The sequence below is a fragment of the Neomonachus schauinslandi genome, chromosome 11 (genome assembly GCF_002201575.2).
Source record: "Neomonachus schauinslandi chromosome 11, ASM220157v2, whole genome shotgun sequence".
NCBI lineage: Eukaryota > Metazoa > Chordata > Mammalia > Carnivora > Phocidae > Neomonachus > Neomonachus schauinslandi.
In genome coordinates, this window is record NC_058413.1 from 74258403 (window position 1) to 74319986 (window position 61584).

Genomic DNA, 61584 nt, shown 5'->3' on the forward strand with positions numbered 1-61584 from the left:
ATGCCAAGCTGCATTGGATATATAGTCTGGGAAATTAGGAGAGAAATCCAGGTTGTTCATATAAATTTGGGAGTCATTGGCTTATAGGTAATATTTAATGAGCTTATCTAGGAAGTGAAGGGTGGAAACAGGAATCAAAATTATATTGTAACATGATCATAGCCATTATAAATGGATAATGTCAGAAGAAAATGTATAAAAGAGAATTCGGTAGAATTTATGAGCAGGTGGTCTTTTTTCCCCTTTATTTCTACTCTTTTTTTGTATTGTCCCTGTTTTTTTTTTTCTTCTTTTTAGTGAACCTGTATTTTTTTTTTTAAGATTTTATTCATTTATTTGAGAGAGAGAGAGAGAGAACAAGCAGGGAGAGTGGCAGGCAGAGGGAGAGAGAGAAGCAAGCTTCCCACTGAGCAGGGAACCTGATGCGGGGCTCGACCCCAGGGCCCTAGGCTCAATCCCAGGACCCTTGGATCATAACCTGAGCAGAAGGCAGATGCTTAACCGACTGAGCCACCCAGGCACCCATAGTGAGCCTGTATTTTTAAGGTGAGCTATAATTTGGCAGGGGTGATGGTGGTGGTGATGTTCTTACTTTTCATTATGAAAAGAACTTACATAAAGTTGAACTGAATAGTGGAATGAACTGCCATATACCGATTCCTCAGTTCCAATAACAACACACAGCCAGTCCTTTTTGATTTATAGTCCCATCCACCTTCCTCCCTATATTATTTTGAAGAATACCGAACATCACGATATTTCACTGTATTTTAGTTAAGTGTCTCTAGGACTGTTTAAAAAATTAAACATATTTGTAAATTATACAAATATCAAATTATCATGTTGCATACTGGAAACTGGTGTTATATGCTAATTATATCTCAATAAAAAATTATACATGGCTACACCATTATCACACTTCAAAAGTTAGTAATTCCTTAATGCCACTAAAGAAAGCATTTAAATTTCCAGTTGTATCATAAATGAGTAAAAACATTTTTCTTCCATTTTTAAATTTCTTTGATTCAAGGTCCACACATTGTGATTGGCTGGTATCTCCTAAGTCCCCCTCACTCCATCACTTTTCCCCCTTGCAACTTACTGAAGGAACAATATGCCAAATCGCATGCCTTCGGTGTCATGCATCATGATCTCTGTTCCATTTCCTGTAAATTGGTACATGTTCGATCAGATCTAGGTTTGGTTCTTTTCTGGAAAAAAATATGGGTAGCAGTATGTTCCTCAGTCAGAAAGCATGTGATGTTAAGAATGTGTCTGTGTATTTTTAGCAGCTGACCTAGGCATGAATAATGCCTATTACTCCATCAATTCATTAGAAGTTGCAAAACGGAGATATTGTAATTTTACCATTCCTTTTTCACTTATTAGCTGGAATGCTTTTTCAGAGAGAATGTATCCCTCATTTACTACTTACCTACCCAGCGATACAGTTTGTATGAGAACCATAGGAAATATTGATTCTTTTCTATTTACCAATTTTTAAAACAATGAGTTAGCTCACTAGCATCCTCTAATGGTGAGTAATTAGTGCTTTGTTTCTCATGTGGTGTATATGACTCTTTAGTATCATTTTGAACTCATGTATTTAAAACATATTCAATGTTTCAACCCATTGCAGTTATGATTTTCTATACTGATGTCCCAGTTGTGCAATCTTCCAATTGCCTTATGAGTCTTTTTGAGAGCCTACTAAATAGTCCTTGATAGCTTTCTTACTATATGGCATGATAACATGGTGCATACTTTTCCCGCTAAATAGGTCTATTTATTTCTTAGATAAAATATCTCGAGTTTATACTGATAATTCTAATTAAAAACAGGACACAGATTTTGCTAAAGCTGTCTCTTTTCTCTTTAGCCAAGAATCCCAGGCCTGAGAGACAAATGGAATAATAGAATATCACATAATTATTTACTTGCTTTATCCCATAAAATTTTATCCCACACCATAATTTCAGAATAACAATACTGACACTGCCACCAACACTATGACTATTGTCAACAGTATAAAATTATTTTTGCAGTGTTTTTTTTTTTACCTTAGAACATATCCCACTAAGGAGGTACAAGTTACTGCTTTTTATGGCAATTCGAAGAACCCTCCGTGTGGTTATGGCACCAGTTGGCTATATACTTAAGTATATGCGTTTCATTTCTTTTTTTTTTTTTTTTAAGACTTTCGCTTCATGAGTGAAGGAGAGTGGGAGATAGAGTTTCCAGTTACGGAATGAGTAAGCTATGTGAATAAGTCACAGCATAAGGAATATAGTCAATGATACTGTAACAGTGTTGTATGGTGACAGATGGTAGCTACACTTGTGGTGAGGATAGACAGCATGATGCATAAACTTGTCAAGTCACTATGCCATATACCTGAAACTAAAGTAACATTGTGTCTACTCAAGTAAAAAAAATTAAATTTGAAGACTTCTATAATTTTGTAAAAATATCTCAGTGACTCCAAAGTCAAATCAATAAAACGTGTTCAAAAAACTCTGATTTCTAACAGTGTCCCCTCCAACATATTTTCTCCCCCACCCCTTATTGGTTACCATTTTTAAACAATTAGGGTTAAGCCTTCAGTTTTTAAAAAATATAAGCAGATACTTTTTGTGTATGTATGTGGGTGTTAGCCCTACCCTTAACATGCTACAGCATACTTTCTTCTCCTTCGCTTTTCTCGCTTCAGCAACGTAGTGTGAGTGCTGGCTGAGTAAATTCTACGGCTATGTAGATTCCACTATAGCTGTCCCAAAGTTTTTTGACCAACCCCTTAATTTCGACTCTTTTCTGTTTCTGCTACTGCAGATAATTTTGAGTTGTGCGTATGTCTTTTCATTTTTCTAAGAGTGTGTTTGAGACAGATTCCTAGAAATTGGATTGCTAGATCAAAGCATAAATGTATATGTAACGCTGCCAGTTATTAAAACTCAGGATTAAAATAGGACTATTTTGCAATGGCCACCAGGAATGTCAGAGAGTGTCTGTTTCCTCACAACGGTGTCTTTATGTTGTCAGATTTGGAATACTGAAAACCTATAGGTGAGAAATGGTTAACTCCATATACTTAATTTTTTCTTAATTTTCTTTTTTATTACGAGTAAGGTCATTTTTTCATGTAAAAACCATCTGCATTTTCCCTGTGAACGGTCTACTCATTCCTCAGCCCAGTTTCTATACAGTTGTTGGTCTTTTTCCTTCTTTATTTTAGAAACAAGTCAATCATTTTAGTCAAAATACAGTTTTCAACCCTCTAATCATATAACTTCTCAGACCACATTTTTCTTGAAAAGTGGTGACTAGCACAACAATTCCAAATTCAGTCATAGCAGTAACAAACATGAGCATCAAACCAGTGGGCTTGTCATCCACTATCCCCCTGTCAATTAAAAAACAAATTCTGCACCTTCTATGCCAAGACATTGTTCAGAATTGAAGTTTTTCTCTGCCCATACGCTTGTCCTATCCAACTGACATCCAACTGATGATTCTCATCGTCCTCAACTTCTTGGCTATGTCTGAGAGGACAACTATACACACACCTCCTTAATACTGATTTTGTGTGGCAAATTGTCTAGGTACAAGTCACTTCAACCAAGCTACCTCAATTTCCTTTTGGAAAATGGCAGGGCATTAATAAAAGTCAATACTCAAGTCATTTACCACTTCCCACTCCATTTCCTTGGCTACAAAATAAAGCAGTTGGAGAAAATGATACGTAACGATCTTCTTGACATGTTCAATTATCTGGTCTTACATCATTTCCTTTTCAAAACTCTAGACTACCCAAACTGCCTTTAAAACGTAGCTCCAAATAATTTTTCTAAGTTCACTCCCCAATTCTCCTCAAAATATCCTCTACTCATTAGCCCTTCAATATTTCATGCCTTTTTTTATATTCCACTTGTTCTCAGTGTGTGCCCTCTGGGCCAGACGCATTAGCATTACCTGGGAACTTAGAAATGCAAATTCTTGGGACCATCCCAGATTCATGGACTCAAGAAATTAGGGCAGAGGCCCAGCCACATGTGCCTCACGAGGTCCCCCATCCTGCCCTGTGACTGATGCATGCTCAAGTTTGAGAAAGCAATGACTTAGACTAACCTTTCCCACAATTCTTAGAATTCCCTTGCTAAAAGCTATTAGCTTCTTATTGCACTTCCTAATACCAAAGCTCCAGATATCTTTTCATGTATATGGTCTCCCCAACTAGACTATAAAGGTCTATGAATCAGGTCTTTAACTTATTTTATCAAACAACATGGTTTTAGTCATGTTCCAAAGTTCGCAAAAACGTAACTACATCTAGCTTGATTTGCTTTACTGTTGCTTTGAAATACCTCAATAGCTCAATAACCTGTTTCATGAAAGCAGTCTTAATGAACATGTCACAAAACTGAATGTGTTTGCCCCAGCCAGTTCTCTTAAATCTGTTAATTTTAAAGCCTCATACTGGGAAAATGTAGATGAAGCTTATGGTAGGCTCAGTAATGGTCCCCCAACAAGTCCACGTTCTAATCTCTGTGAATAGGTTACCTTATGTGACAATAGGGAGTTTGCAGATGTGACTAAGAATTTGAGATATGAAGACTCCTGATGATCCAGGTTGGCCCAGTGATGGGAGCAGAAGGAAATACCATGACCAAAGAGAGAAGACCACATGATAACAGAGCTAGAGATTTGAAGATGCTACATTTTTTAGCTCTGAAGATGGAGGAAGGGGCAGAGCTAACGAATGCAAGGAATGCAGCTCCAAAAGCTGAAAAAGGCATGAAAACATATTCTCCCCTAGTGCATCCAGAAGGAACCAGCTCTGCTGACACTTGACATTAGTCTAGTAATACTGATTTTGGACTTCTGGCCTCCAGAACTGTCAGGGAATTAATCTTTGCTGTTTTAAGCCACTAAGCTTGTGGTAATTTGCTGCAGAAGCAACAGGAAACTAATATAAAACTTTGACAAGTTTTTATTGTGAAATATTGGATTTAGAAAAAAGTACAAAATGTCAACAGTCAGATGTGTACAAGTACAGTATTTCAATAGTCTATACATGTGAACAGCTTATCAGGTTCACCAGAGAATGCATATTTAGACCAATACAATCTAAAGAGAACTGCAATATTCACAGGCTATTAATACATAAATAACTTGGGCCAAAATGACCCTCACTGGTAAATGCTAATTAATAGCTGAAAACGGGCTAAAAAGCACAATACGGCACACCATAGTATCTCCTTACAGTTCCACATTTAAAGAATATCAGCTCATTTTGTCAATACACTACAGATCCAGGACTGGGACTCAATTACTAGTTTATACAATTGCAAAAAAATTAAGTTATAAAATAAGGTCATGGAATAAAGAGAGGGCATTTAATTAGGACTAAATACTGTGAAGCCCCTAAAAAGTTTTAGCCTTGGAATTTACAAAGCTTAATTACTGAGACTGATTTTCAATTTTTAATCTGTTTCCTAAAAAAGGGGGAAGGGGCACCTTGGTTTTTAGTAGCAGCTCCAACATGTTATAAGAACTATTACACAGTTTATTTTAAAACCATAATGAGCACTGTGGATTGATAAATGGCTATGAAACCAGAATATAAAACATTATAAATTTTAAAGAAAGGTAATGACTATCTTACGAATTTAGCAAATCCCACAAACATTAAAATCTGTGTTAAGAAGGCATTATCTCTCATTGTTGAGAGTACTAAATTTAGGAAGATTATTGCATGAAGAGCTCATAAAAATAAACTGGTTTAATTTTTCCAAGTCAAGTCTGACTGATTCAATCTTTTGCTATATTACTTCAAAATTGCCCTAGATAATGTTCTCAAATTGGACAAAGAATTATTTGATATCAACATATAATGAAAAGCTGCAGGAATCATCTCCTGAAACATCGGTTATGTTAAAAACAATTATTGTAATCATCCTGTGTTCTGAGGAAAGATGATCTTTGACCTGACATTCATAAACACTGTTTGTTTAAAAACTTAAAAACTAATACATTTAATAACAGTTTACTTAAAACAAATTTATCCTTGCCCATAAATTCCTAAGAGAAGGAACTCTCTTCTACTCTCTCCAGTATATCTAGCAATGCCTGATGCTTTACAATTGAACTAATAGTCTGAACTGGCATTTATTAAGGAGATTAATTCCATTAAAGGCTGAAAAACCACTGGATCAGAAAATAATTAGTCAATAACTTTACATAACCTATCCCAACCTACCTTAACCTTTATAGACAATTTTAAAGACTCTGATATAATTTTCTTATAAATAGTGCCTGTATCTTATAGTAGATTCCAATTTATTCAAAGATACTCATGGATTGATTTAAGTTATTTAAATTTTTCCAGATTTGCTTTAAACTTACAAATCAAATATGGTGTACATAAATATTAACTTAGATAAAAGGCAGATATATGGACCACTGCAGGAAATTATAAATTTTCAAAAGCTTTTATAAAAGAAAAATAAAGCAGAACATGTAACTCAAGAAATATGAACATGAAGCCACATGACATAAAAAATAAAATTACTCTATCAGAAATGATTTAAAATTAAATCTTTGGGGGGGTGTATTTTTACATAATTCAATGAATTCAGTGACCAACAGCTTCTCATATCACACAGAAACAAACCACAAAATCATCTAGAGTCTATATGCATCATCAGTTCTTAATGCGATCTCAAACATTTTACTAACAACTTTGATTTCCTTTTGAAATAGGCTTCTGTACATATGCATTTATATACAAACATTTATTAAACATGATTTTAAAACAAACTGTATGTACAAAAGATCAGCATTCCTATAAATAAAAACATTAGGTGGCAAAAAGGCACTTGTAAGTAAAAATCTACAGTAGTTTGTACAAAACAGAACACATTTTACCTTGGATACTGTACAATAAACATTAATTCTTATACCAATAATGAAAATACTAGTTTACTAACTAATGTTAATGATGTAACTTTTAAAAACATATTTACATATACTCTGAAGTTCATTTAATAAAAGCACCATGATTTTCTCCTAAATTCATGTTGATGCAAAGTAAAAACACAATTACCGAAAAAACCAGTGTTTACCATTTTCTTTGTTTAAAAGTTTTTGTATTTCTAAAGTGAAAACTGTTTATCTGAAATCAACATAGTGTAAAACAAAAAACAAAACAAACCGAAAGCCCTGCTGCTCTGACTTCTGAACACCATCACCTACTCTATTATTGCATGTTGCATTTTATAAAGAGCACGACTCATGCACTCCTTTACAAGTGTTAAATACTATTGCTGGCAAAAAAGTTCCTGGATAGCAAATCATTAAAAAGTAACTTCAAGCCAGTTGAAGTTTTATTTGAACGTTTTACAACTTAAAAAATGCTGTATATCAGTTACAAAAGTGAATAGGAAACACGCCAATTCATCTGGTGTGCAAAAATATTTCTCCACTACACAGAATTTAAGGGCTTCACAGAATTTTTCTCAAATTTACATTTTCAGCAGAAACACTACATGAATAACTACTTTCTCAAGGGGATGTTAGTATGCTTCCACTTTTGTCAAACTTTTTACCCTTTGACAATGCTGCGACCTGTTTGAGTAGTTCTCTGTTTTTGGCCTGTGGGAGACAAAAACATTTAAGATGAAAAATGCTTGAAATATTAAGTCATGTTGAAGAATACTACTTATTTAATGCTGTTCTTTTCACTTGTACAACAAGATTTCATTGAAACACTAAGACCAGATCAAAGAGTTGGTATATTAAGGTTCATCTCTTTAATGCTGGATATTGGAGAAGGAATATTCTAGATTGGTTTATCAGCCCCTTTTGTAAATGTTGATATAATTTAACTATTGTTCAAAGATACAATCAGTTAGAAAAAAGGCAACTTAGGCAATCCATCTGAGAGGGTCAAATTTTAAATAAGGAAAAAATGTCTGGCTCTTTAACTTAAAAACATAAAATGCAAACTATGAAAATAAATTTTATAATTAATGACTCAAGTAATGATTTGGGAGGAATACGGCCCAACACACTGTACAAAGTGTTCCATGTGATGTTTACCTATTTATAGAATAAGCAAAAGAGGTCCGTTTCGCAAAAATATTCACACTTTATCACTTTGCCAAAGGGACCCTCTCTCAACTTAATGCTATTCAACTAATTTTTTTTTGAAGTATCCATCAGAAATGCCCTCTCTGATCTCATTTTTGTTTCTTTAATTGCCATAACAGTAATTAGGTACTGGCTTTGATGTAATTTGAACATCTACACGTCATCGTTTTCAGATCTGTGAAAGGATGAAATTATTTTTCAAAGACTCCAAAGTTCACTTTGCCATTGCTCTGAACTGAATGTGCCCTTCATTCAAATGTTCTACCCGCCAAAGACACTGTCCTTGAGCCAAAGCACTATGACAATCACCAGTGTTTAGTGAAGAGGAATGTGTAAAGAGGGACCTTCAAGTGAATACTCTCATATTTTGACTGCCTTTGTCTCCCTATGTGATCTCTTAACTGTGGAAACACAGGTAATAAGAACCCTCCATATATACAAATACATTAATGATCAAACACTTTTGGAGTTTTTGAGCCAAAACGGGGAGAGTGTTGACAACAGACTAGAATCTGAGTGCTGCCCTAAAAGCAACAAAATTTTTCCTCTGGTTTACGTAGGAAAACCATTTATTTTCCTTCACAAGTCTCAAGATTTTTTATTATCTAGATAATACTTTTTTTTTAACCTCAGGGCTTCATCTTCTACTCTAATTTTGGCCTTTGTATGGCAAGATAACACCCTGCCTTCTCTGTACACCATCTTAAACCAGTTTCGTGAAACATAACCTTTTCCAAAGCTTTGTATTTCCACTCCCCCACCTTTCTTAAACCAAACTCTCCCCAATTAATACCCATTACCTCCTAAATGCAAATATTCTTAGAACGATTTCATATTTGCAAACCTAACCATTTTTATGTTCGAATGCCTGACAGAATTTCTCTCTATTCAATAGTTGTTAAATAAGGTGGTAATTAAAAGTTTCAATTTCAGGGGCGCTTGGATGGCTCAGTTGGTTAAGTGTCTGACTCTTAATTTCAGCTCAGGTCATGATCTCAGGGTCGTGAGATCGAGCCCCATGATGGACTCTGCACTGGGCATGGAGCCTGCTTAAGGTTCTTTCCCTCTCCCTCCGTTCCTCTGCCCTCAGCCCTCTAAAAAAAAAAAAAGTTTTAATTTCAAATCCAATTTCAATTTTAAATCTAGAAAAATCACAAAGAATTTAATAGGATTTTGTTTTCCCTTTAAAATTAAACAGCTTGAGAAACTCAGAAGACAAATAAGGAGAATTCCGGGTAGTTAGCAGTAAGTCAAGTGAGTACACTTAATGATCAACTGGTTTACTTCTCAGCTGACCAGTCCTAGTCAGTGTAATAGTTTTAAATTGTTTTCTTTTTATTGTTAGCCACGTTATTTAATTTTTAACTACAATAGATTCTCTTTGCCAAAAACAGAAATCTTAACAGAATTTTTAAAATACAGATTAATGAAGGGCATAAAAAAATGGTGTGTTTGCAAATGTGCCTCAAAGAGCTTGCCATCAGATCTCTAAGTTATATTTATCCAAAACCTTTTATATACTGACAATATTCAAATTATCTTTTCTTAGTCATCAATAAGAAGCAAACACAAAAATCAAAGAGTTTGTAATTTTCATATTCTAAATATGAAACACAAGAATTCAAACATTAGGTGTTGAAAGCAGTTTTCCCTTTTAATTTTTTAGCAGCTAATTTTCAATCTGCATTTATATATTCGGTCTCCTAATTGCAGCACTAATAAATCTATTTACTGATAAATTATGTAAGAAAAAACCCTTATGAAAAATAAACAATTTATCAGTTGTTAAATGCAGATAAGTCCAAATGTGTCTTATTCTAATTTGGGTACATTAAAAATGTATTTTATAATGCAATACTTAAATATGTATGCATTTAAAATTTTTATCCTAATGTTACTTCTTTATTATGTACCCTGCAAAAAAAATCAAAAAATTTAAAATTCTTAACAAGTTAAGCTAAAAATGTTTAGAAATAGTGGCCTAAAGGAAAGACTATCTGGAGTAACACAGATCCTGCTGTGTAACCTGAAGTCTATTTTCTCATACGTAAGACAGAAACCTCACCACCACCTCAAGAGGAGTTGAAAGAACTAATCAAATATATAAAACACTTAGCCTAACACAGAGGCTGATACACAGAGGCACTCAAACCTTAATCCCCTTTCCCCTTCATTAACTTCACTCCTAAACAAAAAGTAGATTTTTTATTTGGTATTCTGCTAGGACAACTTAGGTTGTTTGTTTACTTTGGTATTTTGCACAATTTTTTCTTGTGATGCTCCCTGCTTATTTCCCAGGTTTAATAGTTTAAAATGTTTTGAGAACTATTAGAACATAGTAAATTTTCTGCTACAGGGTTGTTACAACCAAAAGGTAAGAAAAATAGTTAATTCTGTTTACTCAACTAAATGGAAAACCCTACTAGTACATGGCTGCTGTAGGGACTACAGTTAAAAGAGAGTACACAACTGTAACAGAATGTTTCTAGCAATTAACACAAAAGATATAGGAAGTGGTCTGATAACAAGGAACAGAAACCTGAGTGACCTGAGGTGGTGGGAACACAAGAGAAAGTACAGTTTAATCTGAGTCACAAGATGTAGGTTTCTATGTCAGTTCTGATTAATTATGTGACCACCATTTCATCTGTAAAGTGGGAACTCAGTTATTATAAAAAGCAAATAAGACAGCCTATGTAAAATCATGTTAGAAATGTCATACTTCTATCTAAACATTAGTTGCTATTCTATTACATAGAAGTTCAGCTACTGACCAAGAAGAGTTACTAGGCTTAAGATACCAATCAGGCTAAGATGTCAAAGAGAAGGTCCCCTCTGTTTACAACAACAAAATAAAACAACAAACTGCTCTTTTGGACAGTGAGTTGTACTAAGTTTTATCATAAATTTAAGTATTGCTCACAGTTTTTCTGTTACCTCAATTCTGGATTTACTCCAGAGTTTTGGTTACACCACTTTAAATCAGAGATCATCATGCAGAAGATTCTGTTGCCAGGTAATCATTCAGCAGTAATAACTGAATGAGAAAAATAAGAAAATCATAAACCAAATATATACTGGTGGACAATGTCCAAAAACCCAATTATATGGGCAATTTCTCAACAGAAGGCAGATGGACACTTCCATAAATCATTCATTCAACAAATTATTTGAGTGCCTACCATGTGCCAGGTTCTACACAAAGTTTCTCTTTAAAACTCTTTGTAAGACTAATGTTAAGACTAGGGCTGTAACTGAAATTCAGGTTCCTAAATTCATTTTACAATTTCATGCAATTTAAGCTACCTTCAAACAAGTATGAGGAATACAAACCCAAAGGCAGGACTAGCACATATACCCTGGTTTTACAATGAAAAAAACAAAAACAAAAAAAACCTCAGGGCAGTATTACTCCCTTCCTTTCCAAGCTGCACTCTCCCATGAAGTCTAAACTCTATGTGCTGACATGCATCCTCTTTGCTTTTAAGACTTAAAACTACTAAAGTTTAAAAGCCCTGTTACCCAAAGATTAATTCCTCAGATGTCAGAATGTATAAATCGACAGAACATGTAATTAATTTAATGTGGTCTGATTTCTAAATTTATGAAACTGAGGTGAGAAAAGGCTTAAATAAGGGAGTAATGTCTATCCCTGCTGGATGCTCTCCATCTCCGCATGCCGGACATCAGATACTACCCTCTCTGTCACTATGGTGACTCTTGGCTTCACCATTCAGTTGTTCTGTATATTGAAATCCTCCTGAATATACCTTGCAGTAATCTTGGGAGGCTGGCCTTGGCCTTGATCACTAGAGGCTCCCTGCTGCAGCACACAGAATCCTATTTGGCACCTTAAAAATCACAGTACAAAGGTTAAAGTGCACTCCTTTGCCTTTCATCACTGCACGTAGCATAAATTTCCTCCACTTGAGGCCCCTAAGAATTGGTTTTGTACACCCACCTCCCTTCCCATTATCTGGGCAGAAACACGAAGAATGATTGCACAATGTACTAAAGACCTTATTTTCACCTTAGTTTCATGAATCCGATCTTTAATTTTTTGTTTTTCACGCAATGATCAATTGAACATACTCCACTGGTATCCTCCTCTAAAAACCCCATAACGAGTCTAAGCAAAAGTTTTCAGAATTAATATACTGAATCCCCTTATCAAGTGAATTCAAGCAGTAACTTTTAATGGGAGCAGGATTAAGAACTGGTAAAAAGTCAAAATCAGGGGCGCCTGGGTGGCTCGGTCAGTTAAGTGTCTGCCTCCAGCTCAGGTCATGATCTCAGGGTCCTGGGATCCTGTGACAGGCTCCCCACTAAGCAGAGAGTCTGCTTCTCACCCTCCCCTCTGCTCCTGCTCTTGCTCACTCTCTCTCTCAAATGAATAAATAAAAATCTTTAAAAAGTCAAAATTGAAGCTGAAAATGCACCAAATACACATAAAATAGGGATACCAATACCAGTCTAAGACAATATTATTAACAATTAAGCAAGGTCAGCCCTCCTTGCCTAACAGTTCATATAAATAATGTCATTTACCTGAAGTTGTTCCACAGTTTCTTTGTGAGCTTTTTCCATACTGTTCATCTTTGTTCTCAAATTTGACTCTTGGTACTGAAAGTCTGCCTTTAGTTCAGTTAACTGAGAAACAGATAAACAAGCATATAAATTTATATATGCGCATGTGTAAAAATATATATATGCATACATCTTTTTAAACATTCATTATAAATTCACAACTCATTATAGAAGTGGAAGATGTCAGCAGTTTCCTGAGTTTTATAACTTATTTAGAATTTGTTTTGTGAAATGAAATTCTATTTTATTATAGTATATTTTAAAGTTAAGATAACACTGAACTGTCAGTAAAACTTTTGAGAAGATGCCTTTTTCTGTTTCAATTTAAAGATGGCTTCACTGGACACAGAGTTTGGCAAATGGAATGCCAACAGGAAAGTTTAATGGCTCATACTGGGGAAAAATGCTTCAATTACAACATACTTCACATTATATATAAACAAAGTACATGTTAAAAATGGTGTCAGGTTAAAATAATCTTTCAATGACAAAAGAAGAAAATTTCACACTGGACAGGTACAAAGAGGAGTGGTTTTATCAACCATGAGCTATACTGCCTTTTACTTTAAAATTTACATCCGGAATTATGTATCTAATACCACCTAAGGCTTGAGATAAAATGGAGAACAAAGCACAGAAATACAACATGGAATAAGAAAGTTAATTTAAAATTTTTGCTAACTTAGACAAATGTAAGAAAAAAAAATCAGTGGTTTGAGGAAGCTACATTTTCTTCTTAAATATCAATGACATACATAAAAATACATAATCCTTATGACCTTGAACTAAAAAATAAGTTGATATTATATAATTTCATTATCAGAACCATGAAGAAGAAAGCTTCTCGTTATTTTTAAATGGTTTCCATTATATATAAACTTTAAAGGTTTGCACGTTCTTTTTTTTTTTGTATAGATATATAACAGCAAAGAGAAAAAGGAAGTCATGGTGTATTATATTCTTACTGTCTGAATAAAAGCCCTTGCTTTTGCCAAATTCAAAGAATAACTGAATTCTCTGTTTACTACATTACAAAGGAATTCCTGTTCTAAAATGTCAATTCACATCAGATCAGCTAAGATAATTATTCTTGTCACTCCACTGTGTGTTGCCTTCAGATTACGAATTTCTGGAAGATAAGGATCATGTCCAATTTATTTATTCATTTTTGTATCCTCATGATCACTAAAGGATACATGGCTGGCTCTAGAAGTCATTGAATAAAGTGAAATAAAATTAAGAAAATATCTTGGTTGCCTTAGATTTACATTATAAGAAAAAAGAGCAAATACGTAGCAAAATATTTTAGGCTCAGAATTATTATTTTCCTTACAACACTGCCTATTTCCATTCCCATTATTTTTTTTTTTTAAAGGAACACTAACAAAAGCAGAAAACTTTCACAAACTGCACTAACACAGAAGAGTCATGCTATGAAAAAAAAAATCTAACAGAAAAGTCAAAATTCCACAATGCATTACTACTTGGTTTTGGAATTGTTACTTTATAGCAAATTTACTATTTTATTCAACTTTTACCTAGATTACCTAGGTTAATATAGATAAATCTTTGTGCACAGAAATGTCTTTAAAATTTTGTGCATAAAACAAATTTCCATAAAAGTTCATTAACTCAAAAAATTCTGTTAATCAAAAAGAACCATAAAAAGACACTCCTAACTAACCTATTCTTATGTCAATCCTAAATTTCATATACTGAATTTGCTTAAACTAAGATACAAATATATTAAAATAAATTTAAATCCACTAACCATCAAGGCACAGGAAAATTTAACACAAAAGTTGTTAAATGCCAAGCTCAGATTCAAGCACCACTACAGATACTCAGAAATACAGATAATTCATACACATATTTATAATTAAGTCTTATTCATAATTTTAAAAGAAATGTTTTTAATGTTCTCCTATTGCATAAGACATTTGAAGTAAGTCAAACTTACAGAATAGTCTACAACTATAAACAAGTACAAAAGTTGGTTCTACGCTCAAAGATGACCCAACACCAGTAATAGCAGCTATGAGCATTTATACATGGCAGGAGCTGTAGTAAGTACTTTATATTTCCATTTAATCCTAACAACCATCTCCTGAGATGGTATTAATACTCTCATTTTTAAAAAACTGAGGACCAAAGATGTGAAACCATTCTGCTCAAGTTCACACAGAAAGTGTTTGAACTTTTCACTACATTGACAATATATTTGATACTCCTAATCTAACTGACAAAGTCCTCAGAAGTACACTTAGTTCCTACAAAATGATCTTAGACACCTACTGCTAATCACCACACAGGACATTTCCATAGCACTACTTTTCACCATTTATTTGATCTGGATTGAAATACACGATTGGTATGTCAAGGACTACACTCAACTACTTTCTCAAATCACAAGAATTTACATAATATTCCATTTACATGTCATTTCCAAATTAAGACATTAGGCTTACTTTTAAGCTACAGGTTACTGGAAGCTAATGTTCAAAACTTATTATAATTCTAATTAGCTCTCAGTTAATTCTTAGAACTAAAATTCTGAAAGACCTATTTCAGCCATAATTCATAAAATTATGAGTAAGACTTGATTATACATATGTGTATGAATTATCTCTACCTCTGAATATCCATAGCGGTGCTTGAATTCACCATTTTCACCTATCTTCTTTAGACGGCTTACGTTCCAATTTGGTTTTTGTAATGTGTCTTGTAAGAATCATGCACAACATTATCAAATTATTAAAGTCTAATAAAACTTGCATTTTCAAGCAGAACTCAAGATGTAAATCTTACCAGGCTTCAGTGAACCATGTTCTTACCTTTTTATCTTTTTCTAAAATGGTCTGGTCTCTCTGCTGTAAGAGACGTTTAAGTGACATCACTTCTTCTTTCAGTTGACTTATAAGGACAAAATTGTCTGTTCCCCCACTATCTGCTGACTGATTTATAGAGCTACTAAAAAGAAAAAAGTAAAACACAGTTAAATGAAGTAGAAGGAAAATTAGCAGGTGTTCAAATTGCATAAATTAGACAATTCCACAAACATCCTTAAGGCTAATGCAAAAAAATATGTACCTGACAGAAATGGATGCAACTGGCAAATTACCTTACTAATGGCACACATTACATACACCTGCAGAAATATAATTCAGTATTAGCTTTTAGGGGGTCAATACTTCTAGTGTAAAGCAATAGGCAGCCAATTTGTACAGTAACATCAGCAAACTTTTGGCTAATGAACTAAAAACAAACTCACGCTCATAATACTTTAAATTTAAATACATTTTCCAAGCAGGTCAATTTAAAACATCACAATTAGATTTTTAGATCTGTGTTTCACTGAAGAATAATTAAGATCAAGAGAATGTTCTATTCAGATTTGTTCTCCTTTTTTCAAAACCCAATGTATTCCCCAAATAGAACAACAGTTCAGTGCCACTTGCTTATTGCCAAAATTAAGTTAAAAATTTTAACTAATTATGGTTACTTTTCTAGGTGACTCAAAAAAGTCAATGAAGAAGATACATGTTTCTATTCTTTTACCTAGTAATAACTGGCAATCAACTGTAACTGTTCAACTAACTTGAATTTTCGTAGCGCTAAAGGAATTCATTTTTACCTATCTCCGTTAGATGGCTTAGATTCCAATTTGGGCTTTTTCTTTGGAGTTTCATTCTGAATTGCTGCAGAGGATTTATGGCTGAAACCAAACATTAATAAGAATAATTAGAGTAAAAAGGGCAGAGGCACCAAGTGATGTTATTCTTCTCCCCCTAAAATATTACCAAATATCATTGATCTTTTAAAAGCATAAGTAACAAAGTTAAAGGGATGTCACGTTAAAAAAAAAATATGCTTCAAAATGCTTCAGAAAATATGTTAACATATTTACCTCTGTTTCCACAGTCCCTGCTCTTGTTCTGGACTCAGATTGCTGATTCTGAAAAATATATAAATGACATCTAACAACAACATTTATTTAATACATCTATGCTTAACAACATTCTTCCTAATGGACTCAAATTACGTATGTTTAGAATCTTTTGTTCAGAGAATGCATATTCAATTAAGTTTTTGAACTAAAGCTAATCACATTCTATTAAGTTCGACAGGGGTTAAATTCTTTTTTTAATCATTTTCCAAAAGTCAATTTAATATCATACTAAAAGTTGGGGTATATAAGCATGAAACCCACCATAAGGCTTTATAATTTATAAAGTATGACAATCATCATACTTAGGGTGCCCTTACTATTTCAGACAAAAAATGTTCTATCTTTAAAGTTAAGGCCTTCCTAATAATCCTATCTGGAGATTCCTCCTTTAGAGCAACTCAAGTTGCTCAGAATAGTGTGTCAAGTTCAACCAGGAAATATCTTAATTTGTTTCATTCCTAGTTTTCCTAAGAACCTTTTCCAAAGTCCCTAGATGTTTCTTCAGTCAGTACTGTGGAACAGACATACCGAAAATACTGGGAAATTTCATATTAAGAACTGATTTTACTTTTATTTATAATTAAATGCTGTATTACTAATTCTTTTCCATTATGCCATAACACTAATAATGACTTTATAATTCACTATGAATCAAGTTTTCTTGCAGTTGCATATCAGCCAATCCTGCATTAACCCCTAGTTTATTGACTCAACATGTATAGAGCATACCAGACGCCACATATTTATACAATGTAAGATGTTAAAAAAACCTAGGCTGTGTGACCTTTTGCCAGTTACTTAAAATTCCTGAGCCTTAGTTCCCTCATCTGTGAAATGGGTATAATTTATACCTTATAGGGATATCAGACTTAAATGAGTTTATATAAAAACACTTCATACATTACTAGTGTATATACAATAAATAAAAACATGTACATATATTTGAGTATAAAATTTACTATTGTAGCTGTATAAGTTTTTCGAGCAAGAAAAAAAAAATCAGACCATGTTCTTAAAAATCAGCTGTAAATAAATACTAAGTTGGGGAAAAATGCTGTAATTCCATAAACCTGAGTTATTATTTATTTGTGGCCATAAATGGCAACACTACTGAGGAATTCAGTTGCCCTTTCTTTTTACAAATTTCATCATAAGAATTAGCAAACCATATAATCACACATGAATTAACAGCACTATCCAGATCTCAAAGTAAGAACAATCACATTAGTAATGGCTTAACAAAAACACCTGGAATTCACATCCTTGTTTTCTGAGGTGGCCATTCCTGGATCCCGATTGACCTGCTTTTGCTCTCCTCTATCCCCACCCATCACTACATATCACAATATGTACATCCTCATAACTGTTCTAACCTACTAAACTTACAATAGAACCTCACAAACTGGTTGCCTACTCATTAAACGGTCTATATCCATCAAATACAAAACAGTATTTCTATTTCTTAAGCAATAAAAAGGAAAAAAAATTAAAGGTCAATACCATCCTTATTCCTTTTACTTTTGACACCTGTTTTTCTTTCTAAAGATTAAGTTACTGTCATAGAATTTGATCTTTATAAACATACCCTGTGTCCTATCACACACTAAGAAAAATTTATCTATAAAGGACAGGGGAAAGGGACACTTCAGTTGAGTTTCAGGAGTAGGTCTGTTATAGTTACTTTGTCACAGTTTTTCTTAAAAAGGCAAAATCAAGAAAGATTTATGTTCCTTTGTTCCTTGGGATATTCTGACAGAGGCACCACAAGATTTCTTCAAAAGAGACAGATTAGAAGTCACTATGCACTCCACCACTGGGACATGCAGAAAGTACAACACCAGGGTAAGGCAAGTGAAAAAATTGCTAAGTAAACATCAGTACCTCGATAAAACTTCATAATATGTGCTTGCCTACAATTCAAAATCAAATTTTGTTAATTAGTACTACATTATATTCTAAAAATGTGTTCTTAAATGTTGTAGGCATCAATTTTCTATAAATGAAATTATGTTTTATCTACCTAGAACTTTAAAGACTCATAGAGAAATTCAGGAGAAAAACAAGTTCTTCTGAAAACTGGTTATTATGTCCCTGTTTTGTCCATTTTGTGCTTAATTTGTGCTTTAATATTCTTGATTTTTCCATGAAGACTAAAACCACAGTTCAAAAAACTTTATGCTACACACATATTACTACTATATAACTTTCTCCTCCCAAGGCACTTTAAAAATCAAGTAGTTGTTTATATTTGAATAGAATTCCTGCCTATGTGTTTTTAAAAAAGCAGCAAAGTACTGCTAATTTAAAAGATTATTTTCACACTTTTGGAAACTTCAAGATTTAGAATGCTTCTATCATGATCACAAATGATAATCTCGCAATCTGTTCTACAGAAACACTGAATGTACATATCCTAGTCACTGATAAATATAACTGCATAGGACTATAATTTGTATTTATAACTGTAAATACAATTTTTACACGTAAAATCCTAACAATTATTTAAACAAAAAAAGAATATTGAGGACTCTGATAACATAAACCTATGAAGTATTAACGCTGGTGTACCTGTATTTTTACTTCATATGATCAAAATTTTATGTAATTCCCTAAATGTACTATTCTTTATTTTTATGGTAAACAGCTTAACACACTCCAGGTATATAATTTTATACAGGCTTACCTCAAAGATACTGTGGGTTGGGTTCTAGACCATGCAATAAATACTGCAATAAAGCAAGTCAAATACATTTTTTGTTTCCCAGTGCACCTAACTTATGTGTATACCATACTATGGTCTATTAAGTGTGCAAGAGCATTACATACCTTAAAAAAGTAATTAAAAAATTGCTTAAAAATGCTAATGTCATCTGACCTTTCAGCAAGTCATGAATCACTGATCACAGATCACCATAACAGATTTAATAAGGAAAAAGTCTGAAATACTGTGAGAATCCAAAATGTGACACAGAAACATGAGAAAATGCTGTTGGAAATGGTGCCTACAGACTTGCTCAACACGGGGTTACCCCAACTCCTCAATTTGTAAAAAAAATGCAGTATCTGTGAAGCATAATAAAGCAAAAATGTGATAAAACAAGGTGTTCTATATACTGAATAAAGTAGGGAAAAGGCCCTAAACACTCAAGAAGCTTACCATGTACAACAGAAACTAGACTTGCACAAAAGTAGTATTTGCAAAAAGTTAAACAGCAATACTTGGCATTAAATTGCCAAGAGGATTTTAGAAAACCTGCTTTCAAAGTACTTACTTGTGGTGACTACTGCTGTGACGATGGTGATGGTGATGATGGTGGTGGTGATGTTTTGAATGATGCTGGTCTTTCTCGGTAAGAGATGAAGAAGATGAGTTTGAATGTGAAGATCCCAGGCTCTTCCTTTGTTCTTTTGTCTTCTGTAAAACTCTCTTGTATGATAAAGTACAGAGCCAGCATAACAACTTTCCATCAACCTTTTTAAAGAAAATATTTGTATTAAATTAAATGTACCTATAAACTGAGTTTAAGTGAAAAATAAACTATTCAACTTCTAGCGTAGGCGCACACACACATGTGCGCTCTCTCACACACACATGCACACATACACAGATCGTTGCAAAATGGTAGTAAAATTAGACTTTTATGAAACCTGGGAAAATGCTCATTTGGTATGTCATAAAATTGGTGAGGATGATCTATGGACTGCCATTAGTTTTGAGGCATTTTTTAATTTGGAGAGAAAAGTTTGTTTTCTTATTACTGGGAAATAAGCATAAATTGACATACTTCAAAGAATCTTACTAAGCACCAGCCTGAATTCTTAAGTCACTGTGCAATTACTAAAATCACAAAGTAATTCCCACTACAGTGAAAACTGTTAGTTTATAGAAACAAGGAGACCTTGAATGACATACACATTTGATTCTCATTATTGGCAGGTTTCCCATTTGCAAATTCACCACCTACTTGCTAAAATTTATCTATAACCCCCAAATCAACTTGCAGTGCTTTCATGATCATTCACGAACACGCACACAGTAGCAAAGAATTTCTGTAGCCAGAGAGCAAACAATCCCTGCAGAAGTTTAACAAGGTGACACTCTGCGGTCATCTTCTTTCCACTCTTACACCACAAACAAGTGTCCTTTTCATGGTCTATTTAGTGCCATGTTTTCTGCATCTGTGCTTTCTATTGATGATTCCACTGCTTATAATGGTCCCCAAGTGTAGTGCTGAAGTGATGCATAGTGTTCTTTAGCGCAAGAAGGCTGTGATATGCCTTATGTAAAAAATACGTATCTCGGATAAGTTCCGTCAGGCATATAGTGCTGTCTGCCATGACTTCAATGTGATCAAACAGCAATTTATATTAAGATGTCTCTGATCAAAAGGAATGAGATCTTGCCATTTGCTACGACATGGATGGAACCGGAGGATATTATGCTGAGCGAAATAAGTCAAGCAGAGAAAGACATGTATCATATGACCTCACTGATATGAGGAATTCTTAATCTCAGGAAACAAACTGAGGGTTGCTGGAGTGGGCGGTGGGGTAGGAGGGATGGGGTGACTGGGTGATAGACACTAGGGAGGGTATGTGCTCTGGTAAGTGCTGTGAATTGTGCAAGACTGTTGAATCTCAGATCTGTACCTCTGAAACAAATAATGGAATATATGTTAAGAAAAAAAAAAAAAAGATAGCAGTAGGGGAAGAATGAAGGCGGGGAAATCGGAGGGGGAGACCAACCATGAGAGACTATGGACTCTGAGAAACAAACTGAGGGTTCTAGAGGGGAGGGGGGTGGGAGGATGGGTTAGCCTGGTGATGGGTATTAAAGATGGCATGTTCTGCAAAGAGCACTGGGTGTTATGCACAAACAATGAATCATGGAACACTACATCTAAAACTAATGGTGGTATGGTATGGTGATTAACGTAACAATAAAAAATTTGAAAAAAAAAAAAGATGTCTCTGAAGAGAAACATCCACAAAACAAGATTAAGTATTGATCGAAAGATTACCATGTTGTGAACAGAGGCAAGAATCTAATCCTATACTGCCCTCTTAGAAGCAATAGTTCAATATTCACTAATTCAGTGTTCGCAGCAACTTTATAGAACCTATCTACCATGAATAATGAGGATCAACTGTACATGTGTCAAGGGTGAGGAAAGGAGACCTCTTTCCAAAATTAAGACAAAACCCTATAAAAATGAAATTAAATTTCTTTCTTCTACTTGTTCACACAAGAAGTGCTGGAGGGACAGGTCTTACAACTAGGGTACATATACTGCTGTGGAAGAACCTGGGGGAGCTTCTCAAAGAGAGAGTCATCCTCCAACTCAACTGAAACTGACAGACAACAGGAGGCCTATGTGAAGTGAATGCTGATCAGCAGAGGAATGCCACAGGCACACACACACTTTTTAAGTCACTGTAGGTAGAGAAAAACAAACAATGGTTGAAAACATGAGCCCCAAGTCAAAAGGCACAAGATTAACTTTGAATTATACATGTTAATGTGCCATCAGGTATTTTTTCACACCAGCAACTTCAAGTAACCAGCAAAAGGGTAAGTAGCTGAAAAGATTTAAAAGCAGTTAGTAATTCTCCCGAACAAAATGTTAGATAACCAAAAAGTACAGAACAGCTATCACAGAATATTTTTTTAAAATACAGTAATCTCAGCTGATCAACATAAATGTGTGATGCAAACAGAGAAAATGCACTGTTCCTGCACTTCCATCTAACCATTTTCAGGGATCCAAAGGATACATCATGTAGCAGTAGTGTATTCATTAAAATAACTCCCAACCTGTGTGTTTCATTCAATTTCCAGAAGATATCATAATATAAATACCTTTCTTCTTCCTTCCTCCTTTCGATCAAAAGCACATTGTTGTTTGCACTGTTCACAGGTCTGAGGTGGTCCATATTTTTTTTCTGAATTTGTACAACGCTGACACTTTGTACCAATAAATGCTGCAATTATGTTACAGTACTGACAAGGCTTAGGCTGAAAAGCAGATATACATTTTAACTGAGACATTTAAAAATATTAAAAATTTGCCGCATAAAATATACACCTGTATACACACATATTTCTGGGACTAATTAAGGAAACAGAAAAAAAATTTTCTGTCAAGTATGTTACCCTGTCATATTTAATGACATTCATCATGTTCTTATTCATTTACTAACATTTATTTCTAGAGTCACGCAACTTTTTGTTAACTCTATTAAATAAATAAGATCATGAGAAATGTATTTATGATTGGATAGTATGTTATATAAAAGCTACATGTGAAAAAGGTCTCAAAGAATGAAAATAAAGGTACACACTGATAGAAAAGTTTCATGTATCCAGTATTTAGGAGCACGAAATAATTTAATACCCTAATTACTTTTATTACTGTTTCATTAAAAAAAAATTTAACTTTTTATCATATACAGGTATAGGTGATGAAAAGAATATACATTACACATGAGCTTTCAACTTAAGAATTGGCACAAGCATATTCAACATAAACTATAACAAACATAGCTTGATTTTCTTTGATACTCAAAAGACAATTCAGGATTTTACAGAACCTTAAGGCCAGCACTTTAATCATGACTGTACTATACCAATAATGACTGTCATATACATGTGAGAAAAAATTTATACTAGCATAATGTCATGACTTTTGTGAATAAATGCCTGAACTGTACTACTATATAAAAACTGTTAGAGGTCCTGGGGGGTGGGAGGGAGTGTGATTATGCAAACTTTATGGGGGGTGGAGGGGAGTGTGATTATGCAAACTTTATAGATAAGTGGGTTCTCCATAACCAGGAGTTAGTTTGTTATATTTGAGCCTTTAAAGAATAAAATCATACATTTCACACTGAAATTCAATATACACAAAACATGCACATAATATGACTGTTTTTAAATGCTGTCATCCTCTGTCTACAGAAAATTTCTTTCCCGGAATATCTTAAAATGTTGAATATTTAAGGACATAACAATACAGATTTTTTTTAAAAGTCCATTTTGTGAAAAACACTGACTAGTAACAATAACATGAAATAAAAATGTAAGACATACTTACTGTGCCAAATTGCTTCACATTTTGAGCACACTTCTTACAAATTGTATTAGTTTTGCTGAAAAGGAAATTGAATATAGATGATCAAATTTACATAGCTTTCTGAGGTAATTAGCACACTGTCGAACTAAAGCAAATACAGTTTATATTTGACTATTTAGTGGTTCTTAAAATTTCCTCTAATATAGACCAAGGATCTTTTTAGGGATGTGTCTTATACACATTTTCTCTTCTTTCATTAACTTTAGATAAATGATAAATGTTTTTATACATTTTTATTGTCTATCTTTTGGTAAACAAAACAAAACAAAAATCCTAATGTTTCCTATTTAGTTCCAAAATCTTCACATTTGCCACTGTTTATGCACAGCCTTACATCTCAGTGCTTACCTAACCTTCCTCTGGACCTTCTCCACTATTATGATGCCAGTTATCTACTTATGAAGAAATTATTTGTTCTTCTCCTTAGGCTACTACTCACTTAAACATGCTCTGATCTTTTAACAAGAATCAGCCTGTTAAAAAGTATGTGCTGTTCTTCCACTGGTAACAAGTTACTAGATTTCACTTGGAAGATAGTTGGTAACATTATGTCAGCACTAATGTTTTGTCATTTTTTACAGCTTAATAGTAACTTTATATTTGCATTTTTAGTCAGCGAGGCTGTGTATTTTCCATGCAATAATTTATTCTCCATTTCCTCATGTGTAAACTGAAGTCTAGCTGTAAAACAGCCATTAATTATTTGTCAACATGGTCTCTCCCACCACATATAAAAGGTTTACAACTTAAAATTTAAGACACTAAACCATATTTAAGAATACTTTACCACAAATACAGGATTACAACGCCCCCCCCACCGTATTCCTTACAGACAACTGTGTCTTTAACAATCAAAAACTATTTAGTATACAAACCTCTCTTGTTGAAATTCTGATCTGCAGTAAGTACATTTTACAATAGGATGCGCAATCCGACATTCCTGTAATAAGACAATATATTAGTATCTATCTCAAAGTCCCAAATTTCACTTTTCTGGTAGAAAATTATTACACAACCTAGTCAAATTCCTAAAACATCAATAATACCTGTCCCCAACGTAAACAATTGAGTAATTTATCATATAAGTGGCCAATTACAGCATATTTTCTTAGGGAAGGTATAGGTGTCTTTGTCTTTATTTGATGTGGGGGGTATGCTACAAATAAGAAAGCTGTCAGGGCCGATTTCAAGGGTTGGTTAAATGTGAAACTACTTAATATTTTGCACCGTTGCTCACAGACAGCATCCCGGCTTTAATGGGATGGGAGGAGCTCCAAATCATAGAGCATTCTGTCCCCAAACCAGTCGCTTCGCTTTCCTGGACAGGGAAGAAGGATGCCATCAGCTTTGCGGCTTCAGGTTCCTAGCAAGAAAGTGCAAAAACCGTCCCCTGCCTCCCGGTGGAAGGAGAGGACAGTCCAGGCAGAAAACCGAGATGAAAACATCTCCACCCCAGGGTCTCTGCGGCATAGACAGGTGGCTGCCGCCTCACTCAGCCCCACCCCTGAGACCCCCGAATGTTGGTGGGGCCCGGCCCCCTCCTGGGCCGCCTGGAAGAGAACAGAATTTTGTCTTCCTCAGGGGCCCCTCCCATCTGATGCCCACGTCCTCGGATAAAGGGGTCCCGAGTGAGGAGGCAAGAAAGAGCTCAAAGCCCCCAAGGCGCCGGCGAAGAGAGCCGGGCTGCAGTGCAGAGGACACCCAGCTCCCTCGGGCTCTGGCCGAGGAAACCCCGCCCGCCCGCCGTCCAGCACCCACGGACCTTGCAGAGCTGCTGGCCCTGGGAGAGCTCCTCGAAGGGATAGCGCTGGGTACACTTGGTGCAGGCGTACAGGGCCGAGGCCGCCATCCTGCTCCTCCTCCACCGCCGCCCGCTCCGAGGCGGGGCCCTACGGGGAACTCGGGCGCCGCCGCCGCCGCCGCCGCCCGGGCCGCGGGCTCCTCCTCCTCCCCCCTCCCCTGCCTCGCGCCCACCAGAGCCTCGCCGCGAAGGTCCGAGGCCCTGCGGTCTGTACCGTCTCCCTCCGCCTCCACTTCCGCCCCCAGCCCTCTCAGTGACGCCGTCCAGGCCGCTCCCGCTTAGGCCCCTATAGCGGCGGAGGAAGACGATGAGGATAGTTCGATGCGGTTTAGCTGCGCGGCAGTGGATCCGCTTCCTTCTCGGCCTCCCTTCCCCATCTCTGATTGGCTGGGAAGGCTACTGCGTCACTCGGTCGCTCCTCCCAACCCCTAACCCCGGCTACGCTGGGAGCTCCCACAAAGGGAGGAAGTTGCTGGCCAATGACGGCCCGACGCTTTCAGCGCGCGAAATCCGCTTCAAACTCGCCCCGCCCAAAGGCCCCCGGAGAGCCTGTATGTAGCAGCCAGTCCCAGGTTTGAGTGAGAACGCCCCAATCCAATTGGGCAAGTGTTCGTGAAGGTTTACTCTCTGCCTCCACTCTTTTTTCCCTTGACTTCTATTGGACCAAGTCACCAAAGCCCCTCCACATTCTATTTGTTACTGGTCAAAAGCTAAGTACTTCACCTAGAGAGGCGTCTCCGACTCGAGCTCACGCTCTCTCCGGCGTTTAGTCCAAGGGAACCGATGGAGTGTTTGAACTTCGCACTTGCTTTTATTCTGTTTCAGTCATTCTATTCCATTGCCACTGGAGACATCACAACCCATGGCCAACATTTCCTCCTCGATGTGGCCCGCCCCTTTGTAGAGTCCCCCTCAGAGCCGTGCGGCAGTCGGCAGCGTTTGCAGCCCCCGCAGTTTCAGCGATGCGCTACCTTGTGACATCAGCGAGGGAAGAGGCGGATTCTCTCCTACTACCGGAAGACGTCCGCTTTTTTGATTGGCTACTCAAGACGTCCGTTAGGACGTGTTGCCTTTTCCGAGTGCACTCTGAGCGTGGGCGCCCCTGTGGGGGTGTGTGCAGGGGTTTCTAGACCCGGCACCAATACCCCAACCCCTTTCCATCAGGGGTTCGGCTTAGGGTCGCCCCTGGTGGGCGGCTCTCGAATCTTGAGGAGGAGCTCGAGAGCCCGGACCCCCCCAGGGCTGCGCAGGTCCTCTGGGGAGGCAGGAAGATGGCGGCATCGGTCTCCGCGACTTCTGGTTCTCAGATCTCGGTAAGAAGCGGCTGACTTTCGAATAGGCTCTGTCCTGGCGCCTCTTTGCTTTTCCTCACCCTTCAAAGCAGGGGCCCAGAGCCTCACCCCATCCTGGGGAACGGCCGGGAATGCCCCTTGCTCCCCGGACGCTCACTGCTCCTCTGTGGAGGCTGCACCCTTACCTCGAAACAGGCCTGGCCCGTCCATCCCCTCTGCTCCCTTCACCTTCCGGCCTAGCAGCGCAGGTTGCCGAACTTTGCCAGGATTCGCTAGGGTGTCTACCCACGCCCTGCCCTTGAGAAAACAGTGCAGCTTTGGTCACGTGGGTGTAACGGCCCCTCTTGGAAACTCGCCGAGACCAGGTAGGCTCACAAGTTGGCTTAATTGGCAGCTGTTGAATAGTCCTCAGTATCGAGTGCTTACGAGTTGCTGCTTGTGCTGATTCCATTGCCTGCAGTGGCTCCCGTCGCATATTCCCAGTGACTTCGTTCTTGCTTGTACCCAGAGCGCGCGCTTTCCGCCTCCGGTGTTACGGTGCAGCGTGTACATGCCGTTCTAGAGAGGCGACAAGGAGAGCTGAACCTAAACATTGTTTTCGCCTCTCAGGGGCTACCAGCCAGTTCAGTCACTATTATTTGTCGAATTGGAATGTCAGCGCATAGTGTTTGGGGATCCGCCACATTGGGAATAGGCAGAAAATGGGGGGAGGCTCAAGTGAGAGCCGTTATGTCTTCATTTAGCTAAAGCGGAGTGCCTGGCATACTTGGAGGCGCCAAGATTATGCAGGTGAATGAGACAGGATCCTTGCGCTGAAGGAGCAGACACTGAGGAGAAACTGCGTGTAGTTAGGCTGTTACGCAGTTCAGTTTGATAAATGCTGCTGTGGTAGAATAACCTAGGCATGAATGGTTAGCAGTTCTTGGGTGTAAGCTAGAAACAGTCCCTGATCAGTGGAGAAGATGCACCTTTCACTTTTTCATAACTTTACTCATAGTTTTTTTCTTCTGTGGAATACTTGTGTCTTTTGCCTGTCTTTAATCGGTTTGTCTTTTCCTACTGATTTATAGTCATTATGTATTCTGGATGTTAATGCTGTATTCTAATTACTCTTTGGCTTGTCTTTCACATGTCTAAGATCTCTTTTGTTGGGAGCTCCTAATGTTCATGGGGTAAAATTTATTAGTCTTTCCTTTTTCTGTTTAGTGCTTTTTGGTTAAGAAATTCTTGTAGCAAAGGCCATTAATGAAATTCTTATGTGTTTTTCCTACAAGTTTTAAAGTTGGGGCCTCTTAAGTCCTTAATATGCGTGAAGTTAATTTGTGTGCTGTGAGGTAGGGATCTAGTTTAATGTTTCTACTTAAGATACGCAATTTCTCCAACATTACTTGTTAAATTTATCTTTCCCCAATGGTTTGCATTTCTAGCTATCAATATATTTCTGTATGTGTGTTTTACTGGGCTCTTTGTTCCATGGTTGTATTTGTCTTTCCTTGTATCTATACTCACTGTATTAAGGATTCTCCCTTACATTTCTAAGAGAGTACCTGCCTGTTCCTTGTTCTCTCAAGAAAAGTATTAGCTATTCTTGATCCTTTGCTGTTCTTTAATAGAAATTATAAAATCTGCTGTTGGAATTTCAACTCAAACTGCATTGAATTTCCAGTTCAGTTTGGTAATAACCAATGCCTTTAAGATATTGAGTCTTGTGTCTTGTTATTCCAGTTTTTTTTAACTTTAACATTTTTCAGTAAAATTTTATAATTTCGGGTCTTGTATATCATTTATTAAATTTATTTTTAGTTTATTTTTTATGTATTTTCATAAGTTGTGTTTTCTAACTGTTACACAGAACTGTTATACATTCTTTCATACTAATTTTACTCAGCAATTTGTCCTAAACTCTAATTCTAATAATTGAGGATTCTTTGGTATTTTCTATTTAGATGATCATAACCTGTGAAATTTTGATTGTTTTACAATCTTAACATTTATTACTTCCTTTCATTATCTTAATATGCAGGCTATGAAATGCAGCACAACTTTGACTAGAAGTTGCCTTGCAGATTTCTTTGCCTTGTTCCTGAATTTAAAAGGAATGTTTTAAATTTGTACCATTAAATATGTTGTCATGTTTTTTGGTAAATTTTCTTATTACTGTAAGAAAATAGTTCTTTAATAATGGCTGGATATTGAATTTTATTGATTACTTTTTTGCATTTGTTGATCATATGGATTTTCACATTAAAATGAAATGGGTGTTCTAATGTTCATTCAGTTTTAAACATTCCTGGAATAACCCCATTTTGAACATACTGTATTATTTTTTCTATATAGTTGAGTATGGTTTGCTAAATTGTATTTAAGTTTTTATATACCGGATTTCTTCGAGCCATGTTGCTCATCCCATTTGAAAAGAAGGCAAATAATACACATTTCTTATCATCCTTCATACTTAATGCAGTGCCATACACAGATATGTTCAATAAATACTTGAATCATAAGTGTTCCTAAGTAGGAACTAAAGTTACCAGGGAAGAAAGTGGTCAGGTAAAACATTTTGCCTTCAATCCTGAAAGTCTCTCTTAGAATCATATCATTTTAGTTGGAAAAATATTTATTGAATGCTTGGGGTCTTGGAAAGCATACTAATTAGGAGTTATACTCAGGCCCCTTAATAGCTGTGAGACCTTAAGCAAATGGTTTAAGTTTTCTTAGCCTGTTTTTTTCACCTACAAAATGGAGACAATAATATTTGCTATGCTTCCTTCAGTGGTTCTTGTAATAACTAAAGGAGAATATGAGTGTGCTTGGAAAAAATATGTTGACAAATCTGAGTTCAGTGTTCTGAAAAATCCCAAATACATTTTTCTGAACTCTAAAGTGAAGATACTTTCTTACTTGTCAGGATTGTTGTGAGGATCAACTAAGATAAAGGAAATGTAAATTGTAAAGTACCATGCAAATTTGAGGTTTGTGGTGGTTTTTATTTTGCATATGTATATATTGCATGTATATGGGGGGGGGCCTAATTCTGCTTGAAAGATCCTTTGCCCTTCAGTAGTTCTCAGGTACCCATGATTGAATGGCATGTGGCACTGAAAGCAAGAAGAATTCACTTGAAATCTTTTGTCATCTCAGATGGCTGCTATCTTGAGAAAGGTCTATTGGCAGGGTTAGCTCTTGATAGGCAGCTGTGGACTTAAATGGTAAACAATTTCATACACTAATATAAAACTTTAAATGATGAGTACCTCACTCTGCCTAAACTGTGTGTACAGTGTGGTTTATGCTGAACACGAGCTTTCTTTCTGGGAGTCAGGAATGTAACCAGCCCCCAGTGAAAACCTTGGCCATTGAGTCTAAGGAGCCTTGGTAGAAAACACTTCACAACAGTTGTCGCTATTAGTTGCTGGAGGAATTAAGCATATCCTGTAAGCAGCTAGAGAGGAATTTTGAAAGCTTGTGCCTGATATCTTACAGACTTCACCTCCATGGGTCTTTTGCTTTTGCTATTTTGCTTTGTATCCCTTTGCTGTAATAAATCCTAGAGATGAGTATAACTATATGCTGAGTCCTGTCAGTCCTTCTAGCAAATCATCGAACCTTGGGCTGGTCCTGAGGACTGCTGACAGTCACGATGACAGTAGTTGGAACATTCCCAAAATTCAAGTTACTAGATACCAGCCAAGAACCAGCCTTGAAAGCAGACATCTCTAAGTATAGCAGTCGCATGTCTGCTATATTAATCCTTTCTGCACAGTCTCTCTATGACATTTGTGCTCTTTGTTGTTGTTTGGTATAAAGGAAATTATATTTTGTAATTTATATTTTATAAATATATGTAATTTTATAATTTATATACTTGAATGGAATAATTCAATTTTGTAGACAATGTGCAGTTTTTCCTGTTTTGCAGAGGAATTATATAATTAATTCAACAGATTTATTTATTTATTTTTATTAACATATAATGTATTATTTGTTTCAGGGGTACAGGTCTGTGATTCATCAGTCTTACACAATTCACAGCACTCACCATAGCACATACCCTCCCCAATGTCCATCACCCAGCCACCCCATCCCTCCCTCCCACCCCCCTCCTCCCTCCCACCCCCCTCCACTCCAGCAACCTTCAGTTTGTTTCCTGAGATTAAGAGTCTCTTATGGTTTGTCTCCCTCTCTGGTTTCGTCTTGTTTCATTTTTTCCTCTCTTTCCCTATGGTCGTTGCAAATGGCAAGATTTCAATTTTTTGATGGCTGCGTATTAGTCATTGTGTGTGTGTGTGTGTGTGTCTGTGTGTGTGTCTGTGTATATACACACACACACACCACATTTTCTTTATCCACTCATCTGTCGGTGGACATCTAGGCTCTTTCCATAGTTTGGTTATTGTGGACATTGCTGCTATAAATACCCAGTAGTGCAATTGCTGGGTCGTCGGGTAGCTCTATTTGCAACTTTTTGAGGAACCTCCATACTGTTTTCCAGAGTGGCTGCACCAGCTTGCATTCCCACCAACAGTGTAGGAGGGTTCCTTTTTCTCCGCATCCCCGCCAACATCTGTCGTTTCCTGACTTGTTAATTTTAGCCATTCTGACTGGTGTGAGGTGGTATCTCATTGTGGTTTTGATTTGTCTTTCCCTGATGCCGAGCGATGTTGAGCACTTTTTCATGTGTCTGTTGGCCATTTGGACGTCTTCTTTGCAGAAATGTCTGTTCATGTCTTCTGCCCATTTCTTGATTGGATTATTTGTTCTTTGGGTGTTGAGTTTGATAAGTTCTTTATAGATTTTGGATACTAGCCCTTTATCTGATATGTCATTTGCAAATATCTTCTCCCATTCTGTCGGTTGTCTTTTGGTTTTGTTGACTGTTTCTGTTGCTGTGCTAGAGCTTTTTATCTTGATGAAGTCCCGATAGTTCATTTTTGCCCTTGCAAGGGCCTTGCCTTTGGCGATGTGTCTAGGAAGAAATTGCTGCAGCTGAGAGGTTGAAGAGGTTGCTGCCTGTGTTCTCCTCAAGGATTTTGATGGATTCCTGTCTCACATTTAGGTCTTTCATCCATTTTGAGTCTATTTTTGTGTGTGGTGTAAGGAAATGATCCAGTTTCATTCTTCTGCATGTGGTTATCCAATTATCCCAGCACCATTTGCTGAAGAGACTGCATTATTTCCATTGGACATTCCTGCTTTGTCGAAGATTAGTTGACCAGAGTTGAGGGTCTATTTCTGGGTTTTCTGTTCCATTGATCTATGTGTCTGTTTTTGTGCCAGTACTATACTGTCTTGATGATTATAGCTTTGTATTAGACATTCAACAGACTTATTAAATATCTTTATCAAGTGTTTTTATTGGAACTTAAACTCAATTTTCCTGTGTCAACTGGGTGTCCTACAATCAATTCAGTTCTGCTGCTGACTAGCTGGAGATAGTGCAGGCCCCACACTTTAAGGGGCTGGCTCCCACATGACTGCCCCCACCTTAATCCCAGGTGTCCTGAAGGTAGGTTTTTGCACTTCTGCCCAGTCAACTACAAATGAAGGAGTTCCCATAACCCTTTCTCCTCACATTTATTAATTTGCTAGAATGACTCACAAAACTCAGGGAAGTGAGTTATGCTTACAGTTAGTTGTTTTTGTTTCTGTTTTTTAATAGAGAATACAACTCAGAAACAGCCTAATGGAAGAGACACATAGGGCAAGATATAAAGGGGCTTCCATGACCACTCTGGATGCTCCTGGAACCTCATTGTTCAAGAGTTTTTATGAAGGTTTCATCATGTACTTATGATTTATTCAATCATTGGCCATTAGTAAATGAACTCAGTCTCCAGCCCCTCCCTTCTCCTGAGGTCAGGGTGTGGGGCTGAAATTTCTAATGCTGATAACTTGGTTGGTTTTTCTGGCTACCAGCCTTCATCCTGAAGCTATCTAGGGGGTCCCACTCTTGGTATAACAAAGACACCTGTCACTTAAGAAATTCCCAGAGTTTTTGAATCTCTGTGTCAGGAACCAAGGACAAAAACATTTTTTTTTTTTTTATTCCACAGGGCATAGAGATACTAAATATATCAAGTAGGAATAAGCATTTTTAAAAAAGAATAAAGGCGACAGAGTGACAGAAAGGTGCTACTTTAGGTAGAATAGTCAGAGAAAGTCTTACTGACAAGACTTCTGAGCAGATGACTGAGTGGTGTGAGAAAGGGAGCTTTCCAGGCAGATAAACGTAGGAAAAGAAAACAGTGTACTGTGCATTTTAGAAATCCAAAAGTAGGTCAGTATAGCTGGGAAATAATGAGGGGGCAGAAGGGTGTGGAGAAAGAGTGGGAGGGAATGAAGTCAGATTAGTCTGAGGTCAGATATGTGGGGCCATGAAAGCCATGGTAAGGAGACACCTGGGTGGCTCAGTCAGCTGAGCTTCCAACTCTTGATTTCAGCTCAGGTCATGATCTCTGGTGAGATCAAGCCTCACGTCAGGCTGTGCGCTTAGCGCAGAATCTGCTGGAGATTCTCCCTCTCTCTCTGCCCCTCCCCCTGCTCATGTGCATGCACATGCACTCGTATGCTCACTCTCTCTCAAATAAGCAAGCCATGGTGAGAATTTTGGATTTTATTTTGTGATGGAAATCTATCGGAGGGTTTTAATTAGGGGTATTACTCTAATATGCTTTTTTTTTAAAAACAATCATAACGATTAATACTTGGAGACAGGCTAAGGGGATGTGGACAAGAGTGATTAGGAGGCTATTAATGCAGTCTAGACAACAGATCACAGTGGTGTTAAACCAGGGCATTAGCAGTGGAATTAATGAGAAATTGGAGAGTTTCCACATATAAGTGAGTTCATACAGTGTTTGTCTTTCTCTGTCTGACTTCATTTAGCATAATGCCTTCAAGGTCCAGTTACACTTTTGCAAATGGTAAGGTTTTCTTGTGGTTTTTTTTTTTTTTTAATGGCTGAATAATATTCCATTGTATATGCCACAACTACTTTACCCATTCATCCATCAATGGACACACATTGCTTCCATGTCTTGGCTCTTGTAAGTAATGCTGCTATGATCTGAACGTGGAGGTACAGATATCTCTTCAGGTTAGTGTTCTCATTTCTTTTGGATATATACCCAGAAGTAGAATTTCTGGATTATATCGTAGTTCTATTTTTAATTTTTTGAGGATCCTCCATACTGTTTTCTATAGTGGCTGTATCGATTTACAATTCCACGAACAGTGCACAAAGGATTCCCTTTTCTCTGCATCCATGCCAGCTTTTGTAATCTCTTGTCTTTTGGATGATGGTTAGTCTTAACAGGTGTGAGATGATCTCTCGTTGTGGCTTTAAAGCAATTTTTAAAAATTTACCTGTTTAACAGAGAGAGAGAGCGAGAGCGCGCACCCACAGCAGGGGGAACAGCAGTCAGAGGGAGAGGGAGAAGCAGGCTCCCCGTTGAGCAGGAGAGCCCAATGTGGGGCACAATCCTGGGATCAGGACCTGAGCCAGAAGGTAGACGCTTAACCAGCTGAGCCACCCAGGCGCCCCTCATTGTGGTTTTAATTTGCATTTCCCTAATGACTAAAGAATGTTGAGCATCTTTTCATGTATCTGTTGGCTTTGGAGAAATGTTTCGAAAAGGACAAATTTTGAACTGATAGTTACACAAGAGCTAGCAGGCAGTGAATTTAATGAAGATGGTTTATTTTCATTTTGTTTTGGTTTGTGTTTTTTTGAAAGTAAATTATTTATGCATAGTCCTGTTAATATCTGTGCAGTATTCAGTAATTCTAATAAAAATTGTTTTGAAAATCTTACGTAAATTTGCAGGTGTTTTTTGTTCATACATATATGTTGATAAGGAATACTTCCTAGCCAGTTACTTTGAATGGTAGTTGTTAAATGATAGGATTCTAGTAGGTTGTATGAAGACCTAAGGTTCTCTGTGAAGAATCATATTTGAAATTAAGCTAAGTGATAATTCATGGTGCTTTGTAAGAGCTTTGGCAGTATAATATATTTTAAGAATTGAAAACTCACCCTGTTTTCCAGCCACCTCCAAAAACCTGATGTCAGCTTGTCAAAAAGTTTGAAAAATGCCAACTCTTAGTCCGGTTGCATGTGAACATACTTTTTACTTTTGACTTAACATTGATTTACTTGAGTACCACTTTGAGACTTACCCCTATCTTTTCCAAGTCTTTTCTCTCTTCTTTAGTTTTCATAGCCATAGTTTGTGTTTTGTATTTGCTTTCTTAAATCAATTGGAAAATTGCGTGGTTTTACATGGAAACAGTCTTTGATTTTTAATAAGATTTAGATACAGTGTGTTTTTCTTGATTGCCTTTGTTTATTCCAGGAGCTTGTTTACCATTATTGTAAATATTCTTTGTCCCTTTGTACTTTTCTGGGCACAGATTATTCTGTGCTGTATAGTATAGTTCTCCAAAGGTAAGAGTCGAGAACTTATTTTGCTGTGGTTATTTGAATAAGAAAAATAAATGAGAATTTTGAACAGCGAGCCAGTTGTATCTTTCACCTTAGCTTTCAGTTTCTCCATTACTTCCCCCACTCCAGGTGTCTATCTACCGATAGGAAGTCATCTACAACTAAAAAAACGCCACAGTTAGCATACCCTGCAACTGAAATCATGTGGAACATAATCCCTAATTGAACAGAATCTCATTCATAATAGAATGGTGTTTGTGTGGAAATAAAATTTTGTATTTGGGTATTTGATATTTCTAATTGCCCCTCTCCTACCTCTTTTTCCTAAGTATAAATTTTTTGAAGCAAGAACTATACCTTTCTGTATACCACAGAGTCTTGGACATTTGATAAATATTCAGGAATTACTTAGTTGATTGGAGAGAGATTAATTCAGTCATTTTGTAGCAGTTTCAGATACTGTAAAAAGATAATATTTACTTTTCTGAATGTATATTTTACACTACATATTTTTAGGTAAAACATTAAATTTATTAGGAGTATCATATTTAAGTATTTCTGTGCAGCATTTCTATTCAAGTTGTTTGAACATTATTTCCTTTTTTACAGTGTCTGGCATATGGCTATATTTAGACACATAAGAAACACTTGAAAATTTTAAAATAATGATTGAATTCTGTTGTGTATGGTCAGTGGGCTTTGTTTTTTCTGTTGTCTCTATCAGTGGAACATAAGCAGTACAATTTTCAGTCAGGAACAAATTGTGTGTGTGTGTGTGTGTATTTACATCCTATTTGCAGTTTAAAATTTTGAAAGGTAATTTCTGTATTTTTATTTTTCAGAACATCTTAGTCGAACCCTCAAGGTCTAATGGAAGTATGGTTCGCCATTCCTCATCTCCATATGTAGTATATCCACCTGATAAGCCTTTCCTTAATAGTGATCTACGACGCTCCCCAAATAAGCCTACATTTGCCTATCCGGAAAGTAACAGCAGAGGTAATAGAGCCTAACAAAATAGATGTTTTTTGTTTGTTTGTTTATCCACTACTTTAAAACTCTTGTGTCTTCCATGTATTTTAAAATTAGAGGAGTGGCACCTGGGTGGCTCAGTCAGTTAAGCATTCAACTCTTGATTTCGGCTCAGGTCATGATCTCAGGGTCGTGATTCTCTCTCTCTCCCTGTCTCCTACCCCTACCATACCCACCCCCCCTGCTCACACACATGCTCACTCTCTCTCAAAAAAAAAAAAGAAGAGTATCTATTTCCCCTTATCTATTTTTAACCGCATCAAAATACAGCACTTTTCTTTTGTTCACTGATTGTTAAACAGTATTGTTCACCAAAGCATCAAGACTAAATACTTTGAGAAATCTAGAACTGCTCTGTCATATGCAGTATCAGTCAGGAACCAAAAATCAGTATTTTTGCCTCTGAATTATCCCAAAGATGTATTAGTTCTTTCTCTTCATTCTCATTGCTTTGGTTCAGACTTTTCATCATCTATTGCATAGATAATTGTGATATACTCCTAAGTAATTGCTTAGCCTGTGGTCTCCCTCTCATCCCCATTTAAACAACAGTCCTGCTATCATCTCCCCTACTTTAAACAAATTTTAGCACCTCTCCATGGCTTACATAACAAAGTCCTAGATTTTTTTTTTTTTTAATCTGGACTCCACCTGCCTTACCAACTTCATCCCTGTCTTCTCTTCTGTTCTTCCTTACCCACACATCCTTTGCCCTGGCTACTTTGAAATATATTTGTTCCCAAAACTTGCCATCTGTATTAGCTTTCTTGCTGCCTTAGCAAAGTACCACAGCTCAGCAACTTTAACACAGATGTGTCATCACACAGTTTCTGTAGGTCAGAAATCTGGATGGGCTTAGCAGGGTCTTCTGTTTAGGGTCCTATGAGGCTGAAATCAAGGTGTTGACTGGGCTGTGTTCCTTACTAGAGAGTCTAGGGAGGAGTCTGCTCTCAGCACATTCAGATTTTTGGCTTGTGGTTATAGAGCTGAGGTTCCATTGTCCTGCTGACTTTTAGTCAGGGCCAGTCTTTCCTCCTAGAGGCTGTCTACATTCCTTCCTTTGCTTTCTTTATGGCCCCCTTTAGGAATGGTGGGTCACGTGTCTTTCATGCTTCATATCTCTCTGTTTAGGGTCCTTTCCCAAAGTCCTTTCGCCATATAGCAGGTATTCAGGGTTTGAAGGATTAGGACATAGGTATCCTTGGGTGTCCATTCTGGCTGCCACACCAGCCATGTCAAGCTTATAAGTCTTTCTCATGCAGTGCGCTCCTATTGAAATCTTGCTGTTGTAGAATTGTACTCTTTAAAATCCACATTATGTATTATTTATTTTGAGAAGTCTTCCTCTCTACCAGCTTCCCCAACACATACCTCTTCCTGCTCTCCTCAGATGTCTCTTCTAAACTCACTTGGGCCTTCATTTTTTGTCAGGGTAAAGCGGGTAGTGGTTTCCTTGTCTGCCCATCCCATACTGAAGGTAGATATCATTGGACTGATACAAAAAGTACTATAAAAGCATAATGGATCATAATGAATATCCGGAGGCATTGCTTAAACGGTTCACAACACCATGCTCTGAAGGGATAAGAGATGCTGATTTACTGTTTTTTCTTTTGTTTACTTTCCTCTTCATCTCCTTTTTCCCTCTTTTCTCACATGTTCTTTAAAACCAGTAGTGACACACAAGCAGAATGTAGCATTATCACTAACACGCTGGGGTAAATATTTGCTGACTTTCTGCTTTATGAATAAATCTGCCCCATTTAACTTATTCTTTTCATTCTTTAGTAATTACTTTTCTCTGAACTTTTTTTTTTTTAAGTTTCTTTAGGTAGAAGGAAAGATCAGACCTAGATATAATATTGTAGTGGAAGGATTGATACCTTAATTCCTAGATCTTGTATTCCTGCTAGAACTTTGTTGCATGATTATTTTTGTGTGTGTGCTTATTTTTTAAATAAATTATTACTAAATCTTAACAGATTTTTATTCAGTGAGCTTCAGTTATTTATTCTTTGCTTTTTTACCATATGTTGTTTGTATGTTATACAACTTTTATTTTTCTGAATTGCCAAAGTCTTTAGCTGCTGTGTTCAGATGAGTAGCATTTTATTACTTGATTTATTAACCATTGAATTAATTAGTATTTTCTTTATTATCATTATCTTTGAGACACTATATCCTGTAAATAAGCGGTTTCTAGTTAGTAAGTTGAGCACTGAATATAGATATTTGTGCAAAACACCAGACTTCCATTTGAATGAGTGAAGTCTTAATTGGAATAGATACTCTGTATGATAAACTTTTTTTCTTTACATGTAATAAATGCTTTTATTGCACTAATACAGTAAAAAAAAAAACTTGTTATTCTTTAGTTCTAGTTTAATATATTTTCATTTGATAAATTACCGTTTCAGTTTGCTATCTAATACTCACTTTGAAAATATAGTTTGATTAATGCCATGGAAAGAGATAATTAAACTATGTTTCTTGTAATTCTCATTTTCATATTCATTTTGAGTTTTAGAAAAGAGATGAGCAAGAAATTGGAAGTTATTTCTGCCTTCAAAAAATGTATTGTCCTTGGGACCCCATTTTTCCCCTCCCCCTTGGAACCCTTTAAAAAAATGGTAACTAATGTCAATCCAAAAAAGTTTAACCCGTTGTTCATGTTATTTAATATATTTCAAGTGACAGTATTGTGCAGAATGTGAACATTTGAAGCAAGATAACTATGAGGCAATTCTGCTAGGCCAGTGCTTTCTAAACCTTTCACTTATCCTAGTCCACGTGGAAAATGAAATGGTAACACATGTACAGCACATGGAGATAAACTGATGGGGTTGATGGGAACTAGTCTGGGGTCTTCCACTGTGCCAGGCCACTCGTGGCCCCTGTAAGAGCTGAGAGAGAAAACATCTTGACCTATCTATTACAAATTTGTGTCATACCTGTTGGAAAAAGCTCAGCATTATTGTGACCAGTGAGGGAAGTCAAGTTATAGCTAGTGTGCTAGGTATTGATAACAATTTACTGCCCATCTGTTCTTCTAAAGCACTGGTTCTCCAATTTTTTAATTCAGGAAACCCTAATTAACCCACTGCATGTTTACATAAATAGAATACCTGTTTTCCAAATTTAAAAAATATACTGCTAAGAGTGACATTGTTTTATACTTTGTAAATCTCTTATTTCTGGCTTAATAGAAAACTGCTTGATTCTCATTTATTTTTGCATTCCATTTGTGTTAATAAATTGTTTTAATTGAAGTATGTGAAAAAAATCTGGCCTTACACGGATATGTAGGTAGAAAAGAAGTAATACTTTAATAGCCTTCCCAACAATTTGTGGATATTTTTATTTGATATGACACCAAAACTTGGCAAGTGGTTTCTTAAAATTTAGTTGCATTGTGGAATCTGAAAACAACATTGATTTTTTTCATATTCTGGGACCTCAGGACCACCTATATGGTGGGAGATTAACTCAGAAGACTCACAGGTTTCAGAAGTGGTTGTAATTATGGCTGAGGCTTACCGAGATGCAGGCTTCCAAATTTCTCCCTCATGGGGTCACAGAGAAAAACACTTCTTCTTCTAGCAATAAACTGCATGACATGTGTAGTGTTTCTGCCCAGAAAAGCCCACTTAAGGCTCAGACATTATGGCTTTTATTTGGAGCTAGTTACACAAACACTTGGCGCCTGCACAAACAGTCATGATATTCACCATAAAACACTTTTGTTTACGCAATCGAGGCAGACTTGTGCAGCAGGATTTAGTGCCTTAGACATACAAAACCTTATTAATTAGTAACTTTGGGAACATTCCAAGAGCCTAGTTTCCAGAGGGTAACCAAGGTTCAGGCCTGCTGTATAATTTTTTTTTGTAAGAATTTATTTTTTAATTGAAGAATAATTGACATACGTGTTACGTTAGTTACACATATACAACATAGTGATTTGACAGTCCTATATATTATATTCTTCTCACCACAATAAGTGTAGTTTACTGTCACCATACAGTGTTATTGCAGTATTATTGGGTGTGTTGCCTATGCTGTACTTTTCATCCCTGTGACTTACTATAACTGGAGTTTGTATCTTTTAATCCCCTTCACCTATTCTGCCTTACCTCCCACTCCCCTCCCTTCTGGCAACCACCAGTTCTCTGTATTTATGAGTCTGTTTCTGGTTGGTTGGTTGGTTGGTTGGTTAGGGTTTTGTTTTTGTTTTTGTTTTGACTCTACATGCAAGTGAAATCATACAGTATTTGTCTTTCTGGCTTATTTCATTTAGCATAAAACCCTCTAAGTTGACCCATGTTGTCACCTATGGCAAGATTTCGTTCTTTTTTATGGCTGAGTAATATTCCATTATGTATATATGTGTGGAATATGTAATACTCCATTGTGTATACCACATCTTTATTCATCTATGGATGGACGCTTAGACTAGCTATTATAAATAATGCTGCAATAAACATAGGAGTGCATGTGTCTTTTCAAATTAGTGTGTTTTTTTTGGGTAATCAGTAGTGGAATTACTGGATCATATGGTATTTCTTTTTTTTTTTTTTTAAGGAACCTCCTTAATGTTTCTACAGTGGCTTCCCCAGTTTATTCTTATCAGCAGTGCATAAGGGATCCCTCTTCACATCCTTGTCAACACTTGTCATTTCTTGTCTTTTTGATACTAGCTGTTCTGACAAGTGTGAAGTGATATAGTGGTTTTGACTTGCATTTCCATGCTGATTAGTGATGTTGAACATCTATCTGTTCATGTGTCTATTGGCCATCTGTATGTCTTCTTTGGAAAAATGTCTATTCATGTCTTCTGCTCATTTTTGATTGGATTATTTGTGGATTTTTTTGTGTTATGTTTTAGGAGTTCTTTGTCTATTTTGGACATTAACCCCTTATCAGCATACATGATTTGCAAATATTTTCTGCCATTCAGTAGGTTGCCTTTTCGTTTTGTTGATGGATTCCTTTGCTGTGTAAAAACTTTTTAGTTTGATATAGTCTCAGTAGTTTGTTTCTGCTTTTGTTTCCCTATCATAAGGAGACATATCCATAAAAGTGTTGCTAAGGCCAGTGTCGAGAGATTACTGCTTATATTTTCTTTTAAGAGTTTTATAGTTTCAGGTCTCACATTTAGGTCTTTAATCCACTTTGAGTTTATTTTTATGTATGGTGTAAGAAAGTGGTCCGGTTTCATTCTTTTGCATATAGCTGGCCAGTTTTCCCAGTACCACTTACTAAAGAGTCTGTCTTTTCCCCAGTGTATGTTCTTGCCTCCTTTATCACAGATTAACTGATCATATAAGTTTAAGTTTATTTCTGGGCTCTCCATCCTATTCCATTGATGTGTGTGTTTATTTTTGTGCCAGTACCATACTGTTTTGATTACTGTAGCTTTGTTGTGTATCTTGAAATCTGGGATTGTGATACCTCCAGCTTTGTTTATCTTTCTCAAGATGGCTTTGGCTATTTAGGGTCTTTTATGGTTCCATATAAATTTTAGGATCATTTGTTCTAGTTCTGTGAGTAATACCAATTGGTATTTTGATAAAGATTACATTTAATCTGTAGATTGCTTTTGGCAGTAGGGACATTTTAACAATTCTTTGAATCCATGAGCATGGTATATCTTTCCATTTTTTTGTGTTGTTGAGAAACATTGAAATAATTTGATGATATATAAGCCATTCCAGAATGTAGAAAAGGAGAGCATATACCTCATATTGGGTCTTTTTGTTAATCCAGCACATCTTTGATACTACATTTGCTGATATACAGAAATAAAATGGTATGTTCCAGCTAATTGCTCTAATAACTGTAAATGCAGAAATAAAATACTAGCAAAAGCATTCACTATGAGGTATAATCTAAGGAATGCAAGAAATGTTTGGTATTACAAAGTTTTAGTAGTTCAGAAGAGGTTTAAAAAAAACCTGAATTGATGGGGCGCTTAGGTGGCACAGTTGGTCGGGTGTCCGACCCTTGGTTTCAGCTCAGGTCATGATCTTGTGGTGGGATCGAGCTCCACATCAGGCTCTGTGCTCAGAGCAGAGTCTGCTTGAGTTTCTTTCTCCTTCTCCCTCTGCCCCTCCCCACCATGTTCTCTCTCTCTGGAATAAATAAATAGATCTTGAAAAAAAAAGACCTGAACTGACATTTAAAGGCGTATATTAATTTTCTCATCTCCTATTACATTTGTTATCTAATTACTCCAGGTTTTTTAGAGAATAGTTCCTTTAAATACTAATCTTTTATTTTTAAAGTAATCTCTATACCCCACACAGGGCTTGAATTTACAACCCCAAGATCAAGAGTCACATGCTCTACCGACTGAGCTAGCCTAAATACTAATCTTAAATCTGGACTGTTTTCCTCTTCTCATAGTCTTTTCCGTTGATTTTTCAGGTTTCTACGTTGTATGTGTTTCATGTCTGTGTTCTTTCTAATTACACTGTAGTCTCATTGCATAATAGAATAAGCTGGCTATATTATAAAATGTATCAGTCTCCTGTTTGGGGCCTATAACATTCTAGGCCCTAAAAATTTGGTGAATGAATGAATTACATTAATAAACGGAAAAGTATACCTTGTTTTGAGTAAGCAGCCTCGATTTTTACAAGGTGACAGTTCTTCCTGCATATTATATGGTTTATATGACATTTCATGTAAGTCATAGTTTAGGTGAAATGTTTCTGAATATTTAATTGGTAAGAATAAATTTTAAATGTTTTAAAGATTTCTGTAATGTGGGAGACTGGCTGTATCGATGTTTATAAGGTTTTAATAGTTAAAACACTAGAACAATAATAATAAATCAGAATAAAAGTCCTGAAACTGTGGTTTCAGGTATGTGTGTGTGAGTAATAATTACATCTGTATATATTGGTACCTGTGTGAATTTGGTATATGATACAGATGCCATTTAAAGTTCTTCCTTCAATACCAAAGTAACTTTTATTTCACTTAAAGAATTAAATGTAAACATATGTGAAACTTTAAGTACAATAAAGGAAAATATAAAGTTTATATTTCTTGAAGTTATAGAAGAATGTTCTACCTATATAAAGAAATAAAGAACTTGATGTGAAATATTGTTATGATGATATGAAAAATGAGAACATCTTTATATCAAAACTGACAACATCTAAATTGGCAGCTATGTTTTCTGGAATTAAAGACCAATAATAAAGTGATGGGGGGACTTTTTCTTAAGGAATTCAAAAGAAAATTGACCAATTATATATATATAAACTTTTAATAGAAATGCAAAATGAAATAACCAGAAGTAGCTTTTGTTTCTTAATCATAACAGAAATATTGTAATTAATAGTGGTATGTGTTGCCAAAGACACATACATCTGGTGAAAGTATGAATTGATACAGCCTTTTATGAAGGTACTTTGTTTCAAGCACCTTTCAAATATGGGTATTTTTTGACCCAGCAACTTAATTTTTCAGTTTTTAATTATTGATTATGAGGAAGTAATCTTTTAAGATTATCTGATTTTATGAGGGAATGCTCACAGTTTGATAGTGCTAATGTGAAAAAGAAAACTTAGATAAATTTTGATCTCTATTTTATGCATATCAAAAAAGATTGAAAGCAGTAGCCAAAAGTGATAGTCATTATCTCTTGGTAGTAGGAGTATAAGTTGTTCTTTTTGTTGTATTTTCCTGTGCTTTCTATAGTGAATGTGTATTACTTTTATAATCAGAAACTTTGGGGGGGGGGGCAGTTTAAAGAATAATTAGAATTTTTCCTATATAGTGAAAAATTGAGATTTAAAAAAATAGTCCTTTTTGTGCTTGAGATCTTTAACTCTACAGTTGGATTCTGCATGTGATCCTATTAATGAAACAGAAGAAGGATTGGTAGTTAATGTACTTTTGGACAGTTAGGAATTTTGTATGATTAGCTAAATATTTTTACCATTTTATAAAATCTTTAAAATGTTTTACCGTAATTTGGTTTTTGAGTCTCTAACGTGTTTCAGAGACTCAGAATATGTCTTTAAATGGATTTTTTTAAAAAAACAATTATGTGGCAGTAATTAGCATTTCATTTTTCCCAAAGAGTGATTCTCCCCTGGGCCCACCCATGTTTTATTTTTTATTTAGATCAGTTCTTTTTTTTTTTCATTGAACCTTCCCCATATATTTATATTATTCATATTTGGATTTGGCAGCTATATTTTCTGCTCTGAAGAATCTTCAAGATAAGATTCGACGCTTAGAACTTGAAAGGATTCAGGCAGAAGAAAGTGTGAAAACCTTGTCTAGAGAAACAATTGAATATAAGAAAGTATTGGATGAACAGATACAAGAAAGAGAGAATTCAAAGAATGAGGAGTCAAAGCACAATCAAGGTTTGTTTAATTATGAAGGAAATGAAACCTACAAATAACACAAAATACAAAATGAAATACACAAAATAAGTATTGTAAAATTATTCTAAAAGCAATTTCATGTTCGTATTTTCTAGTAGTGTCTTTGGGCACTCCAGAATTGCATTATACTCAAGTGCATTTTGAAGAGCACATCCTGATGGTCCTGCATTATATTTACTGACCGAATTCAAGACAGATTGGACCTAGCATATAGGAAGAGAATGACTTAGGTCACCTGAATAGGCTTCTAGAGCTACTGGAAAGTGTTTGTTGTATACACAGTAGAGTTAATTCCCATTAAATAGCTTGTTACAGCTGTTCCATGAGTGAGCTAATTTCTGCTTTTCTTACGTATTCTTTTTAGAACTGACCTCTCAGTTGTTAGCTGCAGAAAGTAAGTGTAATCTTTTAGAAAAACAGTTGGAATACATGCGCAATATGATAAAGCATGCAGAAATGGAAAGGACATCTGTCTTAGAAAAACAGGTACGGTACATCACAGATTCGTTTTCAGGAACAGTTAGTTGTGGGGAAAATTAGACTGACCTAAAGATCTTTTTTCTCAGTAAAGACTTGGTTCTGTTATAATCATTTCTCCTTTTATCATGATCACTGATAGCAGTACCAGTAGTTCATCTTGAGAAACAACTAGTGTAAGCTTTGAGGGAAAATGTGATTTCTTTCTTCAGCATAGCTATAAAGAGGTTTCCTTTTTGGCTGACCTTCACACACCCTGCCATATCCTCTGCATATAGCTTTGATAGCTTCTGGCTTTTGAACAGTATAACAGCCCAAGACTGAAATTACTTGAATCATTTATAGGGTGGGGAAGGGGGTAGTCCATTCAATCTGCCACATGATTGGAAATAGCCCATTTCCTAAGAATGGTTCCAATACTGGAAATAAAATATGATTTATGCCAATTTTTAACAGTGTATTTTTTAGGGCAGTAACTATCCACTAAGGTGGATTGGAGGGAATTGATAGTTCACACAAATTCCTGGGAAAATTACAGTTTTACTTTATCTTACTCAAATTTCTATTAGTAAGACACTTATTGCCATAGTCTTACAGATGAAGATATACTGTTTAAAAATTTAGGTACTTAGTGTTTTGGCTTTTTTTTTTACTAATAGACCTCAATTTAGCCTAGTTTAATGGTTTACTCTGTGACTGTCGGATGGTAGTCTTTTCAAAGCCTTGACACTAAACATAAAAAAATAATGATGTTTTGCATAGAATTCAGAGGAAGTATAAATGATAGATACAAAAAACATAATTATTACCTTAATTAAGAGATTAACTGTGTAAGAGAACCAGACTCATTGAAAGTATTAGTCTATATGTATCTAATAAATCCCTGCTATCTCAGAGTGTAATGAAAGTCTCAGTACATGGACCCAAATATTATTATAGTATATGGTAAGAACAGGATTCCACTTGTATTTTTTTGTTTTCTCCCAGTGGTTTCATCTTAATATTGTTCTCCTAGAATCTCTATAGTATCTAAGTACTTCTATGAAAGGCCAGACAAATATAGTATATGCCCAGTGTCAGTTACTTTTGTCAAATTATCATGCTGTGTTTAATACTGTTCCCCAGGTTTCCCTCGAAAGAGAACGACAACATGATCAAACACATGTGCAGAGCCAGCTTGAAAAGTTGGATCTTCTGGAACAGGAGTATAACAAACTTACCACAATGCAGGCTCTGGCAGAAGTCAGTGAATGTTTCTTTTACTCATCAGTGCATGATATTGGTTCTTTTGTAAAATTGATCATTTTAAAATACTGGATATTCATAGGAAGGAGAATGACCTTGTAGCAAAGAAACAGGAATTTTTAAAGGACAAAAATGTAAATTGGAGAAAGTGTTCACATTTTATAATCTTGATGTACATAAGGAAGTAGTTCTTTTTGAAAATGTTGGAAGCTTAAATTTTTTTGATCATCCTTAAGGCTTGAATTACTTGGTTTAAGTTGTTCTCTTTAGTTTTAATTGATTCACTTGGGAAGTATTTAAAACCACTGAGATTAAGTTCCCAATTTAGCTTCCATGTATCCTATATTCCTTCATACAGAGCTGTGTTCTTTGGCCATAGATTTTACCCATAATTCTCTTCAACTGCCTCACAGCTACTTCACAAATGACTAATAATGAATCACAAAGGAGAATGTCGTGGTTATTGGCAAGCACAGTGTCATTACTGGAGTGAAATAACAAGCATATATTTGCTGTGCTAAAATTTTATAGCGGATTACTATGTTGCTGTATTAAAATTTTACATAAAGACACTAAATCTTTTCACTAACCACTTTTAATATTTTTATCACTAGAAAAAAATGCAAGAGTTGGAAGCAAAACTCCATGAAGAAGAACAGGAAAGGAAACGTATGCAAGCTAAGGCAGCCCAGGTAAGTTGCAGTGTCAGCAGGTAGGCTCCTCATATTTCATACTTTTCTTTATATATAAACAAAAGATTAAATGTGGGCTTCTTAGATTATTTATATTTTGGAATAGCCCAATATATAAATTGTCAGACATAGCCTGGTATGGAAAATTGCAAACCTATATTTTTACAGACAGAGTAAAAGTTGAGCAGTTTTTAGAGTTGTTCAAATTGTGGGGTTTCAATCAGCATTTTAAAAAAATTAATAGACTAAAAAACATCAAAGATATAGTATATATAATAAGGTGATACTTAATCATGTAAAATTTCTCACATGGGACACTACCGAAAATGTTTGAAAACCATCATGTAGTTTTCTTCTTACACATTTTCCTTTTTCTTGGTGGCCTCAAAACACCAGGACAGAAATTGAGGTAATGGGCTATCCCAATAGCTGGTGACCCATACTAATTCACAAAAGCTACCATATAAGGAAAGCGAGCTCTGTTTGCTTCTAGTCTTTGATTTTATCCCATGCATTGGCTACCGGATGGAATAGGTGAGGCAGTTTGAAATCACAGAAACACTGAGTTTATGTATACCAACCAGAACTGCCTTTCTAAAAGATACAGTAATACTTTTGTACCCCGTAAGTCTTACAAATAAACACCTTGTTTGTAACTGACGACTCTCTTAAGAGCTTATTTATTCAAATACCTCCCATATATTGCCCTCCCACTTCAAAGTCTTTAAGTTTTATAAATTTGTATGTATCTTTTCTCATCATATTAACACAAGAAGCAGGTCTTGATTCCAAAACAGTTAGGAGTGGCGGCTCTGCAGTTCAGGCTGTGGTCCGATGCCAGCAGATTCCTGAGCTCAGTTCATGTATGGGCTCGCAGGACTGTAAACATTGTTATCTTTGTCGTCTTGTCTACTTCTTCCATTACTTCCCAGAGCTCACTGAGTTAACATAATCTCTATTAAACCTGATGTATTTTCTTTCTCAAATATTTACCTTCTGATCAATTTGTATATTTTTGTTTTTATTATTTTATTTATTTTTTGCTTCAGTGTGCTCAGATACATAGTCATGTGGCTTTATTTTCGATCACCAACAAATTTTGAAATTACTTGGTTTCTCTGCCCATTCCACTTTAGGGTAGGCCACTTTACTGTGTCTCCATTTCCTCACTTGTAACATGCAAACTCATGGATTGTGCTTTATATACATTGTGGTGGTGAGCTCTGTTGTACATGAAATAAAAATTAAGCAAGTTCATTATTTTATTAACTTAAATTTTAATTTACAGTATTTTTGCTTTCTTTTTTCATTTCTCAGGCATAAAGAAGGGACCAAATAGTTATTACTGATACTATAGTAAAGGTTTTGAATTCTGTTTCAGTAAAGATTTTGAGTTCTGATAGTGAAAACTATTATAGTGGAATAACAATGACCAGGGATTGTACATGGTTCCAAGTCAAGCTTTTTTTTTTTTTAAGATTTTATGTATTTGAGAGAGTGTGAGCACATGGTTGGGGGAAGGTGTAGAGGAGGGAGATAGGGAGAAGCAGACTCCCAGTGAGCAGGGAACCGGATGCCGGGCTCCATCTCAGGACCCTGGGATCATGACCCTGAGCCGAAGGCAGACGCTTAACCGACTGAGCCTCCCAGGCACCCCCAAGTTAAGTTAACCTTAACTTTCGCAGTCTCGGGCAAGATATTTAACAATTCAGAGCTTGGATTTTAACATTGATTAAGTGGTCTTCATATTATATCTTCCTAGTATTAGATCAAACAAGAGAAAAGACAATGAAAGTACTTTAAAATGGTAAAATTCTGCCACACAAAATAGATAACCACTACCAAGGAAGAACTAAATAAACTAGAAGTTAATTTTCAAAAAAATTGTTCTTTTTATGCTAGTCAAACTCATTTGGCTTAATAGGTATTCCAGAGTAGTAATTTTATGTTCAATGAATTCTATCTATTCAGTTTATTATATATAAAGCATTGTTAGATGTGTGGGAATGTAGATGCTCCTGAGGTAGGCATCTGCCTAATGAATGCAGTCATTGTAGGAATTATTAGTATTCTATTTCTTTAATCCATTGATTCTGAGTGTTTGTTCCAGCTCCATCATAATTTCCTGGGGAACTTTAAAGTACTTTTTAAAACAATGAGGTGCAGGGCGCCTGGGTGGCTCAGATGGTTAAGCGTCTGCCTTCGGCTCAGGTCATGGTCCCAGGGTCCTGGGATCGAGTCCCACATCGGGCTCCCGGCTCAGCGGGGAGCCTGCTTCTCCCTCTGACCCTCTCCCCTCTCATGCTGTTTCTCGCTCGCTCGCTCTCTAAAAAATAAATAAAATCTTTAAAAAAAAACCAATGAGGTGCAGAGAAGATCGTGACATTCTGAATGATTCTCATAAACTCCAAATGATTTTGATACACAGGCTGGTTTGAAAACCACTATTGTAGACAAATACACACAACTGTTTTTTGTTTTTTCTTTTAAGGAAATCTGTAAGTTGGTTTAGGGAAGGCACCAGTCCTTGTTTGATATCCCTAGTAATTAGTTATGGAATTTCTACCATATGCATAGGAAACTATTTTTAAATTAATATAGTCACTAAGCTTCTAGAGAAAAGGGCATAATAGCATTTGCTGTGACATACCTTTCAGTTCTTTTGGACATAAATTTCCGATTTCTTTGTCTTAAATTGTAAGAGTATGAGTTTTTTAAAGAGGAAGAAATGTATTTTGCTCTCCAACTGCTTTGTGTCTGGCACTGATGTGGTTGCCATGTGTAAAAAAGAAGAAAATATTGAAGCATTGGTTTGGAGTTAGATATATTGCATTTAACTCATTAGGTCTCTATTTTATGGAACAACTGCAAATAATGGAGCTAAAGAGTTCCAAAATTAAAAAAAAAAAAATAACATAGCACTTAAAGATAAAATGAGAGACTTGTATTGATTTAAAATATTTGGCAAATGTTGACAGATTGATTCACAGATTGATTCAAGACAGGTTACACAGCTATGATGTGTTTTTCAGTCAGATACTACTATAAGGTTTTTACAGGTCTTTACATGGCAAATCTCAAATTTAAATAAGAGCTTTTATTTCTATAGCATTAACTTTATGTTGTTCTGTTTTTCTTAGTTGCAGACTGGTCTAGAAACAAATAGAATTATCTTTGAAGATAAGACAACTCCATGTGTTCCCAATGCAAGAAGAGTTAAAAAAAAGAAGTCAAAACCACCAGAAAAGGTACAAAAACGGGACCAATAAGTAAAAGTGCTGATTATTACTTAGCGTAATTTATGTGAAAATACTCCTAAAACAGTATGGTACATCAACCTGGGATAAGGAGATCTCTTTCATTCAGTTTCTTCATTGGGAAGATGGGGATAAGTAATAACTACATATAAATTTTTACCTTGATGGATAATATATATGCAAGCATTTTAGAACTGCAAAACACTACACAAATCTTAATTATTATTCAGTATTGCTTTAACGACTTTTTACTCTTAAAATGTTTTTAGGTGTATGTAACTATACATACATCACATACATACAACACTCTATTTCTTTACTGAGACTGTAATTGCTGTTTTGGCAGGTACTATTTTTTCCTTCCTAGCCTTTCGTAGGCTAGGATGCAAGTTGTCAAGTATTATTAGGAGCTCGAGAACATTCCAGTATCGATAAAGCAAGTATAGTAGCCCAGCAGTAAGCTGAAATTCCAGGTTAGTTGTGTATGGTCAGCTTTTATCATCATGTGAGTAAACTTGTTTTTCTTTCCTTTCCATTCAGAAAGGTTCTAGGAACTATTTTGCTGCACAACCACATTATAGATTATGCTTGGGGGATATGCCTTTTGTAGCTGGAAAGGTGAGTTGGTCGAAGTCTGGATTTTTTTTTTTCTTTACAACCTAGCTCTTTGAATTGAATCAACTCTTACACCTGTATGCCTATAAATGTTGAAAACATTTTTCTGTCCCTTTGCCATATGGATCATAGTGATGTGAGAAGAGATAGAAGAAGGTTTTATGGGATTGGGGGAGCAGAGAAGAGACAAGGGGGACTTTAAAGCAGGTAAAGCATATGTGCAAGGAAGGTTATGAACAAAATCCGACACCCTGGTTTGGAGAAGGGGTGTTTGCAGATAGGAGTAAATGAAATAGGAAATAGTAATTTGTAGCATTGGGTTTTTAGTATCAATCTTGTTCATTTATATTTAAATATAGGTAGATATTTAAATAAATAGAAATCACATACTGTTTGTCCTCACATGCATATTACTTACAGAACTCATTCTCCAAGAGGCAGTCAGAGATAGACTTGAATCCTCTGTTCCTTGAGTGTTTAAATGTAGAGATGGTAATTTTGTCAAATATCAGCAAGTACTGGGTCATTTCGAATAAATGCTTCACACTGTGTTAGTTTAGGGGCACCTGGGTGGCTCAGTTGGTTGAAGGGCCGACTCTTGATTTCAGCTCAGGTCATGATCTCAGGGTCCTAGGATCAAGCCCCAAGTCCTGCTTTGCACTCAGCAGGGAGTTTACTTGAGATTCTCTCTCCCCCTTCCCTTCTCCCCACTTGCTCTCTAAAATAAATACTTTTTTTTCAATACATCTGATGAGACTCATTAATTCTAGACCACTTTATTTGAAAGTTCCTAAGTAAGTTAAAATCTTTCACTGTAAGTTCTCATTGTTCTTTTTCTGCTCTCAGAGATCCACATAGAACAAATGAGCCCTTGACTAGGGAAATTTTAAATATTTATTTAAATTGTTATGTGAAAATAACTTTATTCTCATCTCCATTTTCTTCAGCTATTTCAGATGTGTTTTATGAGTTTCTTTACTTCCTCATCACTCTCTTCCTTTCTAAATGTGGTGTGACTAGCACAAAATAGAGACTTTGTCATCTTTGAGAGTCTGTCAGCTCAACCTAGCATCATATTAATGTTCTGGGGGAAGCCACATCGTCGCTCCCTCTCATTAGTTTTACAGTCAACTGAAGTAACGGGTGTTTTCCTGAATCTTTGCATTAGCCTCTGTAGTGTAGGCCCTATACTTGTAGATTTAATTATTTTATACAGAATTTGTAAGTAAATGAAATTCTGTAGGAATAGATTCACCCTATCCCACATTACATTAGAATCTAGTTCATTATTTGTGTTATCTCCAAATTTAACTGCCTGTCTTCGATAATTCTCATTGAATTCATTAATACAAAGGTTAAACAGGACAGGCTCAAAGACCAGGCTTTTCAACTAAACTCCTTCTGAAGTTATTTGTACTGAGCCCCTCATCAGGCTTCCTGCTTAGCGGGAATCCGCTTCTCCCTCTCCCTCTGCTCCTTATGCTCTCTCTCACTTGCTCACTCTCTCAAATAAATAAAACCTTTAAAAAAATAATTATTCAAATTGGGGCGCCTGGGTGGCTCAGTCGGTTAAGCGGCTGCCTTCGGCTCAGGTCATGATCCCGGGGTCCTGGGATCGAGCCCCGCATCGGGCTCCCTGCTCAGCAGAGAGCCTGCTTCTCCCTTTCCCTCTGCCTGCCGCTCTGCCTACTTGTGCTATCTCTCTGTCAAATAAATAAATTTTTAAAAATCTTAAAAAAAATAAATAAATAATTATTCAAATAGCTAAGAATGTGCTGTCACCTAGCCAAGTGTTCCTCAAATTCTCTATTGTGAAGGATCAGTTTTTATTTTTAATTATATGTTGTCGTAGACCAGTACACTTGTAAAATGCAATAAAAATGAATTACTAGAAAAATGAAATTAAAAAGACATAAAATACACATCCTGAGTTTTAAATTATAGATTGAACAGATAAAAAATTACATTAATAAATACAACCAGAAAAATAATAGGAAAAGGAATTTTAAAAACTATATACTGCTTATTGAAAGTATACATAGGCAATTAGTATAGCCAATACATATTACAAGTTACAAGCAGAATAGTGATTTTACATACATATTTTCACACTTTAAATGAATACCATGTGTATCAGCATTTAAATTGTGAATGAGACAAATGAATTTGGTTCTTGATAATCAAGGTTGTATTGATGACTGCAGAGTTGCAAGGCAGAATGTATATCTAAACCATTTTAATTGTAGGTGAATTTTAATCATCTTGATAAAAACATAGACTAACTTTTTAATTTTGAAATGATTCTAGATTTATAGGAAGTTGCAAAAATAGTAAAGGGTCCCATGTACCTTCATCTGGTGTACCGTAGCAGAGGTACATTACGTAACGTAGTGTAGTTTCACAACCAGGAGATTAGCACTGGTACAATCCACAGACCTGACTCACATTTCTCTAGTTTGACATGTCCTTGTTGGTGTGTACGTGTGTATACACATGTGTGGGTTTAGGTCAGTGCGATTTTATCACATTTATATTCGTGCAGCCACCACTCCATATCTAGTTTTGCCATTTCAAAAATGGGAGTCATGCAGGATGTAACCTTTTTGAGATTGACCTTTCACTCAATATAAATCCCAAGATTCATCAAATTGTTGTGTGTATCCATAGTTCCTTCCTTTCTCTTGGCTGAATATCCCATGGTGTGAATGTACCACAGTTTAATGATTCACCCATTGAAGGACCTTTGGGTTGCTCCAAGTTTTTGGTGTTCACAAACAAAACCAGTATAAACATTGTGTACAGGTTTTTGTGTGGACATAAGTATTCATTTCTGTGGGATAAATGTCTGGGAACGTGATTGCTGGATTGTATGGTAAGTGTATATTTTGTTTTTAAACTCCCCAGTTATTTTTGAGTGATTGTACCATTTTTCATTCCTAGTAGCAATGCCCAAGAGATGAAGTTTTTCCCCATCCTTACCAGCATTTAATATTGTCACTTTTTATTTTAGCTGCTTGCTGAGTATGATATCTCATTGTGCTTTTAATTTATATTACACTAATGATGGTAGTCCTGTTCTTTTCATGTGCTTATTTACCATCCATATATCCTCTAATGAAATATCTATCTGCATTTCTTGCCCTTTTTTAATTGGGTTGGTTATTTTGTTTGTTTTTTTTACTGTTAGGTTTTGAGAGTTCTGTATTTTGATACAAGTCATATGTCAGATAGTTTGCAAGTATATTCTCCCAGTCTTTCTTCTCTTACAGAGTTTCACAGAGCAGCTTTTTGTTTTGATGAAATCCAGTTAATTGATTTTTGCTTTTTTATGGATCATGCTTTTGCTGTCAAGTCTAAGAACTCTTGGCCAGGACAGACATCCTGTAGGTTTTCACTTATGTTTCATATATATTTTATAGTCTTATATTTTACATCTCAATCTGTGATCTACTTGAAATGATTTTTGTATACTGTAAGAGGCTTGTTAGGTCAAGGTTTATTTTTGATTCTGTTCCATCCATATAGGTGTTTACCTCTTTGCCCATACCATACTGCCTCGATCACTGTGGCTTTTTATAATAAGTCTTAACATCAGGCAGAGTGATTCTTTTCTCTATTCTTTTTCACAATTGTTTTAGCTCTTCTAGTTTCTTTGACTCTTCATATGAATTCTAGAATAAGCTTGTCTCTGTCTACAAAAAAAAAAGTCTTGTTATAATTTTGATTGAAATTACATTATACCTATAGATCAGCTTAGGAGAATTGATGTCCTTATTATGTTGAGTCTTCCAGACCATGAGTACAGTATAGCTTTTATTTATTTATTTAGATCTTTGATTTCTTTCATCAGTATTTTGTGGTTTCCGGCATATTGGTTCCATGCCTGTTTTATTAGATTTATACTCACATATTTTTTTTTTTTGGAGCAAGTGTAAGTTGTATTTAGTTTTAATTTAGTTTCTATGTGATCATTGCTAGTATAGTTTTTGTATGTTGAACTTAACATTCTGTGATTTCATTGAATTACTTACTAGTCCTGGGAATTATTTTTTGGATTGGTTTGGATTTTCTATGTAGAGAAGCATGTCATCTGTAAATAGGGACAGTTTTATTTCTTTTTAATTTGCATGCCTTTTATTTCTTTCTCTGCCTTAATGCACTAGCTAGGATTTCCAGTATTACATTAAGCAAGAGTGATGAGAGTGGACATCCTTGCCTTTTTTTCTGATCTTAAGTGGGGGGAGAACATTAGCATTCAGTCTCACCAGTAAATAGGGTGTTAGCTGTAGGTTCTTTGTCAATGCTCTTTATTTAAAGAGGAAATTTCCTTCTGTTTCTACTTTGCTGAGAGTACCTGATTGGGTGCTGGATATTTTCAAATGCTTTTCTTCATTAAATGATATGGTTATGTGATTTTTCCTTTTTACTGTTGATATGCTACATTACATTGATCGATTTTTTAAAATAATTGGACTAGTCTTGAATTCCTGGAACAAACCTGACTTGGATATGGTATACATACTTCTTCATATATAAGCTGGATTCAGTTTGCTACCTAACAATGGAAAGTAGGATAAAAGAGAGTATCCGTTAGCATAGTGGTTTTCAAACCTGCTGGTCAGAGTCAAGTGGCAAACTTAAAAATACACATTTCCAAGCCTTGACCCCACACTGATTGAGTTTGGAGTGCTACCTAGGAATCTGCATTTTAAACAAGATGATGCTCATGGAGCCAAGTTAGTCCAGCCATCTGTTTGTAAATTGAAATAGCTTATGGAGATTATTGTTTAATATTCAAAACTGGAAATTTTGAGAAGGATACCAGGTTTTTCCTATGGTTGTTTATGTGACAAGGATGAACTTAGTGCATCTTACTATTTGAGGATAGAGAAATGAATTTGACAACAGTCCCTACCACCTGGAAGTACATACACTATTTAGTAGATGAAATAAATATGCAAACACAATTGTAATATATTGTGATAAACACTATGATAGAGATAAATGCTGTAGTTGATCTGAGAATGGACTACTTAATTGGACCATTTCGTTACCTGGAGGTTTTAAGGAAGTCTTTAAAAGTTAATATACTTGAACTGGGTTTTAAGGAATAGTAAAAGTGTTGGCCACACAAAAGAAATGGTATGTGCAAATACAGTTTATTTAAATAATGCAGATTTTCAGAGAGAGTTCAGTGATTCATCAGTTGCATACAACACCCAGTGCTCATTACTTCCACGTGCCTTCCTTAATGCCCATCACCCAGTTACCCCCACTCCCCTCCCCTCCAGCAACTCTGTTTCCTAGAATTAAGAATCTGTCGTGGTTTGCCTCCCTCTCTGTTTTCATCTTACTTTATTTTTCCTTCCCTTCCTCTGTGTTCATCTGTTTTGTTTCTTAAATTCCACATATCAGTGAAATCATATGGTATTTGTCTTTCTCTGACTGACTTATTTCACTTAGCATAATACCCTCTAGTTCCATCCACGTTGTTATATGTTAATAAAATTAAAATAAGCAAGCAGAGAAATTAGGGGATGGTGGGACATAAGGCCAGGGAGTATCAGTTGCAGCTCAATGATAGAAGACTTTTTTGTATGCTAAGGAGTTTGGACATTAGAGTTAGTGGGCTTAACATCAAATATTTCAAGTAGGAGAACAACCTGATATTACTATTAGAGTAATATTTTAGGAGGAGAGCCGATAGCACTATGGAGTTAAAGACTGAACACACTGGGGGCAGGGAGGCCAAATGGAATCTTCCTGTAGCAAATAGAAGTGGTTGCAAGGGAAAGACAGTAGGGTGGAGACTAAGAGGTGGATTGGAGATATTTCAGAGGTTAAATGGGACTTGGTATTTGGATTTACTCTAGGAGATTTAGATCATAGCCTCTCTATTGGTGGGGGTCTTTTTACTCAGCTTAGGGAGTAAACAGGAAAACAGATTCAGACGATGTGGCTTCAATTAATTTTCATTTTTCTTCAGTCCACCAGTCCTAGCCATGCTGTGGTAGCCAATGTTCAGCATGTCTTGCATCTAATGAAGCAACACAGTAAAGCCCTGTGCAATGATCGAGTGGTCAACAATGTTCCTTTGACAAAGCAAGGTTCTTCACGAAGTGGTAAAAGTAAGAAGTTGTCAGTAACGCCTTCCTCCTCCAACAGCATTAATGAAGAGTTATCAGAAGTCTTACAGACTTTACAAGATGAATTTGGGCAAATGAGCTTGTGAGTTTTAGTTTTGGGGTTTTTTTTTTTAATTATATTTAGTTCTAGGGGCACCTGGGTGGCTCAGTCAGTTAAGCGTCTGCCTTTGACTCAGATCATCCCGGGGTCCTGGGATTGAGCCCCACGTTGGCCTCCGTGCTCAGCGGGGAATCTGCTTCTCCCTCTGCTCCTCCCCGCTGCTTGTATTCTCTGCCTCTCAAATAAATAAAATCTTTTTTTAAAAAAATTATAGTTCTAAAACTTCATTTTAACTTCTCAGTGACTTCATTAATTGTTCTTTTGTTCAGCAAATACCTGAGCACAGTCCTTGCACCAACCACTGAGTAAGTTACTAGGACCTTAACAAATACAACTGTTCTGGGGGAAATCTCTCCCTTTTCTCATACTGTTAAATGTTTTCAAGACCAAGGTTTACATTTAAGTTTTATTTCCTTATTCAGGAGCTTGATATACACTGAGTTTAGTTAAATGATAAGTTTGGATGTATCTGAGGAACAAGATCCTTTCTTTCCAGGCTTTCCTTTTCACATGCATACTATTCTGGGGGAGGTAGGAATATAAATAATTAGGTCTTTGAAATTAAGAAGTCCTTTTGCGTTTGCCTCCAGTGCCTTTCTTGAACCTTTAAACCATCTTGTTGCTCTGTTTAAGAAATCGAGTCATTTTTTATTGCACAGAGCAGTGGTCCCATGGTGAGTGGGTTGTGGTGGATCTAACCATGAAACCAGAAACTTAACCAAGCCCTGCTTTTATTTTTGTATAGTGATCACCAGCAGCTTGCGAAACTTATCCAAGAATCCCCAACTGTTGAACTGAAAGACAACTTAGAGTGTGAACTAGAGGCGTTGGTGGGGAGGATGGAGGCCAAAGCCAACCAAATAACTAAAGTTCGAAAATACCAAGCCCAGGTAACTCCAGCTCAATTTCCCTTTTCCTGTTTCTAATGATTAAAAAACAAGAACAAGGCAGAACAAAAAACCCTTTTCCTTGATGACACTGAAGGGTATCACAGTTAGGGAGCTACAGGGAGCATTTCGTTACTGTAGACACTAATTCGGTCCCTTCATTATTAAGAATTGGTGTTCAATGGGCTAGGAAGGAAGACGTCATCTTGTAATCTGTGAGAGTAGATTTTATCATCGAAGATACGTCTTTCAAATACTGAATATATTTAATATTCTTACCTTTATATGAACAAACCTTAACTTCCATGATGAATTTAAATGGTTCTAAATTTACCTAAGTCTTGTGAAAGCACTTGGAAATTCTTGATTTCCAAAGGAATAAGTCAGATATAAATATGTGAAAAAAATTTTCAGTTATATTTATGTTGCAGCCATTTAATACCTACTAAGTGCAGTGGGAAGGCACACTCCAGGGTTTTCGTCTGGAGAGAAACGTAATGATTCGTGGCTTAAGAGATTGCTGTGACTGCTGGGAGTGGGCTGGAGACCAGCTGGGCAGGGTGAAGCTCTTCTCTGTCAGAGGTCATCAGTGACTGCAGTGGGGGAGAAGCGACAGATTGGAGGTGTGTTTTAGAAGTAGAAAGATCAGGGCGACTTGCTGCTGAATATCATTTGGACGGAGAGTGTGGCCGTACCACTGATGGAAATGGAGAAGGACTGGGAGCAGAACAGGCTTACTAACATTTACTGATTGGTGGCTGTGTAATAGGCACGATGCTAAGTGCTTTTGAGTATGTCCTCTTATTTAATTTTCATGGAACCCTTGTGAACTGGGTGCATTATCTTACTCTATAGATAGGGAAACTGGGCTGTTTTTGGGAGGTAGGCATATGCTAAAATGAAATTAGGTAACTTCTGTGCAAGGACATACTAGCCCCCTGGTAAATGCAGAGCTGGCATGCAAACGTGGGTCTTCTCGACTCCAGAACCTGAGCTTTTAAGTATTTTTTGTAAAGTTCACATTTAAAAAAAGAGGAATAAATATAAGCAAATGATTGCTGTAGGAGTAATGGTCTAATTTGTTTCTTGTACATTAGACTTAACTTTATTCTCTCTAATGGAACACCAACTTGGCAGCAGCTTAAAGTACAAGTAAAGCTCTCTAAAAATAAATTCTCTGGTTTAAATTATTCTAAAATAGTAAAATAATTAAAAATCTTTTGTATTAATACATTACCATTACATCTCTTCATCCATCTAGAATATGTTTCGTTACCCCTCAGACTAGTTTCTAGACCCACTCTTCTCCTGTTCTTCACCTTTAGTATCTATCCTATCCTTCACTTACCATGTCAGATTTTTTGTCTTTTCTGTGACATCTTCCCCCAAACCCTCTTGTTTCTCACTCTATTCTGCACTTTGGCAACACTGCCTTGCCTTCTGAAACAGCACCAGGATTGATGTGTTTACTCTTGTTCATTTGTCTGTATGTCACATTGTATTTTTACACACTGAGTGTTCAATGACTGGTACAATAGGTTTTTGGAAGGCTTTAAAACAATGAACCCAGAATATATTATTTGCATTTTAGTTTGTACGAGAGTTAAAAATACCAGTTGTCGGAAGAGAATGTTTTCATTGAATGCTCCTTTTTCCCTGGCTTGGTTATTTGTTGTAGCTGGAGAAACAGAAGGTAGAGAAGCCGAGGAGGGACTTGCGAACCACCAGAAAGACTCTTGATGAAGAAGGGAACAGCAGCAGTCGTTCTTCTGGAATCACAGGGACCACAAACAAGAAGGACATTGCCAAACCGAGACCTGGTGAAAAAAGCAGGAAAAATCTTCAGTTATTGAAGGACATGCAAACCATACAGAGTTCATTACAAAGCAATAGTTTATGTTGGGATTACTGACTGGTACCAGGTTATAAATTTTATTCAGATAATCTGTACCTCATCAATCAGATTTTGACAATTTACTCTCCAGGTCTCATACTCTCTTATGTTGGAATTAATGAATAGCCGGTGTTAAGGGGCCCAAGCTTCACTACACAGGCTTCTTGTGTTACGCATCATGACTGAATGTTAAACCGTCTACATGGAAACCAGGGGAGTTTAAAGGCCAGGAAGCCACATGCTCTGCTTCTTTGAGATGAATTTGCTGTACTGAAATACTGCACTTTGTAAACAAATTACCAGTTGTTTACTTGTGGGTGTGATTTTTAATAGTTCCTTACATATCTAAGTAAAATTAGGTTTAAATTATCAAAATCAACAAAATCTTTAAATCTTCCCCTGGCACAAATCGCCCCTTTCTCCTTTCCAGCACAACCATTAAATATACTTTGTCTCGACTATTGATGGAGGTTTTCTATATTTAAAAGTATTTATACATATTTAAGAGGATTGTTTTGTTTTTGTTTTTGACATTTCAGACATTGATCAGTATTAAGTACACTTGTATTGATGTTATCAGTCATTAAAAAATTTTTAAAGACTCAAACATTCATTTTAAGTCCATTCACTGCAAAAATTATAAAAGCATTTTTTAAAGTATAAATTATTAATGAAGTAAATGAGCTTTTAGAATGAAGAGAGAAGAGGAAATGTTGTAAAGCATACACATTTGTCGTTTTTAAATAATACCTGTTTGTAATCATGCTGTTGAGTTCAAGGCATTATGGTTTTTAATCTTGAAACTTGCCCCTTGGACATGTTCTCGGTGTACAGTATGAGTGCATTAACTGTACACGTGCAACTGTCATTATGTTAATAATGTGAATCATAATTCTGCTTAGATCAAGACGTGAACTTTTTATAAATTTGCCACTGAAGTCAATAAAGCAGCTTTTTTAAGGAAACACTGAAATTTTCCTTAACAGCCTGTTAATAAAGGCTTTATTTGTTATAATCTCTCCAAAAAATGCATTTCTAAATAGGACATTAACATATTTTGAGAAACAACAAGAATATATGGTATTACATAATTTGCCTATCTCATGCTTACACAGAAACTAAACCCAACAAGACTGAACTGTCTCTTGGCATATGATAAGATACTCTAAAGAGTACTAATGAACACATTAACCACATGTTAAAGAGATTCCTTTTTATGCCTCCCCTGGGATCCAAATGGGCGTTCTGGGATTTTATCTGGGTATAATCAGCATGAAATGTGGTGCCTGTCTGGGCACTAAGCTTGTTAGGCCTCTTAATTGAATTGATTTTTTTACAGAGTTCTTGATTTAGGTTCCTTCGATTTGGATCTGTTTGTGAATGTTCTAAAATTTTATGTAAACTTTTGCTTGCATGTGCAGTTTTGTATCTTCATTGAATTCACAACATTGAGTCCCCAGACCCAAGGAATCACTGCT

The 61584-nt window shown here is 36.1% G+C and overlaps 2 protein-coding genes across 10 annotated transcripts; one reads left to right on the forward strand and one right to left on the reverse strand.

The window, feature by feature from the left end:
- Positions 1 to 4975: 4975 nt before the first annotated feature.
- FAM76B (family with sequence similarity 76 member B) lies at positions 4976 to 25947 on the reverse strand. Of its 6 annotated transcripts, XR_002479760.2 has the most exons (11): positions 25580 to 25947; positions 24693 to 24757; positions 23779 to 23833; positions 22545 to 22700; positions 19957 to 20156; positions 16643 to 16690; positions 16370 to 16450; positions 15570 to 15705; positions 12697 to 12798; positions 11086 to 11185; positions 7565 to 7650 (listed from the first exon to the last, which is right to left on the reverse strand). XR_002479760.2 is itself a non-coding variant. In XM_021679112.1 (10 exons), exons 1-10 carry the CDS (start codon positions 25664 to 25666, stop codon positions 7561 to 7563), a joined length of 1020 nt encoding a protein of 339 aa, XP_021534787.1. In that variant the 5' UTR covers positions 25667 to 25947; the 3' UTR covers positions 4976 to 7560. The 6 variants fall into 6 exon arrangements, 5 of the variants coding, with proteins under 5 accessions (XP_021534787.1, XP_021534788.1, XP_044775689.1 ...); XM_021679112.1 differs by lacking the exon at positions 11086 to 11185 and having other exon boundaries at positions 4976 to 7650; XM_021679113.1 differs by lacking the exon at positions 11086 to 11185 and having other exon boundaries at positions 6438 to 7650; positions 15570 to 15702.
- Positions 25948 to 26599: 652 nt separating this feature from the next.
- CEP57 (centrosomal protein 57) lies at positions 26600 to 60276 on the forward strand. Of its 4 annotated transcripts, none has more exons than XM_021679111.2 (11): positions 26600 to 26931; positions 36196 to 36352; positions 44593 to 44772; positions 45158 to 45279; positions 46396 to 46512; positions 47130 to 47207; positions 50348 to 50455; positions 51005 to 51082; positions 57066 to 57307; positions 58071 to 58215; positions 59891 to 60276. In XM_021679111.2, the coding sequence occupies exons 1-11, from the start codon at positions 26890 to 26892 to the stop codon at positions 60122 to 60124; spliced, it is 1503 nt and encodes a 500-aa protein (XP_021534786.1). In that variant the 5' UTR covers positions 26600 to 26889; the 3' UTR covers positions 60125 to 60276. The 4 variants fall into 4 exon arrangements, with proteins under 4 accessions (XP_021534786.1, XP_044775686.1, XP_044775685.1 ...); XM_044919750.1 differs by lacking the exon at positions 26600 to 26931 and adding an exon at positions 27211 to 27275; XM_044919749.1 differs by lacking the exon at positions 26600 to 26931 and adding an exon at positions 33490 to 33507.
- Positions 60277 to 61584: the final 1308 nt, after the last annotated feature.

What these genes read in the sequence shown, in the direction of transcription:
- FAM76B (XM_021679112.1), bottom strand. Translation starts at nt 25,666, where the DNA reads ATGGCGGCCTCGGCCCTGTACGCCTGCACCAAGTGTACCCAGCGCTAT. An exon ending in AGGGCCAGCAGCTCTGCAAG is followed by an intron (nt 24,758 to 25,579) that starts GTCCGTGGGTGC and finishes GTCTTATTACAG; the next exon opens with GAATGTCGGATTGCGCATCC. An exon ending in CACAGCAGTAGTCACCACAA is followed by an intron (nt 16,691 to 19,956) that starts GTAAGTACTTTG and finishes TATATTTTTCAG; the next exon opens with AATCAGCAATCTGAGTCCAG.
- CEP57 (XM_021679111.2), top strand. Translation starts at nt 26,890, where the DNA reads ATGGCGGCATCGGTCTCCGCGACTTCTGGTTCTCAGATCTCG. An exon ending in GGAGTCAAAGCACAATCAAG is followed by an intron (nt 44,773 to 45,157) that starts GTTTGTTTAATT and finishes TATTCTTTTTAG; the next exon opens with AACTGACCTCTCAGTTGTTA. An exon ending in TGCCTTTTGTAGCTGGAAAG is followed by an intron (nt 51,083 to 57,065) that starts GTGAGTTGGTCG and finishes ATTTTTCTTCAG; the next exon opens with TCCACCAGTCCTAGCCATGC.